We start from the raw sequence: 71544 nt of genomic DNA on the forward strand, positions 1-71544 counted from the left end.
AGAATGTGGAAGGAGGTTCAGGCTAAGAAACACTCATGATATTTTGGCAATCTCCATGGAAACTTGTTTGTGACGTTTCCATATTAGCGTAAGGAAGTGAATCAAGGATGTCAATGCTCCCATGATATCTATTCACCACATACACACTGTAGTGCGCCATTGTGCCAGTTGGCTTGAATAGTATTAAAAAACTGCCAAGAATGAAAGAAACGGTGAACACAAACTATAAAGCATATGTATTGAAGAAACGGGATGAAAAAAAACTTCTTGACAAACTCGGCAAAAGGATGTACATAAAATTAAAAAAAGCAAGAGTTATGAAAACCTAACCAGCTTTGCGTTAAGAAGGTCTTCTTCCTTGTGAACAAACATTGGGAGGAGACCAGCAGATTTTTTTACATCGAACTTTGGAATTGTTGCACCGAAAAAATCATACTCCAGGCAGTATTGCGCATTCACAAAAACACAATTAAAACACCTCCCAAATTCCACTACACCAAAACTAGAGCAAAAAGGGGATATATGGGTGCAAAAGAACTACAACCTGTATGAAGTAGGGAGTAAGTACAACCCTGTCAGCAGAAGAGAATATCTCAAAGGTCTCCAGCTTATCCTTCCACAAATTTATGAGATAATCCATTACGTCTCCTTCCATTTGCTGCCCTTCACCGAAAAGGGTATAAAGGACATGTCCTGTTAGGTTAATCACATTCCCAGGGATGGTAAACATGCAGTAGCTTGTGCTACAGATTTAAAAGGATGGGAAAAAAATATTAGAAGTTCAGATACAACAACAAACAGAAGTTCAGACACTATAACTCAAAGGCAAGGAGGGATGAACAGAAGTTCAGATACTATAACAACAAAAGTTCGGACAATATAACAACAAAATATCAGACAATATAAATCCAAGGCAAGGGAGAAATAAACAGAAGTACACATACTACAAGAACAGAAGTTCAGACACAAACTAGCATCTCTGGCAGCAACAAAGTTAAGAAGAAGAAAACTCACTCTGAATACTTCTCCAGACCGTCTTCACTAAGCACATACTGTTTCAACTTCAGGGCCTCGGAAAGATGAGGGTAACTGTATTTTTTAGGGGAGCGACAGCAGAACGCCACTTCAAAGGCAACCTTGATGCTCTCTTGGAGGAAGTTATGTTGCCAGACTCAATTGCCGGTTTCCTCCTGGTGATGACAACATTCTTCCCACCTCTCCTAGCAACAGTACCTGCAGTAGATTTACCGTTCTTCGGGTAAGCAATCTTCTCAAAATCATCATCGGACGAAATCACTTCTGCTTCGGCTGCTTCGACTGCACCAACCTTCCTGGAGCAAGGGTTTTTTGGAGTACCGCGAATACCACCAGCCTGCTTCCCCAACTTGGAAGAAATAAGGGTTCGAGGTCTATCATCTTCTATCGGAGCTATACTCATCGATTCCTCCCTATGCTGGTATTCCTGTGACCCGAGGAATGAGTAGTGGTAATCGGTCAAGTCCAACGGTTCCACTGCAAAAAAAAGCAAGAGAAAAAAGACGATTAAATATAACTGAAGTTCAGGTACAGCATAGTGTGCAGCCCAACTAATATAGATGACATGGTTACTACTCAAGCTGATCTAAAAAATTTAGTTGCATCTATATACTAAACGAAGTTCAGGCACAACCAAAAGGCACAGTTCAAGATAAAACTGATGAACTGGAAAACATTCAACTACAGCTAACAAAAGCATAGAAAGGCATCATCTCTGAAGTTCTAGTTCTAGTAGAAGAAATGCTCGTGTCAAAGTAAGCAATGAAAGGAAAAAATACTGAAACAAAACACAAAAGCAAAATAAAAAAGATAAAAAATGAAGTTCATGTACAAGAAATGCTCCTCTCCATCTGAAACCACCAGCACGGCCAGATCTCAAAGCAGAAGTTCAAGTTCAAGAAAGAATGAAGTTCATGTAGAATAAAAGATGTAGTACAGGTAAGTAGTCCAAGTTCCAAGACTTAAATGTGTAGTAGCCAAAAAAAGCTTGGAGCTCTGTCTCAAATAGGTTGGAAGAAGCGATTGAGTACAGCCACGTCTTCCTGATATCCGTGATATTTTCATGGGAATAATTTGCAAGAACCCATCACGATAGGAATTAACATTCGTAAGCATGAACAATCCGCAGTCGATACTGCCATCAAACACAAAAAATAGTGTTAGAACAAAAAAGAAAGCCAACGAGTAAAAGACGTCGTAGCTTAAGTACAACTACAGTTAAACAGAAGTGATAAAGAGAAAAGTGGAACTCATACTTGTTAGTCTGCCGGGGCACATCAATCCAATCCAAAGGGAAATTATCGATAGAAAGAGGACTGAAGGGTGTCTCCCTATCGTTGATGGCATCGTTCGAAAGCTTCTTGATGTTATCAGTCATCCACCGAAACAGGCATACCGCACAGTCATCGTCTGTCCATAGTAGGAGTCGAGAAGCTGGAACCTTGAATTCTTCAGGTCAAGAAATATCGAAACCCAATGACCAACTCCACCCATGGAAGCAGGAATTTCAGGCGGGTCAAAAGTGGGGAAAACAACCTGAAGTAACATAAACACACGAATCATTAAAACTGAGAATTAATATCAAATGGTACAAAGAAAAATAAAACAATATTAACACAGTGGATCGCAGTGCAAAACTAAGACAGAGGCAAAGAACAAAGATATTGCGTACACAATCATGTGCATCCATGCTATCTGGACCAGTCGCCAAGAAGTACTTCCTCACACGGGAATCCAATTGACCTCTGAAAATCTTGTCCTAAAATAATGCAGACAAAACCAACATATGAAAATAAAAAATGAGACAAACAAGGTTTAACTAAAATGATAAGGAACAATACAGAAAATAAAGCACTATATGGTTGACTTACACAAACCCAATACGGCAAGATGAGTTTATTCGATCCCTGGTCCTTCGCACGTAGACAGTTGAGTGCAACCTCAGCCACATTAGATCGAAGCATTCTGCGAGGAGCAAAAGATATTGCGACATCCTCAACGGAAGCTTCACACTCATTGTTTTGGAACATAACCGTTGATCTAAAACAAAAGCAATAGAAAGTAAAAGAAGTTCAGCATCAAGAACTCAGGAAGTTCAGCTACATCACAACAGGCAGTTCAAAAGGCCAGAAGTTCAGCACCAAAGAAGTAAAAATTAGAAGTTCAACAACACAGAGTAAAGAAGTTCAAGTATGAAACCACGGTCAGTTCACAGGGGGTAGATGGATATAAAATATTGACCACCTGCACTCACCTCTTGGAACGATCATTCTTAAGTCTAGTTACACTGAAATAAAAGTCATCAACCTTCTTTCAGACGATAGCAAGGTCATTATCTGCTCAGCAAAAGAAATAGAAATTAAGAGCAACATTCAAGCACATAGATTCACGACAGTTTCAATCAATAGCAACATTCAAACACAAGCAAATCTCAGTTGCTGCACCAGAAAACATCACAACACATGCATTACAAACCTTCCCCCCACATAGAAAACATGTTCACTTAACTTTATTTACAACCACACGACAAAGCATTAAACCAGAAATTCAACTTGCACCACATAGGCAGTTCACAGGGATATCATGGACAAAAACAAACAAAAAAGGGACAGGGATGGGAAAGAAGAGAGAAGCATGCTCCTCTCTTTATGAATTCTTGCCTAGACCAGTGGCAGCACTGGAATAATCAACCTCCTCTCCATAGCTATCGCTTTCAGTCTCTTCATCATCATCTCCAGTAGACATTGCAGCGTCGTCGGGAAGGTCACCGGCAGAAGTTGGAGCAGCTGGAGAATCTGAAACAACAAAAACTGTTGGTTGTGTTTGAACAGCATCAACATCAACTGATGGCTCTGCTGCAGGAGACTTCTCCGGGCTTGCAGCAGCACTACCACTAGTCTCAACAGCAGCCTCGATGGGATCTTTCTCCAAAATGATATCTCCAGCTGTCTTTCCCTGCTCACATCATTAACCTCAGCTGCCTTCCTGCTCAGGACCAGAAACCTCAGTGCCAATGGACAACTGAGGTTCAGTCGGGTCCACCCCATCGGAGCAGTCGTTGCCTGACACGGACTTGTCTACAACATTCTCTGGAGGAACACTAGCATCATCATTCTGCGGCAAGAACAGAAAGTCATTACAAAGGGCCACATAGTGATAAAATGCACAAACAAGTAAAATAAAAAATGAGACAAATGGACTAGAAAAATGGTACCTTATTTTCACTGCCATGAACCTCATCAACTAATACATCACTAGCGGGAGCAGGTTCATACACAGGGGCAACTTCACGCATAGGTAAAACATCCTCCTCAACCCTAGCACCATCATCAAAAGCCTACAAAAAAATCATGTAGAAAACAAATACCTAATCAGCAGAAGTTCACATTACATAATCAGAGAAGGTTAGCTATGACAACTGACACATAATGGAAGTCCAAGTACAGTAAACATAGCAGGTCAGATATCAAACTACTCTAAATACAAAAGGGGGCCAGTCATCTAAGTCATAGAAGTTCAGGTGCTGTAGCCCATGAAGTTCAGGTTCTATAAACAAAGAAGGTCAACTAGGAAACACTAGTACTAAAAACTAAAAGTTTATGACACATGAAATGAATAAGGGTCACCTATGACTAAAAACAATAATAACTAAAAGCTAACAATGAACAGAATTAGTTTACCTCTTTGGTATGCTCCACGTTGCCTCCTTCACGACCCAAACGAACAGAATCCTGCCTCTGAATCTGTCTCACAACAACACTTGCCTCATCTTCAAAAGGCTTGCAATGAGCATCCCGCACTTCCTTGAACAGCACAAAGCTAGTCCGTGGGTGGGAAGTGCTTTGATGAAGCTCTTCAAGAAATTTAGATTCAATTGACAAGACCTCCTTTGAAGAATCAGCATCAAATCCGTGTCCGGGAGGAAGAATCCCATCAATGCGACTAAGACGCTCAATAGTTGAAGGAACACGTGCCAACTCCCCACAAACGGTTTCAAGAAGACCGTCAATCCTAACCAGGGAAACATTGGCAGCTTCAAATAAATTCTCGGAAGACACACCACCTACAGCACTCACACGGGCAGAAGAACCTCCTGGATCTACAGGGGGCACCAGTATTAACATCCTGGGAAATCCCAGAGAAGTTCCACTACCTAGGTCGGTGGCACGAGGCATAGTAAGAACAGGACGTTCGATACGCCTAAAGAACACAACCTCAGCCTGTGTCTTCCATTGCATACAAAAACAAAAGTCAACGCGTCAGAAAACAAATGAAGGAACATGGGAACAAAAATATAGCTGACAGTACCAAAAGTTCAAGTTAAACTACACAGGAAAGAATGATGCATATAAACACTCACAGGCAGTCTCCCAAACACCTAGTTGGGTGGGTCATCATCACCCTTCTTGACCAAGTCAGCCGCAACAAGCTCAAGAAGCTTGACCTGATCCATGAAATTGATGCGAGGGGTCCTCAATTCAATATTAGGCGTATTGCCAATGATAAGGCAGTCCAGATACATAAGAAGCGGCACGATGGCACAGCCTGTGACAACTTTTTCTCTACTAGTACCTTGCTGATACCTAACAACAGCATTTCGAATATCATCAACAACCAACTGGAGGTATTCCATATCTGGCATATCCTCAAACACAAGATTCTCAGCCATTGCTGCCTCCCTAGACACTCGAGTAGACGTTCTAGGGATAACTACCTTCATGAAAACAATCAGGTAAAACACCTGCAGAGCAAGATCATCCTTTGTCTCATCCTTCACAAGTTCCACGAGGATATTCCGCAGATCCTTTATCTTGATGTCGTCACTCCTAGCTTGCCCTTCAACCTCATAACAGCATCATCAAACCCATCATTCGAGGGCCGAGGAGGGGTACGACTACCTTGAGGGAATCCAAACAGATGGTGAATAGCATCACATGTAATACGCAGAACCTTGTTCGCCTCACCCATGTCCAGAATCATGGTTGTAGGGTCAATCCTTGTGTAGATGTTGCCCATCAAAGGACGAGAAATGTTGGAATCAACCTTCAAGTCAAACACACAACCAAAACTAGCCTTGATAACCCTCGACTTGTGCCTAGCTTGTAGCATTTTCGCACACGTCTTGACCTCTCCTAGTGAGCAGTGAATGATACGTCTCCAACGTATCTATAATTTTTTATTGTTCCGTGCTATATTATATTCTGTTTTGGACATTATTGGGCTTTATTATACACTTTTATATTATTTTTGGGACTAACCTACTAACCGAAGGCCCAGCCCAGAATTGCTATTTTTTTGCCTATTTTAGGGTTTCGAACAAAAGGAATATCAAACGGAGTCCAAACGGAATGAAACCTTCGGGAACGTGATTTTCGGAACGAACATGATCCAGAGGACTTGGACCCTACGTCAATAAATCAACTAGGGGGCCACGAGGTAGGGGGCGCGCCTACCCCCCCCCCCCCCCAGGTGCGCCCTCCACCCTCGTGGGCCCCCTGTTGCTCCACCGACGTACTCCTTCCTCCTATATATACCTACATACCCCCAAATGATCAAATACGGAGCCAAAACCCTAATTCCACTGCTGTAACTTTCTGTATCCACGAGATCCCATCTTGGGGCCTGTTCCGGAGCTCCGCCGGAGGGGGCATCGATCACGGAGGGCTTCTGCATCAACACCATAGCCTCTTCGATGAAGTGTGAGTAGTTTACCTCAGACCTTCGGGTCCATAGTTATTAGCTAGATGGCTTATTCTCTCTTTTGGATCTCAATACAATGTTCTCCCCCTCTCTCGTGGATATATATTCGATGTAATCTTATTTTGCGGTGTGTTTGTTGAGACCGATGAATTGTGGGTTTATGATCAAGTCTATCTATGAACAATATTTGAATCTTCTCTGAATTCTTTTATGTATGATTGGTTATCTTTGCAAGTCTCTTTGAATTATCAGTTTGGTTTGGCCTACTAGATTGATCTTTCTTGCAATGGGAGAAGTGCTTAGCTTTGGGTTCAATCTTGCGGTGTACTTTCCAGTGACAGCAGGGGCAGCAAGGCATGTACTGTATTGTTGCCATCGAGGATAACAAGATGTTTTTTTATCATATTGCATGAATTTATCCCTCTACATCCTGTCATCTTGCTTAAAGCGTTACTCTGTTCTTATGAACTTAACACTCTAGATGCATGCTGGATAGCGGTCGATGTGTGGAGTAATAGTAGTAGATGCAGGCAGGAGTCGGTCTACTTGTCTCGGACGTGATGCCTATATACATGATCATACCTAGATATTCTCATAACTATGCTCAATTCTATCAATTGCTCAACAGTAATTTGTTCACCCACCGTAAAATACTTATGCTCTTGAGAGAAGCCACTAGTGAAACCTATGGCCCCGGGGTCTATCTTCCATCATATTAATCTTCCAACACTTAGTTATTTTCATTGCCTTTTATTTTACTTTTCATATTTATCATAAAAATACCAAAAATATTATCTTATCATATCTATCAGATCTCACTCTCGTAAGTGACCGTGTAGGGATTGACAACCCCTTATCGCGTTGGTTGCGAGGATTTATTTGTTTTGTGTAGGTGCGAGGGACTCGCGCGTAGCCTCCTACTGGATTGATACCTTGATTCTCAAAAACTGAGGGAAATACTTATGCTACTTTGCTGCATCACCCTTTCCTATTCAAGGGAAAACCAACGCAGTGCTCAAGAGGTAGCAAGAAGGATTTCTGGCGCCGTTGCCGGGGAGGTTTATGCAAAAGTCAACATACCAAGTACCCATCACAAACCCTTATCTCCCGCATTACATTATTTGTCATTTTCCTATCGTTTTCCTCTCCCCCACTTCACCGTTGCCGTTTTATTTGCCCTCTCTTTTTCTTGCTCGCCTTTCTTCTGCCATGTCTGAATCAAAAAGGGTTGGGGGTTCTCTTCCGAGTTTTAGTACTTTGGACAACCCTTCTATTCTCGCTAAGCTCATAAATAAGGATACTATGGAAAAACCTACCGGAGTTATCAATGAGAATCATAATAATTTTGATGAAGATGATTCCAGAATTTTTCGTTATTTACTTGATGAATCTTTGAAAGATGCTTGGTATAGACTATTAAAGATCATGGCTAGTTGTGTGCCTCAATAACAAATTGAAATTTACTTAAAAAGCTTTTATATTGCCCTTCCTTCTTCTTTTAAGCATGTCTTAGATTCTATATTTGAAGAAGGATTTCTTGAAGGGGACGCCGTAGACACTTATGAGAAGATGAAAACCATATTTGGGCACCCCATGAATGAGAAAGTTGAATCTACATCTCTTTTGCTCTCTTACCAAAACGAATCTATCAAAGAGATGAAGGCTAGCTTAGATACAAATTTCCGTAACATACTTAATATTTCTTCTACCATTAATAGCCATGTGCTTTATCAAAATAGAGAGATTAATTCCATAGATAGCAAGTTTGCTCTTTTCTTCCCTAAAACCAAACATGGCAATACCTAGATCTATCCTTGCTTTTTATGCCTAGCTAGGGGCATTAAACGATAGCGCATGTTGGGAGGCAACCCAATTTTATTTTTATTCCTTGCTTTTTGCTCATGTTTAGTAATAATAATTTATCTAGCCTCTGTTTTGGTTGTGTTTTTGTGTTTAATTAGTGTTTGTACCAAGTAGAACCGTTGGGAAGACTTGGGGAAAGTCTTGTTAATCTTGCTGTAAAAATTAGAAACTTTAGCGCTCATGAGAACTGCTGCCATTTTTATTTGGAAGGTGCTATTTAGTTAATTCTTTTTGCATATGATTAATAGATAAATTCCTCACGTCCAGAAATTTATTTTAGAATTTTTGGGGTTCCAGATCTTGCGTAAGCTACACATTACTACAGACTGTTCTGTTTTTTGACAGATTCTGTTTTTCGTGTGTTGTTTGCTTATTTTGATGAATCTATGGCTAGCAAAATAGTTTATAAACCATAGAGAAGTTGGAATACAGTAGGTTTAACACCAATGTAAATAAAGAATGAGTTAATTATAGTACCTTGAAGTGGTGTTTTGTTTTCTTTCGCTAACGGAGCTGACGAGATTTTCTACTTTAAGTTTTGTGTTGTGAAGTTTTCAAGTTTTGGGTAAGGATTTGATGGATTATGTAACAAGGAGTGGCAAGAGACTAAGCTTGGGGATGCCCATAAAACCCCCAAGATAATCTAAGGACACCAAAAAGCCAAAGCTTGGGTATGCCCCGGAAGGCATCCCCTCTTTCGTCTACTTCCATCGGTAACTTTACTTGGAGCTATATTTTTATTCACCACATGATATGTGTTTTGCTTGGAGCGTCTTGTATGATTTGAGTCTTTGCTTTTTAGTTTACCACAATTATCTTTGCTGTACACACCTTTTGAGAGAGACACACATGATTCGGAAATTGTTAGAATACTCTATGTGCTTCACTTATATCTTTTGAGTTATATAGTTTTTGCTCTAGTGCTTCACTTATATGTTTTAGAGCACGTCGGTGGATTTGTTTTATAGAAACTATTGTTCTCTCATGCTTCACTTAGATTATTTTGAGAGTCCTACAAACAAGGTTGTCAGAATCGCGATTTTGAATCAGATCGGAGCTCCGATGGTAAGATCGCAAATCGTAGAATCTTCACTATCAGGATCGTAGAAACGTAGATTCTATGAACTAAAATCGTAGAATCATAGGGGTTAGTTTGGATCGTAAAGTCATAGAATCATATAACAGAATTGCGATTCTAACAACCTTGCCTACAAAATAGCATGGTAATTTGTTTTAATTATGTTAGGCATTCAAGATTAATAATAAAATTCTCTTATGAGTGTGTTGAATACTAAGATAAGTTTCATACTTGATAATTGTTTTGAGATATGGAGATGGTGATATTAGAGTCATGCTAGTTGAGTAGTTGTGAATTTGAGAAATACTTGTGTTAAAGTTTGTGATTCCGTAGCATGCACGTATGGTGAACCGTTATGTGATGAAGTCGGAGCATGATTTATTTATTGATTGTCTTCCTTATGAGTGGCGGTCGGGGACGGGCGATGGTCTTTTCCTACCAATCTATCCCCCTAGGAGCATGTGCGTAATACTTTGCTTTGATAACTTGTAGATTTTTGCAATAAGTATATGAGTTCTTTATGACTAATGTTGAGTCCATGGATCATACACACTCTCTCCCTTCCACCATTGCTAGCCTCTCTAATACCGCACACCTTTCGCCGGTATCATACACCCACCATATATATACCTTCCTCAAAACAGCCACCATACCTACCTACCATGGCATTTCCATAGCCATTCTGAGATATATTGCCATGCAACTTTCCACCGTTCCGTTTACTATGACACGCTCCATCATTTTCATATTGCTTTGCATGATCATGTAGTTGACATTGTATTTGTGGCAAAGCCACCGTTCATAATTCTTTCATACATGTCACTCTTGATTCATTGCATATGCCGGTACACCGCCGGAGGCATTCACATAGAGTCATATTTTGTTCTAAGTATTGAGTTGTAAGTAAATAAAAGTGTGATGATCATCATTTTTAGAGCATTGTCCCAAGTGAGGAAAGGATGATGGAGACTATGATTCCCCCACAAGTCGGGATGAGACTCCGGGCGAAAAATGGAAAAAATAATAAAAAAAGAGGCCAAAGGAGCCCAAATAAAAAAAGAGAGGCCATAAAAAAGGCCCAAATAAAAAAATGAGAGAAAAAGAGAGAAGGGACAATGCTACTATCCTTTTACCACACTTGTGCTTCATAGTAGCACCATGATCTTAATAATAGAGAGTCTCTTATGTTATCACTTTCATATACTAGTGGGAATTATTCATTATAGAACTTGGCTTATATATTCCAATGATGGGCTTCCTCAAAATGCCCTAGGTCTTCGTGAGCAAGCGAGTTGGACGCACACCCACTTAGTTCCTTTTGTTGAGCTTTCATATACTTATAGCTCTAGTGCATCCGTTGCATGGCAATCCCTACTTACTCACATTGATATCTATTGATGGGCATCTCCATAGCCCATTGATACGCCTAGTTGATGTGAGACTATCTTCCCTTTTCCGTCTCCTCCACAACCACCATTCTATTCCACCTAAAGTGCTATGTCCATGGCTCACGCTCATGTATTGCGTGAAGATTGAAAAAGTTTGAGAACACCAAAAGTATGAAACAATTGCTTTGTTGTCATCGGGGTTGTGCATGATTTAAATACTTTGTGTGGTGAAGATAGAGCATAGCCAGACTATATGATTTTGTAGGGATAACTTTCTTTGGTCATGTTATTTTGAAGAGACATAATTGCTTAGTTAGTATGCTTGAAGTATTATTATTTCTATGTCAATATTGAAATTTTGTCTTGAGTCTTTCGGATCTGAATATTCATACCACAATTAAGAAGAATTACATTGAAAATATGCCAAGTAGCATTCCACATCAAAATCTGTTTTTATCATTTACCTACTCGAGGACAAGCAGGAATTAAGCTTGCGGATGCTTGATACGTCTCCAACGTATCTATAATTTTTGATTGTTTCATGCCATATTATATTATGTTTTGGACATTATTGGGCTTTATTATACACTTATATATTATTTTTGGGACTAACCTACTAGCCGGAGGCCCAGCCCAGAATTGCTGTTTTTTTTGCCTATTTTAGGGTTTCGAAGAAAAGGAATATCAAAAGGAGTCCAAACGGAATGAAACCTTCGGGAACGTGATTTTCAGAACGAACATGATCCAGAGGACTTGGACCCTACGTCAAGAAATAAACTAGGAGGCCACGAGGTAGGGGGCGCGCCTACCCCCCCCCCCCCCCAGGCGCGCCCTCCACCCTCGTGGGCCCCCTGTTGCTCCACCGACGTACTCCTTCCTCCTATATATACCTACGTACCCCCAAACGATCAAATACGGAGCCAAAACCCTAATTCCACCGCCGTAACTTTCTGTATGCACGAGATCCCATCTTGGGGCCTTTTCCAGAGCTCCACCAGAGGGGGCATCGATCACGGAGGGCTTCTACATCAACACCATAGCCTCTCCGATGAAGTGTGAGTAGTTTACCTCAGACCTTCGGGTCCATAGTTATTAGCTAGATGGCTTCTTCTCTCTTTTGGATCTCAATACAATGTTCTCCCCCTCTCTCGTGGAGATCTATTCGACGTAATCTTCTTTTGCGGTGTGTTTGTTGAGACCGATGAATTGTGGGTTTATGATCAAGTTTGTCTATGAACAATATTTGAATCTTCTCTGAATTTTTTATGTATGATTGGTTATCTTTGCAAGTCTCTTCGAATTATCTGTTTGGTTTGGCCTACTAGATTGATCTTTCTGGCAATGGGAGAAGTGCTTAGCTTTGCATTCAATCTTGCGGTGTCCTTTCCCAGTGACAGTAGGGGCAGCAAGGCACGTACTGTATTGTTGCCATCGAGGATAACAAGATGGGGTCTTTAATCATATTGCATGAATTTATCCCTCTACATCATGTCATCTTGCTTAAAGCGTTACTCTGTTCTTATGAACTTAATACTCTAGATGCATGCCGGATAGCGGTCGATGTGTGGAGTAATAGTAGTAGATGCAGGCAGGAGTCGGTCTACTTGTCTCGGACGTGATGCCTATATACATGATCATACCTAGATATTCTCATAACTATGCTCAATTCTGTCAATTGCTCAACAGTAATTTGTTCACCCACCGTAAAATACTTATGCTCTTGAGAGAAGCCACTAGTGAAACCTATGGCCCCCGGGTCTATCTTCCATCATATTAATCTTCCAACACTTAGTTATTTTCATTGCCTTTTATTTTACTTTGCATCTTTATCATAAAAATACCAAAAATATTATCTTATCATATCTATCAGATCTCACTCTCGTAAGTGACCGTGTAGGGATTGACAACCCCTTATCGCGTTGGTTGCGAGGATTTATTTGTTTTGTGTAGGTGCGAGGGACTCGCGCGTAGCCTCCTATTGGATTGATACCTTGGTTCTCAAAAACCGAGGGAAATACTTACGCTACTTTGCTACATCACCCTTTCCTATTCAAGGGAAAACCAACGCAGTGCTCAAGAGGTAGCAGTGAACCGTCTTGTTAAAATGCTTCACCTCACCTCCTCCTTGGCCACCTTCTTAGGGTGCTTTGCCTCCTCTCTTCCTCCTCTCCGGCCACTCCACAAGCTAATACTGAAAAAAAAATTAATGACAAGGAAGAAAGGCAGAACAATGAGATACACAAGCTTCACCAAAATTCCACTAATGCCTACATACGCAGTACATTTCAGAAGTCCAACTATGTCTACATAGGCAGTACAACCATGTATGACCAGAAGTAAGATGATTTCAAAATGTTGGAAATTTACAAAGCAGAAGTTCAACCATGTACACCAAGGCAGTAATCAAACATGTATACCAACAAGTTATGCTAATTTCTTCATGTATAGATCCAGAAGTCCAACTATGTACACAAAGGAAGTAATACCATAAAAGCAAAGCAGATCGGCTAATTTATTCGTCTATATGAAGCAAAAGGTCAGATATGTACGCAAAGGCGGTGCTAAAAACAAAAAACTACAACAATAGCGACAAATGCTCTAAAAAGAGGTAAACATTAGACATTCATACCTAATTAGCGGCAGCAGCATCATCGTCGTAGTCCTTGTCATCAGCGTTGAAATCAGCATCATCCTTGTCCTCTGGATTAACACGAGAACGCTTCTTCTCACCCTTGTTGACCTTTGCAGGTGCAACCTTGCGCTTGACGCCGCATTTCTTCCCCTTACCAGATGCACCAGCACCAAGCAGAGTAGGGGTAGGCGCGGCAGTGGCAAGCACACAAGGACTACATGTGGCGTACCACCGAGGCCTAGCCCTTCATCTTCACCAAGTTCTGCATGCCTTGAAACACGTGGGCTCCTCCGAGGAGTAACTCCACCAACTACATGCTTCCTCACAGTGGTCTTCTTCATTTTCTTCTTAACAGGGACAACCGTGCCACGCGGCACGTCTTCCCCAACCGTGAGCTCAGCCGCATGAACAGATCCAGGAACATCAGAACCTTTCTGAAGGCGGGCCGCCCTCTCCTTGTCAAGATCTTCTTGCTTCTTCCTCTTATGTTGGTCCTCCACAAGAAGCTGAAGAGGCACATCCTCAGGTTGCGTGACAGGTTCAGTTCCATCAACAGGCTGCGACTACGTCTCTGACATCTGAAGAGAGCACAAAGGATCCAGAACGGAATCACAACCTTCGATTGACGAAGCCCCCTGCTTAGCAGCAGCGGGGTTTTCTGACAAACCCAACTCAGATAGAACATCGTTGATGGTGTTCACAGCTTCCTCCTCTATGGACACATCTACAAAGAACACAAAAAAAAGTCAGGAACAAAAACAAAAAACAACCGACGGGAACAAGTTAAAAAAACATGGCTCGAGAATTTAAAATGAAAATAAAAGGGGTTTCACATACTAGGTGAAGCAAGAGCTGCAGAAGCAAGATCCTCGAGGCTTGAAAAATTCTCAAGGCTCGAAGCAACCTCAGCAACCACAGTCAAAGGAATAATGGGTGATTTAGCCGCATCAGATATTGGAGCATCAGTATTAACTTCTGAAGCTCCATCTTGATTGCAGGCATTTTTTCAGAACTATTCAACTCATCACCAACTACAAAAAATGCAAGTAAAAAGGCAGCCGAGTTCTAATCCGCAATCCTACACCAAAGGGACTTCTACTTTTACATCAATGTACAATACCCAGAAGTTCAACAATACCTAACAAAGCAGTAAACACAACAAACAATCTAAAATTTACATCCTAAATATAAAAACAATCTACACCAGAGGGGCTACTACATATAAGATGAATGTCGAGAAGTTCAACAATATATAACAAAGCAGTAAAACAAAATGTGCATAACAGAAGTTCAACCAAATTTCATTATAAACAAACATTAATTAAAACCAGAAGTTCAACCATGTGACCCAAGCAAGTAGCACATAAAAAAGATGTATCATGACCACAAATAGTATTTCACAGGCAAACTAAATATCAATACCATGAACATGATAACAAAAAAACAAAGATATACACTATGAATATGGAACATTTGGGAAGTCCAACAAACACTTGGTAACATAGTTTCACCTGTAAATCATCAACTAAAAAGTAAGCAACACTCTACTAACTCAAACTAAGGGTAAAATGCATACACATAACCTTTGTTAGAAGTTCACACTATTAAGAATGGCAGTCCAACAAGAAAACTAAGTGAAGATATGGGCAGACATATATAAGAATACTGCTATTTAAAATACAAGATCCAACTACATTAAGATACCTAGAGAAGGTTTTAAAGCCATGACAACACAACCGCCTTGATGAATGCAACTCCAAACACTAGAACAACCTACTAAAAATAGGGGATTGATTGCATGTAGTTAGCAGGTATAAAACCATACAACAAAATACAAAAAGAAACTGAATCAAACCCTAGGATGAAACAACTAGAACATACCAACAAGTATGAAAAGATGAATAGTAGCACATATAGGCAAGCACAACAAAAAATGTATCCATAAACTAACTAGAATGTCATAGACATAATCTAGACTTTGAAATCCACAGCACTAATGCAATTAGATACATCAGATCCAGCATCAACCATCACACCACACCCTGTCTTACATGCATCTGACTGCTAAAATCAACAAAGGGAAAATGAAATCCACACAAGTTTGAAGGGAGAAAATAGCACATACAAGCATCTCACCACAGGGGAATGCAATCCAACCACCACACGTACAAGAACCCTACCTAATCTCCCACCAAACCATCAGAAGAAGGGGGTGGGAGGCGGACGTGAGAGCACACAGAAGAAACACGCATGCCTCGACAGATCTAGCGAAACTAAAAGCAAGCATTAGGGGACGACAGCATTTGTACCTCTCCAAACGACCCCCGCTCGCACGAATCCGCGGCGGTTCTTCCACTCCCCACGATGCCACACACACCTTGGAACCGCGCAGGCAGTTGCGACCCTCGCTTCAGAGCAGAACAGAGCGGGCTGGGCAAGGGAGAGCAGGGCGTGGGGGATAAATAGGAGCGGGGGCGTGCACCGGTTACTCCACTCACGAGGGCAGGGGACAGGGGTGGAGAAATCGCGGGGAGTTGGAGGGGACGAAGGAAGCGGAGCGATGGAGAGGGGGAGAGAGCGAGCGACAGGTGGAGAGGGGTTTTCTGACAGGTGGTGGCGAGGGAGATGGGCACTTAATGCCTCTCTGTCGTGGGTGTTGCGGCGCCGGTAAAATTACAGTTTTACCCCCACAACAGCTAAAAAAGTAAATACATGTATAGATAAATGAATGCACCATTTGAATGCATCTATTATAATGAGATAAGATCACACAACAACACTGTTGATATCCTTAAAACCAAAAATTGATGGCAAATACACTACCAAGGGAAGAAAAAAATACATACACAAATATGTACCTAAAAAACAAGAGAAATAAGTTCAAAAAATAAAGAACAGAAGTCCAAGTAATCTAATCAAAGAAGTAAAGGCATATGAATAAATAAACACTAAGAAACAAAAAGAAGAAGTTCAAGTACAAAAACAGATGAAGTTCGTATCTAAATAAAATACACAACATAAAAACAATATAGATAGTGGGGTCACGGATGTGATGGGCTCGCCTCCGCATGCGATGACGCGGCACGCCGCGTCGTCGCCTGCTCCAGCTCGTTCCTGTCTCGGCCTCGCAGGGGGAGGGGAGGGGGGTCCCGACCCCCCCTCCCCCCTGCTCGGCCTCGCGCTACCGCATTGTTGCGCGCTAGGTTTTGACAGGACGCAATGCGGTTATTCTGTTTCCACCCCCACCGCACGCACCCAGAGCCACACCCCTAAGATAGATAGTGGGGTCACGGATGTGACGAACTCGCCTCCACATGCGACGACGCGGCACGCCGCATCGTCGCTTGCTCCGGCTCGTTCCTATCTCAGCCTCGCAGTGGGAGGGGAGGGGGGTCCAAACCCCCCTGCTCGTCCTCGCGCTACCACATTGCTGCGCGCTAGGTTTTGACAGGATGCAATGTGGTTATTCTGTTTCCACCCCACCGCACGCACCCCAGAGCCACACCCCTAAGATAGGTAGTGGGGTCATGGATGTGACGGACTCGCCTCCGCATGCGACGACTCGGAACGCCGCGTCGTCGCCTGCTCTGGCTCATTCTTGTCTCGGCCTCGCAGGGGGAGGGGAGGGAGAGTCCCTCCCCCTCCCCCTTGCTCGGCCTCGCGCTACCGCATTTTTCAATAGGCGCAATGCCGATTTCAATGTCTACAAATATTTAAATCCAAAAATAACAAACAAAATTATAAATAAGAAGTTCAAATTGTGAAGATATAGAAGTTCGCGGTTTTGTAAAACCTCAAATTAACATGTTAAAAATGATTATCATACAGAAGTTCAAGATAGTTATTCAGTGAAGACCAACAACTATTATAAGTACAAAAACATACTAGGAAAAATAAAAAATATACGCATATCCGTTGGCCAATTCCATGGTTGCTCATGGGACTATGTCAAAAAATCCAAACCAATGCAAAGAATGAAAAATAACATAAAAAGGAAAGAAATACAGAGGACTTGCTGCATTACCTTGCAAAGAAGGAAAAGCAAAAGTTCACGTATGAACAACATAAAAGTCCAGGTTGTACAACAACCCTTAGATGATCTAGAAAAAGTGCACGCATACTTGGGCAAATCCCATGATTGCTCACGAGACAAAACTCTAAAAAGAACGTCTGAAGAATTAAAATTACAAAAAAAAACAAGCAAAGAAAATATAGAGCACCATGCACCCTCGCCTTGCAAATGTGGAATGCAATGTGGAAAACCAGAAGTTCAACCATTAATAAAAAAGAAGTCCAGCTTCTACTGAAGATAGTGGATGATCAAAAAACTATCCCAAAAACATAGATTAAAGGAAAAAAGAGGATGCATGTGCCTATGGTCCAGCTCCACAGTTACACACATGACGACAGTCAACAACATAAAAACATACTTGATTTTTTGTACAACAACAGCAACAGACTAGATCGTATTGCCTCATCTCCTAAAAGCATGCGTAAAGAGCATAGAAGTTCAACTACAAATGTTATAGCAGTCCAGCTTGTACAACAGAACGTAAAATGTTTGAAAAAAACAACCCCAATCAAATTTGGTTCCCAGATTTAATCATTTGGGTCAATTCCAACACGTCAACAGCCCATTTTGAACGTCATCATACTCCAAATAAAACATCAAAAAATGATCCACCATCAAGTTGTCCGCTCGAACAACGAACCACGGCGGGAGGCAGAAGGTCCAATCCGCATTTTCAGAATGAATGAGCCAGCCAAATCAAATTAACAACACGGGAAGGATTCAACCGCCAGTTCAAATGTCATCATGCTCCAAATAAACAAGAAAATGATTCTCATCATATTGTCCCACGAACAGAAAAAAACGGCGGGAGGCAGAAGATCCAATCGTCGGATTTTGATTTGTATGAGCCCGCTTAATCAAATTAAAAACATGGGCAGGATTTAGTCTCACTAATGCACGCAAATCCGCCGCCAATTTCAATAGAAAAACTACAAATCTACAACAACGGTCGAAACCACTCCCGCGGACGAAGAATAGAGGCGGCGGAACACCAAATCGAATTCGTTCGAAAATAACAACAAAACATACAGTAAACTCGTACCTAAACCCAATTCTCATCCTGTTAGAGATTCTAGAACATCAAGTACATGCAACAAACTTGTAATAGACCCATGTTCATCACCGCCCGAGAGCAAATCCGCCAACGAGCTAGATTCCAAATCAAAACAAGAATTTAGATTCTAAAAAATGTGTACACATTACACTTACATCACAAACAACACGAATGATCAGAAAAAATCACGTAGAAGGCACGGTTGCGAAGATAGCCCGAAGGTCGGGTTCATACAGAGGGAAGTTCAAGCGTGTTACTCAGGCAGTTCAAGTTGTGATCAGAATATTATTCTAACCCCGTGATCGGAATAGTGTTTATATATATATACGGTCTATTCTGCTAATATAAGCATAATAGTTATTCTGCTAACACTTTCGCACTACACGCTCAACGTGAGGGCACTGCACTTTCAATAGCAAAGGTACTGCAATACAGAGACTAATGAACTTCGTGTCAAAAAAACTGCAGGCGTTGTTCTTTCGATATAGTTTTCGTTGTAGTTTTTTTAACCGTTTATCGAAACGACGCATGTAACTTCGCCATGTTGAACACTTTTCGAGATTCTTCATAGTTTAAGAGTAGCTTCGAAAATTGTGCGGCTCACGACGAATGTCAGCGAGCGTTTTTCGTGTTTTCTTATAAAGCACTCGTCGGAATGAAGCAAATGATATACTGTTGGAAAGATATCATTGAGGCGCATCTTTTTCATATCTATTATTTTCTCTAATTCGTTACAGTTTAAGAGCAGTTTCAAATTTACTAAATCGTGGAATTGTGTTTTCCAATATTTTTTTTGAATTTTTTGGTACTGTTTTTGCTCTAGTTTTTCAACCATTTGTCGAGACGAGGCATGTGATACGCCGTTGGAAAGCTACGGATGAAGCGCAACTTTCATGTGTTCAAATGTTTTTGAGATTCCTTACGGTTTGAAGTTAATTTTGAAAATCGTACGGCTAACGATGAGTAGCAGCGGCCGTTTTACATGAAATTTATACAAAGCGCTGATCGGAATGATTCAAATTATACACTGTTGGAAAGATATCGACAAGGCGCAACTTTTTCATGTAGAACACGCTCTCTAATTCTTTACGGTTTAAGAGCAATTTTGAATTTAGCGAAATGCGGGCACTTTGTTTTTTGCGACACCAAAATCGACGAGTGAATCACATCAGATAGAAAACCGCACTGCTTCGGATAGAAAACCGCACTGCAACTGCCAGGCAAGAGGGTTGCATGTTTTTTTGTGGGACGTAATTTTTCTCAAACGAGGTGCAGTGCACTTCACGTCGAGCATTAGTGAACCGCAATACTACAAAAAGTGAACCTCGAGACTACCAAATTTTCCCAAACGAGGTGGAGTGCACTTCACGTCGAGCGTTGGTGAACCGCAATACTACGAAAAGTGAACCTCCAGACTACCGTAAACGGACCGCGATACTACCGAAAGTGAACCGCGTGAGTTTTTTTTTCAAATTTAATATGTTTTATGTGTGTAGTCATGATGAATGGACCACAATGACTAAGCGAGTGAACTACATGTAATGAGAAGTGAGCTTCTTCCGAGGTGTTTTCATTTCGGATCACCAAGTGAACCACTGTAAGTGCATCTAGTGCCACCCCTAGTTGGTTTTGGAGTATTAACGATAAACTTGGTTGAGGGACTAATGTGTTTGTGAGAGTTGGAGGATAACGCAGGTAGTAGTCCCTTATTGATTCGGTTTACCTACCAGAGATGACCCCTACAAATGTGTGAAGACATTGAAGACAATGGTGGTCTGTGAAGATATTCATTGTGAAGACTATGACATGAGAAGACATTCACATGAAGACTATGAAGTGCGAAGATATAGTTGGTTCGTAGTTTCCTTTTCTTCTTTGTTGAGTCATATGAACCACCGTACTGTTAAGTGGGGTCCAAGTTTACAAAGTCAAAGTGATTGATGTGATGCTCGACCAAATCCTATGTCTTCGAGCGAAGACAATGAGAGCAAATCTTATCCAGAGCTGGATGAGTCAGCTTTACTTATAGCCCAAATCATGCTGCCGCGTGTGTTTGAAATATGACCATTGGACACATGTCATTTCCTTAGTGACCCAGGGTCATTTCGAAGAAATCAGGTCGGTTGCCTCCTGGCTATAAATAGCCCACCCCCTACACCATAAATTGGTGGCTGCTCAGAGTTAGTGCACGGCTTTTGTCATTTGAGAGCAACCCACCTCCGAAGCATTTGAGAGAGATCCTTGCGAGGACAAAGCCCTAAAACACACAGAGCCAAAGAGTGTTAGGCATCACTAAAGTCTTTCTGTTTGCATGACCTAAAGACTTGTTACACTTGAGGATTGTGAATCCTCTAGCCGGTTAGGCATCACGTTCTGAGCATCCAAGAGTCATTGTGGATCGCCAGTAAACGAAGTCTGTGAAGGTTTGGAACTATACCTTGAAGACTTACCAGAGTGATTGGGTGAGGACTGGGTGTCCTTAGCTCAAGGGGAATAAGGTGAAGACGCGGTCTTCTGAGTTAAATCTCAGCCTCCCTAACCAGACGTACAGCTGTCACAGCAACTGGAACTGGTCTACCAAATCCTTGTCTTCACCAAGCAACTGGTTCTATCCTTCGCTTTCCTTTACTCACAGTTTGTCTTCGTGAAGCCATTGCCTGCTTGCATGATCTGAGTGTCTTCACTGCTTGAAGACTGTTTACTGTTTAGCTTCATACTATCTTCCATCCTGATCCATAGTACCTAGCTGCTGATAGTCTTCGTACTTTCACTTCATTGCTTACTTGACTATGGCTTGTCTAGTGCAGTCTACCTTCGGCTGCATATAAATAGGTTCATTTCTACTGGTTGTCTTCAAAGCCCTCGTGTTTTGAAGACTTTCATAAAAATCGCCTATTCACCCCCCCTCTACTCGATAACTAGCACTTTCAACCACGAAGGAGTTTTATGGCAAACTTCGTGAGCAAAGTGAGCTTCAAAGCATACATATCCATTCATTATTTTGACACAGCCACACTCACATCTTTAATCCTTTTTTCACACATAGTGACCAACAAAGCTATACACAATGAACTCCATCTTATGAAAAAATAGAGTGTGAGCCGCACGGGGCACCTAGCCGAACTTGACCAGACCATGTCCAGTGGCAAACCACGTTTTTTTGGCAAACCCAGGATGCAATCCCAACATCTCCAGAGTGTACTGCATGTGCGCTCACTGCCGGAGTGACAAACCTTAGCAAACTTCAAAGATGTTTATACAAAACCTGCATAAGAGGGGGGAAATTGGGCTCACCGAAGCGCACTGCTACGTGATGGGCACGATGGAGAGGACCCAGAGGAGTCGTCGGAGTTGCCCTGAACCGCTGAACCATTGCACGCACGCGTCTGAGTTGCACGTCCATGGTTGTCGAGCTGCAAGTCCACGCCCAAGACTGAACAGTGGCAGCCGACCTGCATTGGGACAACAATTGAGCTGCACTCAGCCGATGCTCGAGCACCCAAGCGAGGTGGGAGCAGCTGCTGCGCGTCACGGCTAGGGGAAGGTCGACGCCCATGGCGCTTGCGAGAATTATGGCCTCGCGTTGGCTGGTGTCAATGGGGGCGGATCCGCTGCCGGTGGTGGCCAGATCCCATACCTCGGGTGGCCTCTTCGGTCTAGAGAGATGGGGAGGAAGAGTCTTGCTGGGAGGCGCCATGGCAGTTGGAGGAGCTCCGGCGGCAGAGATCTAGGGGTTCCATCGATCGGTGGAGGATTGTGCAGAGAGGGAAGGGGAGGGCGAGGAGCAGGGGGCAGAAGAAGGCGAAATTACCCGGAGCTGGTCGCCCAAGAGCCCTTGTCGACGCGGTGGTCGAAGATGCGGGAGGTGGGGCTGCGTCATGGGCTCCTTGGATCCGGGAGGAAGAAGGTGGGGAGGAAGGAGCTCGGCTGGACGTGCGTGAGTCCATGTGGTGGGGATCCGCCTGCCGGCGCGTGGTGATAGAGCTCGTCGGATCCGCCACGAGATAGATGAGGAGGTTGGTTAGTTCATGGGATCCGCCGCGGGAGAGACCAGGAGAAGGCTTGCCTCATCAGATCCGCCGCGAGCAGCAGGGGACGGGGGCCGCTGGCGCATGCCTCCTGAACGGCCTCCCAGCCAGAGAGGGAGAGGTCCCGGCGATGCCGTCATGGTGGAAGGCGGCGGGGCGGGGGCGGGGCGGGGCAGCGCGTCGAAGGTAGGTGCTGGGCCGGCTTGGGCTGGCAAGTCCTTGCTGCCCGGCCGGCGGCGGTGCAGGGGCGCGGTGGTGCGGTGGTAGGTGGGGGGATTGGGGGGAGGGGCGGAGGGGGTAGTTACGACAGAAGAAGGTGGGGGTGGGGCAAATTTGACAATTTTGACCTTGGGACGAAATCAATTCACGGAATGAACTGTCCGTGAAACTATTTCACAGCACTGACCCTTTTGTGTAGCGCCCGCCACGCAGGCGTACACCCTACGGTGCAACGCACAGCTCTGGGGCGTTGCACGCCTGTCCACCGTGGCAGCCTTTGGGCCCGCACCCAGTAGTGCAGCGCCTCCGAGCTAGGCGCCACACATGTAATGTGCAGCGCCCGGCCCGTAGGCGCTGCACTGTGACTTACATGCCAGCCGCCCCTCCCCCTCCCCCCACCCCACCCATTCGTTCCAGCAGTTACAGAACAGGCGCGCCGGCGGCTTCCTCCTCTCCCCCTCTCAATCCCCTCTCCCAAATCCTTCAGATCCGACGATTTGGTCCGTGCATTTCTTCACCAATCCATCCTAGAAGGTACTCTCCTCCGACCCCCTTCTTTCTATCCATAGAAAATATGATATTTTGAAGATTTGGGGAATCCTTGTTTGATTAGATTAGATTTGAATCTTGCATGTATTAGAACTTTGCATGTATTACAACCCTTGTTTGTTTGATTTGTGGAACCCTAGTTTAGTTTATGGAAGAGTTATTTGTATGAAGTAGGCATAGTTTATGGAAAAGTTATTTGTATGAAGTAGGCCTAGTTATTTGTGAAATCCTAGTTTATTAGTTTTGTTTGATTTGATATGGTTGGATACATAGATTGGTACGGTTGCATCTAGTAGGCGTACTTTAGTTTATTTGTATTCAAAAGATAATCGTGTTGACAAGAAAGCTTTCTTTCAAAATTGTTAGGATGGTTTGGCTTCTCGATGATCACTGGGACAAACAACATCGGTCGTACGCTATGGCGGTGGAGCAGCGGGTAATAATGATAGTGGCCTGTTTTATGAATTTCGTATTTATTTCAAACACAAATGCCCCATATGTAATGTTATGAATTGTTTGTTTGTAGGCGCTTGCACCTTTGAAGCTTCGTTCTCACGGGGTCACCCTTGGGTGGATGCGCTATGATAAGTGATACACACCGTATGTAAGGGAGACAGGACTTCTCCCTTTCATTCATATGGTCAAACGGTCGACGCCACCCAACAATGCTCCAGCACTCACCGCGCTTACTGATCATTGGCGGCCGGAGACACATAGTTTCCATCTACGGACCGGGGAGATGACAGTGACGCTCCAGGATATTGCTATGATCACCGGTCTTCCTATCGATGGGAATCCTCTATGTATGAGCACCGATTCCGATGGGTGGCGCGCGCAGATGCATGCCCTTATCGGTATGGTTCCTCCGGAGCCTCAGGAACCAGCAGCAGAAAACAAGAAGAAGGAAAGAGTCGCAGCCGGTGCTACTTTCACGTGGATTACTGAGCACTTTGGTACTTGCCCACCGGAAGCTGATGAGGACACGGTCAAGACATATGCTCGTGTCTACATGTGGTATGTGATATCCAGGACTATGTTTGCTGATGGCACAGGCAAGAATGCTCCATGGATGTGGCTGAAGGCGTTGACCGTCTTCGATAGCAATTGGAGTTGGGGTTCGGCAACACTGGCTTACTTGTATAGACAGGTATGAAGTTGTTTCCTTTTCACTTCATTGCTACATTATGAATGCGATCTTGCTCTTAACTGAACCATGTTCTCTTTTATGTGCAGTTGGACGAAGCCTGTTGTAGGTCATCTGGAGGTATTGGTGGTTGTTTGCTCGCACCTTCCATATGGAGCTGGGATCGTTTGTCGGTTGGACGTCCGAAGAAGGTGAAGTACGATGATTGGGACGACAAAGGCGACCTACTATGGCTACCCACTTGGGCTTACAAGTGGGATGTGATAAATGAGACGACAGATGATCCCTCGGTCATGTACAAGTTGTACCAGAGCGAGCTTGATGCGATCACACCTGAGCAGGTGAATTGACATTGCATAAGTGATTATGATGCTTCTATTGCAAGTCGATATCAATTTTGCATTCTATCCCATTTTGCAGGTGATATGGGAGCCGTATGGAACAGGAGATAGTTTTGGTAACCCTTTAGAGTTCAGGCTGAATCCGATGTGCACTAGGGATAGGGATCTCTGGCGTATGCGGTGCCCACTCATATGCAACTGGGCGGTTGAGCTTCACCTCCCACATCGAGTGCGCCGTCAGTTTGGTTTGTTCCAGGCACATCCGCCGGAGTGGGAGGACACGGACAAGTTGCTACACGCGTAAGATATAATTAACCTTGAGTACTTAGCAGCTTCTCAGCAGTTTCGATGCTACTAATATTATGTTTCTAACTTGCAGGTTGGATAGGAAAAGGCAGCGGAAGATTAAGGATTGGGACAAGCATCACAGAAAGTATGTCATACAGTTTGCGCTTAGTGTGGAGCAAGCTAGGGCTGGAATAGGAGTCCAGCTTCGTGAGCACTGCCCTGTAGCGTTCAACAACTATCTCACATGGTTTCTTGCAAGTACCCGTGTGGAGGTATGCAAGCCGGCGTATGCTGGGGAGATTTTGGAAGAACCCACTGTTTTTGATGAGGTAGCCCAACACCAGTACAACGCATTAGTCAGGAAAGGCAATTCAGTGATCCCTTCAGCTCCAATGATGAACTTTGTGGTATTTGCCCTCTTTGCTTTTCATTCACACTATTCACATCTTCGCTTGCCTAACACGTTAATACCATTTCTGTTCATAGCGTGCCTAGATCAAGAAAGCAGCTGATGAGACCAAGACTATTCTTGAAACAACCCCGGCTGGCAAAAGCGATGGAGAAGGTGCACTTCGGGCATTCATCAAGGTTCACATGTCCTTCAAAATAGCACTTAACATGTGTTGCTACGTTCGATGTCTCATTCACTTGTACATGTTGCAGCGCCAGGGCCAAAAGTTAAGGCGGCTATCAAACCTTTTTGGTTGCCGTGACCCCGAGTATGTATCACTAGAACGGTCTAGGTCGGCGACACCATCAGATCCCGCTTCGGGCCAGAGCCATGGTGATCATTTGGAGGATGAGGATGTGGGTGTGGTCACCCAAGAGGTATGGCATGAGCATACATATCCAATTGTTGATGCATTGCTAACTATATCCTCACACACGGTTTTTCCATATCTTTTGTTGATGCATAGGTTGCTGATGATGATATGACCTTGGGGATGTACCAGGTTAGGTCTGCATACATGCTAAAGCCTAGGACGGGAATCAACAAGTACACACCTGAAGACTTCACCCAAAGAGGCAAAAGGACGGTCGGCACCTCGCGGATGGCGGCTTTGGATGACTATTTGGATGACGATGTCGATGACGTGGAGGAACCGGAGCCGGAGCGGGAGTGTGTTCCTCTTCCTAGAAAGGTGAAGAAGTTAGCCAGCAAGAGGGGGGAGCAGCCAAAAAGCGCTCAAGGAACTAGCTCTTCTTAGGAACCAGCCATCGTCCTTTATTTGTCGGTGAACTTGGAGTTGTTATGTCGGTGAACTTGGAGTTGTGGTAGCTCTATGTTGAACTTGATCCTCTTTGTATGTCTTAGTTATGTTGAACTTGGAGTTGACATCTTAGCAATGTTGAACTTGATCCTCTATGTTGCACTTGTTGTCTTAATAATGTTCAACTGTGACTGAAATGTGAACTTAAAGTTTTTGACTGCTTATTCTAGGAAATGTTGCAATGTACCTGAAAATGACCAAGTTTACAAGCTACAGTCGCTGCAGCGCCTAGCTTGGAGGCGTCACACTGTACAGTGTGACGCCTCCACGCTAGGCGCTGCAGCGGCTGTAGTTTGCAAACAAAGTGTTTGCTCTCTGCTTAGCTCAGCCCAAGGGTGCAACGCCTCAGAGCTGGGCGTCACACTGTATAGTGCAGCGCCTAGACCTGAGGCGTTGCACGCCTGGGCTGAGCTAAGCAGAGAGCAACTACTTTGTTTGCAAGCTACAGCCGCTGCAGCGCCTAGCTTGGAGGCGCCACACTGTACAGTGCAATGCCCGGGAGCTAGGCGTTGCACTATACAGTGTGACGCCTCCAGGCTAGGCGCTGCAGCGGCTGTAGCTTGCAAACACTTTGCTTGCTCTCTATTTAGCTCAGCCCAAGGGTGCAACGCCTCAGCGCTAGGCGCTGCACTATACAGTGTGACGCCTAGCCCTGAGGCGTTGCACGCCTGGGCTGAGCTAAGCAGAGAGCAAGTACTTTGTTCGCAAGCTACAGCCGCTGCAGCGCCTAGCTTGGAGGCGCCACACTGTACAGTGCAACGCCCGGAAGCTAGGCGTTGCACTGTACAGTGTGGCGCCTCCAAGCTAGGCGCTGCAGCGGCTGTAGGTTGCAAACACTTTGCTTGATCTCTGTTTAGCTCAGCCCAAGGGGGCAACGCCTCAGCGCTAGGCGCTGCACTATACAGTGTGACGCCTAGCGCTGAGACGTTGCACTCCTGGGCTGAGCTAAGCAGAGAGCAAACAAAGTGTTGGCAACCTACAGCCGCTGCAGCGCCTAGCTTCGAGGCGCCACACTGTACAGTGCAACGCCCCAGAGCTAGGCGTTGCACTTGTACTTAGCAATTTTTTTGGCACATGCACACATATTCCGATGAGGAAAGATAGTAGTTCACGACACATAGCAAGCAAAGAACTGTGAAGACAACATATGCACAAAGTACTTCACGACACATACTAGTTCATAATACATATTACTTCACAACACATAGTAGATCACCCTATTCGAGGAGGACAGATAGTAGTTCATGACACATAGTAGTTCACAACCAAATCAAGGAGGAGAGATAGTAGTTCATGACACATAGTAGTTCACAACCAAATCGAAGATCATAGTTTAGAGGATAACACGATTATCGTCCACAAGCAAGTTGAAGATGACATAGCTCTATTGCGTAGAGCAAGGCCCCTTTCCCTTCTTCTTCTTCCTCTCTTGTTCCTCTTCCTCCTCCCTTTTCCTTATGAGGTGGGCCTCCTTAACCACCCTCTCCATGAATATCTTATCCTCCCTCTCTTTTTTTTTCAGCTGCAATTGCCCAAAGCTTCATGGTTCCTTCTTCAAAATCCTTTTGACGCTTCTTCTGTGCCTCCTCACATTTCCTCACCAATGCTTGCTCCCTAGCGCACATCGCATTTGACGCTCTCTCTTTTGCCTTCCTCTTCTCCTCAAGCTCCTCTTCCTTCTTCTTCTTTAGCTTGGCTGCATCCTCCTCTCTAAGCTTCTTTGCAGCCTTCTCCCACCATCCCGCCATCTCATCTTCGCCATCCTCCTTCATTGTTGGTTTGTTGGGTTGGGAAGCCGCCATACCTACAATGAGTGAAACATAATGGTTAGTAAAGACAATAAAAACAAATGGAAGCACATGTAAAAGAAGAACATATGAAAAAGAAGAACATATGAAAAACAAGAACATTTGAAACATTATAGTTAGTGAGCAACATACGGAAATGGTCCATCGAGGTATCCAAACATTCCTCTATAACGACCTTGCCCTTGTCCATCACCACGGCCAAGTCCATCACCAAGGCCAAGACCATCACCACGGCCAAGACCATCACCACGGCCAACACCACCACCACGAGCTCTACCACCACCACGGCCTAGACTACCACCACCACGGCCTCTTGTAAGTCCTAGTTGCCGACCTCTTTGTTGCCTAGATCCTCTTTGATTAACACTTGGTTGGCTTGGCACTTGTTGGCTACCACTAGGTTGGCTCCCACTTGGTTGGCTTGGCACTTGTTGGCTACCACTAGGTTGGCTCCCACTTGGTTGCCTTGGCGCTTGTTGGCTACCACGTTATTGCCTTCGCACTTGTTGGCTACCTCTTGGTTGGCTTGGCACTTGTTGGCTACCACTTGGTTGGCTCCCTTGTGTAGCTCCTTGTTGGCTAGTGCTTGCATCATTTTTCTTGGACCTTTTTCTTGGTTTCGTACATTTTCTTTTGTTGTGGCCATGACCTTTGCATTCCCCACAACGGGAGCTCTCACGAGGCTCTTGGAATTGATCGTTTCCCGCTTCGCGGTGGCCACCATGGCCCCATCCGTCCATGTCGCCTCTAAAACGCTTTGTTTTACGTCTACCCCGTGTAACAACCTTCAACTCCGGATCCGGCCATAGTTGAACTCCATGGTACTCCGGCCATTGTGATTGGTCAAAGTATGGGTGAAAGCGGGGAGCCCATGTTTTCTTGACCGTCATGATTGAGAACTCCAACTCCCTCACGATGCGTGGGTGATTGATGTCCACATTTCTAACGCGACCGGCGGTATACAAATGTGAGCATGGGAGATGAAGCAACAATGGCCTCCCGCAAGAGCAATCACATTGTGTTAAAGACACCTTGAAAGCCTGACCTCCATGTTGCCGGCCATCGTTTGTGGTTCCTCCTGGCTCTTTCACTTCATACTTCCACTCTTCGTTGTCATATAATATAGCTTCTTCTGAGTCCGCCTTTCGTGATTGAAATTCTAACCATTCATCAACCTTGGGTGGGAACTTGTACTTGTACTTGCGCGGGTTCTCACCCGCTATCTGTGCATCAGTTTCCATCGAGTACTTTAGAAAGTACGCATTCATATTGTCAAATGTGTATTGAACTATTGCCGTCACGGGTAATCCACGTGCACCTTTGAGCACCCTATTGAAGCATTCAGCCATATTGCTTGTCATTTGACCATATCTCCGGCCATCTTCATCAAAAGCACGTGCCCACTTGTTCCGGTGTTGAATGTGCCTATTCATAAAGTCTTGACCCCCGTGATCAAGTTTTTTGTGTGCGAGCAATTTGTTCAACAAAGTGGCGAACCGCTTCTCGGAGAAAGCAAGACAACAATCTTGAAGATCATTGGCCAACTCCTTAAGGCCACATGCCCTATAGAAGTTCGAACAAAAGTGCCTCATGCACCATCGATGGTGCAACGAAGCATGCCCGGGAATGTCAATCTCCACCGCGTTAAGAATTCCTGCATGCCGATCCGATATGACACAAATTTCCCTTTGAGCGGGTAACACCTTCGTCCTCAAAAGACGCAAAAACCACTCCCAGTTGTCATTGTTCTCCGCCTCGACCAAAGCAAATGCCAATGGCAACACCCGGTTATTGGCATCACTTGCTATCGCAACCAACAAGGTCCCCTTGTATTGTCCGGTCAAGAACGTGCCATCAATGGCGATGACCGGCCTACAGTGTTCGAAAGCCCTCACGCATTGCTCGAATGCCCAAAATGCACGGCCAAATACTCGGACTTTCTTTCCTTCATAAACCGTTGTTTGGTGCCCATGAGGCTCGACAACATGAACCATGCCCGGGTTTGTGGCGGCCATGGCTAACAACAACCTAGGGATTCGGTTGTATGCTTCCTCCCAAGTACCATACAACATCTTAAATGCGGCTTGCTTCGCCTTCCATGCCTTGCCGTACTTCACCTTGTAATGAAAGATGGATTTCACAAGGTCAATGACATGTTGGACGCTCATTGTTGGAAGTGTGGATATTGAGTCGGAGAGCCTGTAAGCGATGAACTCGGAAGTGAGTTGTCTGTGGTCTTGGGACACAATCTTGCCATCCACCCTTTTGCCTCGGCACATGTGAGTTGGCACACAACACACTACGTGCCAAGCGGGACCTCCTTTCCATGGTCTTGCACGCACAATCCATGGACATATTTCATCTTCACATGCACATGCAACCATGTAGCGCACATTGACGTCCGAGTGCACCACCTTGTGTGGACGATAATGTGTAACCGAGTAGTTGTCGAGCCACATCTTCAATTCCAACAAGGTTTCGAACTTAGACCCTTTAGCAATCCGGTTCTTGTCGTCTCCCAAATCACGGTGAGAGCTTGGCCCAACCCCAAGAGATATAGATTTGCCACCATCCACAACGGCTTCATCCGCGAGACTAACATCCTTGAACAATGGTGTCTTGTGATCCCGACCGAATACCTTCTCGAAAGCTTCGGCCTCCTTCACCGTGAAGCCCTCCTCATTAACTTGTTCATCGGGACCTTCGTCATCCGAATCCGATGCATATGCACGGGAAAAAGGGATGGAATGGTCCATTGTCTCTTGCAAATGATATTTGTCAAGATCACCCACATTGTTTTCATGGAGATCAACTTCATTGTCATCATCCGCATACTCATCATTGTCCTCTTGCAAAGCTTCATCTTCGTTGTTTGTAAACGGGCTCAATGTTGGCCTCACTTCTTGGGTCAAAAGAGGTTCAACAATTTCATCTCGCTTCAAGGGTGGGGGGCTACTAGCAACCAAAGGGGAGGGTTTCCGGTTCAAGTCCAAATGCAAATTTGAATCAACCTTCTTCGTTGCAAATAACTCAAGAGCCTTGTCAAGTGAATCGGCCACCGTTTCCTTGTATGCAACCCAACGTTGCTCCGAGTTGATACGCATTGTCTTCCAACGGATGTGTATTCCAAAACCTACATTATGCCTTCCCTCCAACTCAACGATATCACTAGGGTCCATCCAATTCAAATCTTTCCTCACTTGTTGCAAGAGCTCCGCATAGCTAGGACTACTATCAAACACCATATCAAGCTCATCCGGATCCGGTTCAATATTGCCTTTCAAGAAGGCGTCTTTGTCCCCATGATGAACAAACACACATGTTCTTCCCATCCCTATAAGCATTCAAACAACACAACGTAACATTGCTTCCATGAGTACTAATTTAAGGATTAACACGGAATACAAACCCTAATATATATATATCAAACAACAACCCTAACCCTAACCATAACCCTAACCCTAACCCTAACCCTAACAATAACCCTAACCCTAACCATAACCCTAGCACCAACATAAGAACACCCATAAGAATAACCCTAACATACTAACAAAGCCTAATCATAGGAAATTGGCAAACAAAGATCTCACATCTCCATGCAAATCTCTAGATCCAAACAAAACTAGGGTTTCCCCAAACTAGCATTACTTGGATCAAAACAAGGGGATCGGAGAAGATTACCTTGAGGGAGGGTATGACTTCGAAATCCACGGACAAATTCTTCAAATTTGCAAGATTTGGGAGAGGATTTGAGAGGGGGAGAGAGTGGGAGAGGGGGCAAAGCTCGGGTTGGGGTGTGTGGGGTGGGGGGAGTGGGGGAGGGGGGCCAAGCCGCTGGATAAGTCACAGTGCAGCGCCTATGGGCCGGGCGCTGCACGTTACATGTGTGGCGCCTAGCTTGGAGGCGCTGCACTACTGGGTGCAGGCCCAAGGGCTGCCACGGTGGACAGGCGTGCAACGCCCCAGAGCTGGGCGTTGCACCGTAGGGTGTGGCGCCTGCGTGGCGGGCGCTACACAAAAGGGTCAGTGCTGTGAAATAGTTTCACGGGCAGTTCTTTCCGTGAATTGATTTCGTCCCAAGGTCAAAATTGTCAAATTTGCCTGGGGGTGGTGTGGTGGGTTTTTTTCCAGGGCTCTATGCGGTTCAGTTAGGACGATGCAACAGTACGTTGGTGTTAGCAGAATAAGGGTAAGTGTTATTAGAATAAGGTCATAATGGTGTTATTAAAATAGACTTATATATATATATAGGGTCGCGTTATTCGTCACCCTGGGTGAGGAAAAGTTATTCTTCACCCCCTCTATTTTATCATCAATACATCGTAATTTTACGTTCCGTAAGTTTTGTCTTATTTCTGACATAAAAAGAGACCCTAAGAAAAATATAATCGTCGTAAAAAAATATTTCATGTTATGTAAAATTACAAACGTAAAAACATAGTGGAAAATACACATAAACTGCAAATTTTCTTGTCTTATGACCTATATTCTTATTTTCTTATACTAAATTTTACGTAGCGAATCAATAGGAATGTAACTATTTGAATTCCAAACGTAATTTAATTATGAAATGATCGTAAGATTACCTCGGGTAAAGAATAACTTATTCTGTACTCTATTTTCTTATACTAAATATATATAGTGTTATATATATTTTTTGTTTGGGGCACCTAAACACCATGCAACTAATGCCCCATGGGATTGATCCCTTTCCAGATATTGGTGCATGATATACCTGTCATAAAAATGCACGTCATTATAATACCATACAATTTATTTTCATATATGTTATGACGTCCTAATTTCCTTTCAAATCTTTATTTATAATACGAAATATGTATTTGGCAACCCTGTGACAGAATGCAAAAATGCCACACCACCTGGATGCCGTCCATTTCAAATCCGACGCACGAGCTGGATGCCATCAATTTTTTTATCGTACGGTCACGATCTCGCCACTGGGTTGCTGAAAACGGAGAAGATGGAGTAGAGACATATTTACGCATGCATGCCACCGCGAAGTGAACGCGTACCGATTCGTTTGACCAAAGTCAAGCGGTTCCTTTCCTCTCTCACCATGCCGCGATAAGATGGAATTCCTGTTCGCCGCGGTCGTCAATACTCTGTATTCCTCCACCTCGATCCCATAGCTCGTCCTCAATCTCACCGCCGGCCGGGCCGGTCGTCCCTGTAGACTTCTCCATCAACGCCCAGTCGTTCGACTTCGATCTCAACTCCGCCGCTCGTCCTCGACCTCACAGTCGCTCCGCTCGTACACCGCCGGCTTGGCCGCTTTCCCCGTCTGAGCTAACCTTCGAGATCGTCGCTGTTCTTGTTCCCATCTGTGCTCGTCCCTGTTTTGCTTGTTCCTTTTAAGGTGAGCGAGGAAACTCCTCCTTGTAAACACGTCCGAGCTCGTCCTTGCCATGCTCGTCCCACACAATAGCAGCATTCGTCTGAAGGTGCAGGTGCGGAAGCTAGACAGCACCTTCATGGACTGATAGGTCCGGGTGCCGGCTGCAACCGTCCATTACATCAACCGTAAGGTATAAATTCTAGGTAAGATCTGAATTCTAGGTAGGTGAGTTTTTTGGATTTTGTTGTACTAGCAGAGTAACTAATTCTAGGTGGGTGCTTTTCTGAATTCTGATGTACTAGCAGAGTAGCTAGTAGAGAATAAACTGCCTGAGTGTGCTGGATCCCGGTGTGCAAAAATGATTGATATATATGCACAGATGTAGCACATGTATGAGTGGAATAACCACATTATTATGATGTATTGCTAATCTGCCTTGACAGAACAGAACATAATCAAGATTATTTGTCGTTGTTCTTTTTCCAAAATTTTATAGTTTCGTCTGATTGAGTATGATTTCTTCTCCACATCTGGACATGATTCAGTTCAGCCATGGGCCATTCATACGATACTTGACAGTTTTGATTGTCTTCGACGCGCACATGATTAGCTCATAGTTTATATGGTGGGTTATATGTATGTTGTGAACAAGAAACTAAAAGTCCAAGCTCTATTCTGGATGTGACCTTCTTAGACCATCCTGCTGCTAGTTCAAGGAACCATATAATGATGCCTCGTGAGATTTTTCATCTAGTACATATGCAGAAACTCCATTAGCCTTCTATAAAGTAACATGCTCACATGAGAATGTTTGTTGTGAGAGTACTTGACCTGGGTTAGCATCTTAGCATGACATTCTAAACAAGCAAAATTACATTTTATTTCATTTCTGCTTGACGTGTCATGAACATATGTTGCTCATATTAACCATATCCATATTCTATTTTTATTTGTTGAAAAAATAACCAGGGTAACTTTTGTGTAAATAACACGGTAATATGTGCATTGCAGACCTGTAATGTAGGTGCAAACACCGGGATATTTTTAGACCCGAAGAAAAAGTTATTGAAAACATACCCATTGTAAATTCTTTGTAATTACTATGGTATATATGCACCATATACCTGATAATTTACGTATAAACACAGTAGTAACTATGACCATGAGAGGATTGTTGAAAATATACCCCGGTAATTTTTGTGTAAATAGCATGATAATATAGGCATCACAGACGTGATAACCTACGTACGAACATCATGTTAACTTTAACTATGGGAAAGAAAATTATCGAAAAGATACACCTGGTAAATTAAGTGTAAATAGCATGCTAATATACGCACCGCAGACCTGATAACTTAGATGATAACATCAGGGAAATTTGAACCCGAGTAGAAAAATTGTTGAAACATACCCCCCTAAATTTATTTGAAAATAGCGGTAATATACGAACCGCATACCCAATAACTTGTGCAGTAACTTTGACCAACGAGGGGAAAAGGTTGTTGAAAACTATACCGCGGCAACTTACGTGAAAATAGCACGATAATGTATGAACTGCATACCCGATAACTTACGTAAAAGCAGCGCAATAACTTTGACCAAGGGGAAAATAGTTGTTGAAAAACACACCCCAATAACTTATGTGAAAATAGCACGGTAATGTATGACCCGCATACCCAATAATATACGTAGAAAATAACATATTGTTTTTCTTCTACTAAAAAAATTACAGTAGTACCTTATGTTCCTCTATTCTATAGAAAGGATGATCTTTGTTGGCCTTGTTCTACTGAATTTTGCATCGCTGCTACAAAGAAACCGATTGGTTTTGTTTTTGAAGGCATAAGAAATGAGAGTTTTGTTTAGCTGTATATGATGTTACAATTGTTGCTCATTTGGTAACTACTGATGAAATGAGAGCATTTTAGCTATACATTTTTGTTGCTAACAACAAATGAAAAATATTGGTGACTTCTGTTAGTATCGGATGATAACTTTCGACCCCAACAAAAGGTTGATAACTTTGAAAAAAGTTCAGATTTTCATGTCCTGGTAACATCTGTGTAAACACCATGGTAATTTACGTGTCGCATGTGCAGTAAGTTAGATACCGCACGAGCAGTAACTTACATCACCCATGCCTGATTACCTTTTGGACTTAGATTTTTTTAACTAAAACATATCTGGTAACTATTATGTGTATAATATGATATTTTATGCACCACACGCCTCATAAATTACGTGCAACAACATGGTAAGTTTGGGAAAAACACCCCCGAAAACTTACGTGAAAATAGCACGATAATATACAAATTACATACTCGATAATTTACATACAAACAGCGCGGTAACTTTGGCTAAGGGAAATTTGTTAAAAAACATAACCCTGATAATTTATGTGAAAATAAGACTGTAATACACGAATCGCATACCCGATAACTTGCATACAGACACTGCGTTAATTTTGACCAAGGAGGAAAAGAAGTTGTCGAAAACATACCTCGATAATTTATGTGAAAATAGAATGCTAACATACGAACAACATCCCCGATTACTTATATCCAAATATTGCGGTAACTTTTTACCAAAAAGAGGAAATATTGTTCAAAAACATACCCGGTAACTTATGTGAAAATAATATAGTAATATACGAACCACATATCCAATAACTGATAATATACGAAATCCATACCTGATAACATAAGTACAGACACCACGGTAATTTTTTGGTAAGGCTACCAGTTTGGATTTTCAATGATCACAATCTTTTATTTTTGTTCAATCTTGTCTCAGGAAGGTACAAGTAGCATGTACATTGTGTCTAATCACTAAAGTTTGCTAGCTCAGCTGGAAATTTCATCCAATTTAGTATGGGAGGGTCTGGGTTCGATCCTTTGATGTCCCATTTTTTGTCTATTTTTAACTGCTGGCGGCCTAGAAAATCAGGAGGGGGTTCGTTCCAGAGGTGTGGGGTCGAAGGGAGGGGTTCGTTCGACAGAAAATCGAGAGGGGTGGGATCGAAGGGAGTGGTTCCTGAGGCGGGATGCCCAAAAAATCAGGAGGGGTCCTCTCGAGAGAGGAGGCGGGGTCGAAGGGAGGGGGTCAAGGCGGGATCGAAGGGAGGGGGTGGTATGGTACTTTTGCAATCTGTCACACGGTTGCCAGTTATGACAGTCCTTTATAATATATGCACTATAATACCTTGCGTACACTACCTTACTTTTGCCTTGTATTCTTAGTCGGTATACAATTTTCGACCGCCCGAATACCCCCCCCCCCCTAACCACGTCTGTCCGATCGTAATCGGGCGGTCGAGAATAAATTGGTTAGGGAGTCCAATTAACAAAACGGAGATGGTTTATAGATGTTTGGGGATGATCCGGACCCATCGATGACGACTGAGTGGGTCGGGTTCGGGGAAGTTTTGGACATGCGTGAGGGGTCGATGCATTGTGCAAAGAGGGGTTAGGCGAACGAGGTCAAGTGTGTGGTTGGACTGAGAAGATAGAGGGGGGATGCAACCCGGCAACCGTTTCCGGAGACCAGAAACGTCCGACGATAGATCGGCTATAATGCCGCTATAGTTATCCGTTAGGGCATCAAATGGACTCCGAACTGATGAAATTTGGCAGGTGGCCTACTGACAACATAACAACACCGCATGCCAACTTTCAACCCATTCCGAGAACATTTTTTGGCCAGTTATAAAATACTATTTCGGAGGTGCCGCGGGCGCGTGTAAGTGTGTCTTGGCTCAGAACGGACAACGAAAGGAACGGGGAGGCCGGGATGGATGCAAGTTTTGAAAACATGATGATGCAATGCACATGATGACATGGCAAGATGCAACTCGCAAGCAAATGACAAGGCAACAACAGCGAATAACTGGAAGACACCTGGCGCAACGGTCTCAGGGCGTTACAACACTCCACCACTACAAGAGGATCTCGTCCCGAGATCTAGGATGGCACCGGAGAGAAACGGAAGGGGAAGAGAAGAGGTAAACTAAGTTGCTTTTTCGACAAACGAGTGAAACCACGAACCTTGAGGGGTTGAAAAGTTGAAAGAAAGAACAGAACGGAGTTGAACGCAATTGAGAGCATTGCGGTAGAAAAGAGAAGGAAAACTTGATAAGATGAAAATAACTTGAAAAAAGGACACGACACTCCGATTAAATGGACAAGCACAAAAAGAACACGATCCTCACAACTCGAGATGATGAGAGAAGAGAGCAACAACACAATGCCTCTGAAGGAAATGAAAGAATGGAATGGAATGAACGGAGGGAAACAAGATCTTGAGAGAGCATGCTTACAACAAATGCTAGAACGGAGTTGTTGGATTATCAACAACGAAAGGATAAGCTTGATGTGGGCTTATGGAAGACATCTCAAAATTATGAGGTGACAACCCGCCACTCACGGGAAAAAGATTTGATTGAGAGCTAGAAAAGATAGAAAGTTTCTTCCACCGAGGTGATAAGAGATCTTGGATCATAGGTAATCATCACAAGGAGCAACATTCCCAATGGAAGGCTTTAGGTGAAATCTATACCAAGATAACTCCAAGGAATAAAGTGATGGGTTTTAAATATCTCATTCCTGAACTTGTGAATCATGAAACACAAGAAATTGTCAAGAGTGACATAACACCACCTCAAAAGATGAGATATGAAAGAATTGCACTTCAGAATGCAAGATGAAGAATGCTTGAACTCCTCAAAACAGAATATGTGTTGAGCACCATGTTTATTTCAGAGTATAGCTTGGCGGATCATAACTCCGATAGAAATCTTGAAGAACAAATCGAGAATGAAAGGAATCCTTGACGAACCATCATGTAGCCTCCATGAAGAACTCTGGTAATAAAAGAATGATCAAAAGGAAGTGAAGGATGAAAATAATAAGATTGAAGCCTTACAATGATTAGATGGAGCTTCATGACGAGATAAACCGGAAAGCTTGGAACTCCGGATAAGAAAAGATGAAGCATCTTGAACCGAGAATTAGATGAGCCTCTGGAATAAGGAATTGACTTCACTTGATGAAACAAGAATAAGAATTACATTATGCTTATCCTTCACCAATTTAGATTGATGACAAGCAACGAGTTTGGCATACTACTTATTCTCGTAGAATGGATTAAGATAGATATGGTGCAAACTTGGGAAGGTCTTCAACGATCCACCGGTAGGATTGGGAAGAAGGAATGAATTGATATGATAACCAAGGAAGGGAACTCTTGAGCGAACCACCGTAAGAATTGAAAATGAACGAAGAAAAGATAAAGAAACACCGGAAAAAATTAGAAAATGAACGAAGATACTTGAGAGAATTTAGATACAAGTGAACGGAGAGATCCCGAGCTGATTAGATAATACTTGAATGATGCACCGGTATCATTTGGAGAACGAGAGATGAAAGTTGGAATGAATAATTCTGAGATGATGGGCTCCATAGAATCAAACTGAAAAGACTCCTGAAATACTCGGGATGGGTGAAAAGAATTCTCACAATCGAAAACAATTATGAGAGGATGGCATAACGCTAGAATCATGAATCTTCGAGAGAACGGACCAAGATTTAGAGGAAACACTTCTTTGGTCTTCAAAATCTCAGAATGACGATGAGATACATCTCACTCCCCATATCTAAAACCGGTGTCGTCGTCGATCCATCCACATAACGTATCGGAACCAACAGCCGGTGCAGCAGACCTAAAGCGCATGCCGCATGCACACGTTTTAGAAGCCGCCATCATCATCGGACCATTGACCCATCTTCAGAAGAGAGATCCGCATCATCCTTGCTAGTCCGGACATCCGCCGATGCCACCACGTCACCCAATGGTGCCACCGCCCTATGCTCGTCCGTCCAGACGTGAAGACTCTGGAAGATCTGTCGTGCATAGCACCTGCCAACCAATCATGACTCCGCGTAGCACCTGTCGGCCAGGCGTGACTTGACAGCTCCACCGAAGCTCCGTGCAAGACTAAGCCGCTCCACCTCCTGCATCTGTCTTCCAGCGCTGCTCCATAAAGGATGCTCCCAAGAGAGAAACGGAACCGCAGTACCGCCATCGTTCGATCTAGAAGACCAGGTCATAGGGTTTCCCCTGAAGCAGCATGAGTGGGTCGACAACAGTTACACGACATGTCTTCATCAAGGTAACGGCGCAAAACGCCACCATCGCCCGTCATCTGCTCGGTTTTCACCAGCAACCATGTCTCCCCAACTCACAGCCGGGACTAGATGACGGATCTTGAGATCCGACCACCCAGCCTCAAGCCGACCACCTCCGGCAAAGGAGGTGACCACCACCACCACGCCCAGGGCCGAAGCCCCCGGCGTCCTCGTGTTGCAGGTCGAGCCCAGTGGCAGCATGCCGTTGACAGAACAGGGATGGTACAAGACAGCAGCATGTGCGGCCCGTCGAAGCCCATCTTGGGTCAGATCAGGCGCTCAAGCCGCCGCCGCTGGACCCGTCGCCGTACATCGCAATCTGCATGCCGAGACTGGCTGCCGCCGCCCCGTCATTGTCGTAGGTCCGGCCGGCGTGGACCGCCGCCCCCTGACCGAATCTGGACAAGGAGAAGCGTCGCTGCCACCGCTACGGCACACATGCATTGCCTGCGAGTCCCCCGGTGACGGCGGCGGCGGTAGGGGAGATGGCGTTGGAGAGGACCGGAGGAAGGGGGCGGGGGCACTCCGGTGCGGCGCGGCGCCGCGCGAGGGCGGGAAGGGGATGCAGAGGAAAATGTAGGAGAGAGCATCCTGCAATATGAAATTCGTTGGCCTTTCTGCTTTCGGTGGATGCATGATGGGACTAAGCTAGAGTTCAACTAACCCTCAAACCAAAGGCCGCAGATCCGATATCAAAATAACTAGTATCTCAATAATCAACATATATAAAGCTCCCCTAAAAAAACATATATAAAGCTAAAATAAACTTAATGATGGCACGAACACTACACAGCCCATACCAATGGCTTTACCGATCGAGCATGATCACACCTAGCTTTCTGACGAGGTTCTGCATAAGTGCCACGTACATCAAATCAACACTCGAAGCAACGCGAAACAAATGCAGAAGAACTACGATGTCCCTGGATCGAGTCCGGATTAGCGGAAAGTAGGCAGCTTTACACATCAGATTAGTCTCCCTCCACATCACATGCAGGCCCCTGGGCACCACGTTCTTGGACCTTGAATCTGGCAGGACAAGGGTTTTTAATTTTATTAGTTTGCGTGAGATTCTAAAGGTTCCCAGCACAAGGGTATGGCCCCAGGTACAAGTGAAAAGCACACAACTAAAAGAAGATCTTGAGCCTGAACCAACAAACTTCTTGTATCATGTAGTATGACCCTTTTCCTGATTTCTGTTTACCAGAAGGGCCGAAAGGCCCTGAAGAATTGTTTTTTGTTTTATTTTGCTTTGATTGATAATGTGGAAACACATATATTATTTTTAAGCAGCAATAGATTTAGTAAAGTAATGCATGATAGAACTTCGACATATTTAACTAAGGAAACTCAAAATGCTTGCGCACGTGATTATTGCCATTACAAAGTAGCCAGCATGGCAAAAATTGCCAAATCCTCATACTTAATCATGGATAAACAATGTGTTAGAGAAAAGTGAAAGATAATTACTACTCTCTCCGATCCATATTACTTGTTGCTCAAATGAATCTCATCCATTTGAGCGACAAGTCATATGGATCAGAGAGAGTACTACCTCTTTGTAGGATTTGTGAATATCCTTGTTGCTCACTTCTAGGGAGTATAGTTCGATTCTGAACCCGATTACCTGGTAGTGACCCAGTGGCGCAAAACATCTTCTCTTCTTTCATTTGTTCACTGTTCACGTGGGATTTTAATACACATATTATCAGCATTCACAAGCATTTCCCTAGTTGCATCGCATATAAAGGCGTTTTTTCTAGTTTGGTCAAGATCCCTGTACAACATCCATCCGAAAGAACAGAAAAACGTGAGGCAAATGCAAAGTTTAAAGGAGGCATGTACCATGCCAAACCAACCCATGTTGATAAAGTCTGTTCACCAGTAACCTGTTCCAAACCAACCAACGTGCTTGCCTTACCTTCCTCTTCACTCCCCAGTTCCCACTAGCTAGCACATTTCCTTCGCTGAAAGGTGAAAGAACAACCGGCATTCAGGAAGGCGCCACAAACTACATGGATCATGATAAGTACTCCAGTAAACCCTGCATGTTCTCCTATCAATAACTTGTAAAGCTAACTGTAAGCATGCCATCAACCAACTCATCAGCTTCTCTAATCATGGACAAACTGTATGCAACGGAAAGTGCATTACCAAAGGAACACACCAGTGCCTCCCTCCTCGTTGTTCGCCGGGCTGAACGCCGTTCCTTTACCCAAGAAAAGTGTGCCTTGCTTTTCCATCATGATGAGGCGACGGTGAGTATGCAGCATAAAGTGCTGATTCGGTTCCATCACATTGTTCCTTGGAACAAAGCAACTTCTAACACAAGCTCCTCCTTATAAAACCCACGGATGCCTTGGGGCATGAGCCAACTCCTCACAGGGAAACAGAGCCTAACTAGCTTAGCTAGCATAAGCAGTTTCAGGAAGCACCAATGGAGGGTTTCAGCCAGAAGCATGTCATTGGAATTCCTCTGCCTTCCTTTGCATATGCTGACGAGAAAACACAAGGAAAACCATCATGTTCTTCTTTGGTTCGCAACAAGGGTAATGATCTCACGATCTTCTTGCCCAATTCTCTTTTCCCAGCCACTGTAATTTTTATGTCAATGCTGATTTTCTCTCCTTTTCTTGGTGCCGCAGACAAAAAGAATTCCATCGTTTATCGGATGAGCAAGCTAAGCCAGAAAACAGATACTTACATGCAGGGCTTCAAGGAACACTGTAAGCATGCCATCTAACATCTGTGTATCCCAACAAGTTGATATGAAGTAGTATAAACTAACCAGGCAAAAGTTCTCATCACTAATAAATATTTTTGCATTGCAGTAGCACTTGGACCGAAAATTTCGGAAACTGTGAAAGGGAAACTGAGCTTAGGTGTGAAGGTTCTCCAAGCTGGTAGCATGGACAAGGTCTTCAGGCAATACTTCCGAGTCGAGAAAGAAGAGAAGCTACTGAAGGCTTTCCAGTGTTATCTCTCAACCACAGCCGGCCCAATAGCTGGAATGCTTTTCATCTCGACTGAGAAGATTGCCTTCCATAGTGACAGGCCTTTGGATTTAAAATCGCCCAAGGGCCGCATCGCAAGGGTGCCCTACAAGGTAACTAAAGCACAATGCCCCGCTCAATAGCTAAAGTTTACTGGATTAAATCCCGGTTAAGAAATATTTGGGCGCCCATTTTGAACTCAAAGCTGATGAATTTTTTTGTACCTTTCCACAGGTCATGATTCCTGCAAAGAGGATCAAGAGTGCTGCCGTGAGGGAAAATTTGTATAATCCCGATGAGAAGTACATCGATGTAGTTACTGTTGACGGCTTCGATTTTTGGTTTATGGGTTTCATCAGTTACACAAAATCACTGAAATATCTTCAGCGTGTAATTTCGGAGATGAGATGACACACCCAGTTCTGTAATCCCAAGCACACTGGGTACCATGTGTCCATGTTGAAATGGTATATGTACATTGGAAAAAATAGGATTGAACAATCATGTTGGAATGGAAAGCATTTTTTACTTTACCCTCAAAAGGTGAAAAGCAATTTTTTTTCAAGATGTTTTCCACGGTTATGAGCTTAGGATATGCTGAAAGGCCAACTCATCATGTTAATACCTCTTCATTACCGAGTAGTTATCGCCATATAGAGGCTCAATTGTGGAAAGATTTTTTTTATCTAAACCAAATGTAACAGGAGAGTGATAATGTTGAAGGCCGTCTAGTGTTTTTCCATAAAGGAGAATGCATGTTCAATAGATAAATACCAGCACAAATTTTCTACATTATAACCGACATTGTTGCAAAATGGCTGCAGAGAAAATATCCATGAGAAATGAGCTACATTGCACAGATGGAGATAGTCTAATATTACTTTGTACAACAGACGGAGATAGGCTAATATAATTTTGTATAACAGATGGAGATAGGCTAATACTAATTCCAGTTCTGTAGAGACCACCGTTCCCCACCAGACACCACGTCAATCACCTGTGTCTCCAGTCATCAACGGCAATTGGAGACGCGCGAAAGAATATCAAGCACCACTTCAATGCACTCCGCGCATGCTTGGCATTTGCTGACCATAGCATTCGTCAGGCTAGAATTTTTTGCCAATGGGTTCATTCATGATTTGAGCATGAACTAGTTAGAGCAACTCCAATGAGACGACTCATTTTGTCCGTTTGGGTCATTCGGACACAAAACACAATTCAACGAGGCGACCCAAACGGACACAGCCTCACGATTCGCAAAATAGTTGGATCCCACATGAGCCCATAGTAGCTGCTCACGTCCGGATCTGGCGTAGCCGGCAAATTTGACAAATTTGACCCGTGGACGAAATCAAATCACAGAATGAACTACTCGTGAAACTATTTCACGCGGCTGACCTTTTTATGTGACGCCTGACACGAAGGCGTCACACTATATTGTGCAACGCCTCACAGATAGGCGCTACACGCCTGGCCAACGTTGCACCCCAAAATGCCTAAAAATTGCCAAGTCATTGTGCAGAGCCTACGAGCTAGGCGCTGCATTGTATAGTGTGGCGCCTAGCTCTCGGGCGCTGCACTAGTGGTTGCACTATAAAATGAAGCAACCACTAGTGCAACGCCTAGAAGCTAGGCGCTACACTGTATAGTGTGGCGCCTAGCTCTCAGGCGCTGCACACTGACTTAGTAATTTTCGGATCATATGGGTGCGACGCTGGCCAGGCGTGTAGCGCCTATCTACGAGGCGTTGCACAGTGTAGTGTGACGCCTTCGTGTCGGGCGTCACACAAAAAGGTCAGCCGCGTGAAATAGTTTCACGAGCAGTTCATTCTGTGATTTGATTTCGTCCATAGGTCAAATTTGTCAATTTTGCCGGCGTAGCCAGAGGAGGCGCGGCGATGCCGCTGTTGCTCCGGTCTCGGTGGAGGTCGGCTGGATCTGGACGCACAACCATGGATCCAGGGCATGGTGGGCCAGAATCGAACCCTGCCTCCCACGGTGGTTCCATCACCGAGATACGGCTGCTCGTTCCATGAAACCACGATGTGTGCTGCGGGCTATCCTGTCATCCAGGTGGGCTCCCTGGATGGGATGTGGCGGCCGTTGTCGATGTGGCTGCTACACCGAGATCCGATGCCCTGCTGCCTGCTGGGCTCCGTCGGTGGCTGGGTAATCTCATTCCGGCAACAGCCTCACTGCGGATTACGATGATCACCGAAAGGTCTTTGTGAGGGTTTCATACTCTAGATCCGGTGGTTGACTTTGACGGTGAGATGTAAACTATGGACGATGACTTGATGCAGAGGAATGGTGAAGCAGCAGCAACGGTCACACATTGCATGTAGCTGTTGGGATCGTAGAAAAATGATGGCGACAACACATGCCTGACTGATTTGATGGTGGTGCTTCTTGAGCACCCGGTCTCGAGCTCCAAGATGAAAGCCTGGGTGACCCGAGTTGGTTATGCCTGGCAATGGTGATGTTTTTACGTCGTGACTTCTTGAAAGCATTGTCGGATATGCTTAGACTATTTCTTCAAGGTTTTTTTTATTTTTTTAGAAAAGGAGGACGACCCCGGCCTCTGCATCTGAACGATGCATACGGCCACTTTATTAATTATTGACACAAGACCGTACAGAGTCATACAACAATAAGACTAAAGCCACCAAACTAAGCGCTATCCCTATCCAGTTGATGTAGGGGCGCTGAAAGTGTGGGCCTAATACCAAACAGACCACGCAACCAAACCTAAACATCTAAAGACTTGAGGTCCCATCCAGGACGCCTGCCGGGTATGGGCACCCACCAGTCCGGCGTGCTTCTCAACCAGGACCCCTGCCGGGTATGAGGCCGCCGCAACCACCTGCCACGAATTCATCTTCAGAGCTGTACTGCTGCATCAACCTTGGCCGGTCCAACTGCCGCCAACGCCACCATGACGCCAGGCAGCGTCACCCTCCTGCGCGAGTCCATCTCCGCTCATCAGGCGCCGAGTCTCCACTGCGCCACGCCGCCGAGATCCGCCGTCATCAATGAAGAAGATGAAACACCGCTCCTCCTCTTGTCCCCTCCAACCAGCACTCGCTTCAAAACGATGCCCCCATGAGGGAGAACGATACCGATAGCACCGTCATCGTCCGATCCGGTAGACCCAGATCTAGGGTTTCCCCCGGAACTTCCCGATCAGGTTGATGAGGCCTGCAACGACGATGCCTCTAGAAGGAAACGACGTCCGAGACGCCGCCATCGTCCACCAAGACCACAGTCAGGCACGATTTTCATCGGAAGCCACGTCTTCCCGACCTCGTGGCTGGCTGGAACCGAACGGAACCTCGCCACGAAGACGTATGTTGCCGTCGGTACTCTGACGGAGATCCGGCATCCCCTCACCGGTCCCTCCATGCGCCGCCGGTCGGCGAAAGGCCTCCCCGCGACGGATCCAAACGGGGCGTTGGATCCGCAGTAGCCGTCGTCACCATCACGAGCAGGACAGCCCACCTCGCCGGATGGGGCACTGCCACCGCCGCCGTCCATCCAGGGCCGCCGCTCCGCCGGCGATGGTGCTCGGGCCCCCGCTGCACAGCCCGGATACTCCGTCCTAGCCGCCGCCGTTGGATCTCATGAGAAGGGCCGCCCCCACCGCCTCAGATGGGATCCGCCGCCTCCCCCCGCCCAGGACCTTTGGCACCGGGCCCGCCGCCACTGCGGCCCACGCCGGCGGCAGCGGCGGCAGGAGGGGGTGGAGGGAGAGGTGATGGCGGCGCTAGGGTTGGGGCCCCTGGCGTCGCCCGGGGGGAGGCGACGCGAGGCTATTTCTTCAAGGTGAAAACCTAGATTCTGACCTCGAGTGGTTGAATCCAGTGACGGCGACGATTAAGCGCCGCTCGCTTTCTAAAGGCGTTGTCGTTGAAGAATCTCGTTGTTCGTGTGGTGTCATGAGATTGTTGGTGCAGATATGTTCATCGATGTAGTTTGCCGATTATGGATCTGATCGCCCTATTTTTTACTTTACCCTCAAAAGGTGAAAAGCATTTTTTTTTTCAAGATGTTTTCCACGGTTATGAGCTTAGGATATGTTGAAAGGCCAACTCATCATGTTAATACCTCTTCATTACCGAGTAGTTATCGCCATATAGAGGCTCAATTGTGGAAAGATTTTTTTTATCTAAACCAAATGTAACAGGAGAGTGATAATGTTGAAGGCCGTCTGCTGTTTTTCCATAAAGGAGAATGCATGTTCAACAGATAAATACCAGCACAAATTTTCTACATTATAACCGACATTGTTGCAAAATGGCTGCAGAGAAAATATCCATGAGAAATGAGCTACATTACACAAATGGAGATAGTCTAATATTACTTTGTACAACAGACGGAGATAGGCTAATATAATTTTGTATAACAGATAGAGATAGGCTAATACTAATTCCAGTTCTGTAGAGAACACCGTTCCCCACCAGACACTACGTCAATCACCTGTCTCTCCGGTCATCAACGGCAATTGAAGACTCGCGAAAGAATATCAAGCACCACTTCAATGCACTCCGCGCATGCTGGCATTTGCTGACCATAACATTCGTCAGGTTAGAATTTTTTGCCAATGGGTTCATTTATGATTTAAGCATGAACTAGTTAGAGCAACTCCAATGAGACGATTCATTTTGTTCGTTTGGGTCATCCGGACACAAAACACAGCCCAACGAGGCGACCCAAACGGACACAACGTCCGTTTGATGTCTGTTCGGACCCATTTTAAACTCAAATCTGAAAAAATTTGGTCAAAAGCGGACACAAAGCGGACGCTCTTTGTGCCCTCTTCGCCCTCCTCTGTCCGGCCGCATGCGCCGGCTGGCCCACTTGCCATCCACCCATCTGTCTCATCCGGTCTCTCTCCTCCTTTTCTCTCCTGGGCCACCACGACCACCCACCCACCCAGCCGGAACACGAGGCAGCCACAGGCCGCCGAGGAAGTGCCAGCACATGGCGCGGCTCCGGCGGCCTCCAGCGGCGCGGCTATGCTCCCGCCGGCGCCCAGCCTCCAGCGACATGACTGTGCTCCCGTCGGCGCCCAGCCTCCAACGGCGCGGCTGTGCTCCCGCCGCCGCCGACCTCCAGCAGCGGGGTGGCGCGTCCTCCAACGGCCCTGTCGGAGTTCGGGCGGGTCGTGGAGGCCAGTGACGCAGTGGCGCGGATCCAGCAGCAACGTCGTGGTTGTCCCGACGAGGAGGTCGTTCACCAGGTGAGCCAGGAGTTTTCTTCTTGCTCGCGTCCGACGCGCCGCTGGCCGTATGTGGTTTTGTTTCTGATTGATCTCCGACGGATGCGCGTGCGTGGGACAGGCACTGCTGGAGCACGGCCCTGAACATAAAAGGCAAGCAAGGTGAGACGTACATGCGCGTACAGGAGCTCCTTGACATGAAGCTGCGCACGAAGCCTGTTGACATGAAGCTGCTCCAGCTCTGCGTGCGCGTGGTCGGGGCGTGTGTTCAAGCCAAGTCTTCGTGTTGGAGCTCGCCATGCCCAGGCCCGCCATGCTGGCGCGGCCGGCCTACCGTCCCCGCTCGCACGCCTCAGCGTTGGAACTTTCCGCGCTCGGCCGCGCCATGTTCGCCGCGCCCGGCCGCCATGCTTGCCGCGCTCACCGTGCCGTGCCGAGCCGCGGTCGCCCTGCCTTGTCTCACACACCCGCCGTGCTGCCCTGCTCGCGCGTGTCCGCGTTGGAGCTCGTGCGCCCGCCGCCTCCACTCTGTAGCTCGACCGCCGGCTTCGCCTCGTGCCCGGCCGGAGCTGCTCGAGCAGGTGGTCGCACCCGCCAGGCGCAGAGGCGCCCCTCGTACGAGCTCGCGTGGCTGCAACTTGTCCTGGCCATGGTCAACGTGCACCCCAGTGCGAGCTATCCTGCCTGCTAAGTGTTCGAGGAAATGCCGAGACGGACATGCAAAAAATGTGTCCACCTCTTGTTGGGCACACATGCCAACCCAAATAAAAAAGAGGATGCAGACAGGCGGACGGGCGACCAAAACGAACAAAAAACAGACAAAATCGGTGTCCGTTTGGGTCACTCCGTTAGAGTTGCTCTTATTGTACAATCTCAGACCATCTCACAGTATGACTATATAATGGAAGCGCAAATTCGCAGGGGCACGCAAGTGCGAGGGCACACACCTGCCAACCCCAGCCCTACCGCTCGATTGCCTCACGATTGCCAACCTCAGCCCTACCGCTCGATTGCCTCACGATTCGCAAAATAGTTGGATCCCACATGAGCGCATAGTAACTGCTCACGTCCGGATCTGGCGTAGCCAGAGGAGGCGCGACGATGCCGCTGTTGCTTCGGTCCCGGTGGAGGTCGGCTGGATCTGGACGCACAACCATGGATCTAGAACATGGTGGGCCAGAATCGAACCCCGCCTCCCACGGTTGTTCCATCACCGAGATACGGCTGCTCGCTCCATGAAACGGCGATGTGTGTTGCGGGGTATCCCGTCATGGAGGTGGGCGCCCTGGATGGGATGTGGTGGCCGTTGCCGGTGTGGCTGCTACACCGAGATCCGATGCCCTGCTGCCTGATGGGCTCCGTCGGTGGCTGGGTAATCTCATTCCGGCAATAGCCTCACTGCGGATTACGATGATCACCGAAAGGTCTTCGTGAGGGTTTCATACTCTAGATCCGATGGTTGACTTTGACGGTGAGATGTAAACTATGGACGACGACTTGATGCAGAGGATTGATGGAGCAGTGGCAACAGTCACACATTGCATGTAGCTGCTGGGATCGTAGAAAAGTGGTGGCGACAACACATGCCTGACTGATTTGATGGTGGTGCTTCTTGAGCACCCGGTCTCGAGCTCCAAGGTGAAAGCCTAGGTGACCCGAGTTGGTTATGCCTGGCAATGGCGATGTTTTTACGTCGTGACCTCGTTGAAGGCATTGTCCGATATGCTTAGACTATTTCTTCAAGGTGAAAACCTAGATTTGACCTCGAGTGGTTGAATCTAGTGACAACGACGATTGAGCGCCGCTCCCTTCCTGAAGGCGTTGTCGTTGAAGAATCTCGTTGTTCATGTGGTGTCATGAGATTGTTGGTGCAGATATGGTCATCGATGTAGTTTGCCTATTATGGATCTGATCGCCCTATTTTTTATTTATTTTTTCTCACCTACATATAGTTTTAGTCTTATATGACTTTGCTATTTTGTGGAGTGTTTTTGTGTGGGTCCATTGGCAGTATGCATCCTAATTATGTAGAGGTCGGTCGTGCTTATTGTGTTTAACCACTTGATGCTTCATTTTAAGCTAATAAATTCATCCTTTGTCGAAAAATGAGCTTATAGTAAGTTTTAGGGAAACGTTTGTACCTGGTGTGCCAGCCGAAATGTTACGCCGGACGCACGCGGGCCTTGCGATCGCTCACGATCATGGCGACGGGAGCGCTCGAAGCCTTTTTTATCTCCCACACTGATCCATCCCCTTTCTTCGTCTCCTTCCTCCATCTCCTTTCTTCATCCAAACACGGAAGAAGCACGCTAGGACCTTGAGCCGCCAACTGTTGTGCCCGTTCGGTTGTGCCCGTTAGTGGCTCGCGCGCATATCCCCACGTGCAGAACGCCACATCGCACCCCGCCGTTCCAATACCACAACATGGTCGTGCCTCACCGTGCAACATCTTGCCCCCTTCCCAAGGTTGTAGCTCGCCATGGCCGCCATTTGTAGCCCTAACCTATTTGGCCACAACTCTTCCCCTGTCTAGATTGCAACACCGTGCCGCTCGTCGCCTGCAAATAGAACTCGGCGTCCGTGATTCACAACATCCCACCCCCACAACCTCGTCAGGCTCATCGGCACACTTGTAGCACCATGGAAACCATGAAAATGGCTTGTAGAAAATTCCATCGCCTATTGTAGCAAAAATTTACTATGGTTGCAGCAAAACATCATCATCGTCGTTGCGGGTCGCATCTAAGACACGAAGTTTGAAGCTTTTTTCAATGTCGGTTGTAGCTTTTGTAACCGCCGGTTGCAGCTTTTTGTTGTCGCCCACGGCTTTTCATCAACGTATGAAGCTTTTCTCATCGCCAGATGGAGCTCTTTTATCACCGGTTGCAACTTTTTGTGGTCATCCATAGCTTTCGTCATATATGGGTTCGAAACTTTTTTCATCGCTGGTTGAAGCATTTTTCGTTATCGTTTGTAGATTTTTTTGGTTGTAGGTTGCAGCACTGAGCATCTCTCAATGGGGAGCAAGCAAGATGTTGCAAGCATCAGGGATGAGCGGCGGCGAGTACGCCGGCGAGCTGCGGTCGTCGCCACCGGAGCTACAACGGTCGCCACAGGAGCTGCAACCGCGAGGTGCGGCTGTTGCATGGGCGAAGCCGGTGACGAGGACGGCTGGCGAGGGGTTGGGACCGGCGACTAGGATGGCCAGCGAGGACGTCCGGCGAGGGCAGCGACCAGAGATGAGGACCCAGGCGAAGGGCGGCGACGGGAGAACGCATGCGGGCGGGGAGAACGAAAGGGGCGATGAGATCGATGCAGATGGATTTCCTCGTACAGGTGCTGCGTTGACGAAGACGGGGTGCATTGGACGGTTCCCAACAAACAAATCAAACGATTGCGGGCTGACTGGCCCAAATTTGGGCTGGCGCGCCAGCGCCTAGCACCCGCCTAAGTTTTAAGTTTCAGTCGGAAACTTTTACCAGGTATTGTAGATAAAATATTAAGATATTTTTTCGGTTGTAGGCAAAAAACCGTGATTTGGTTATTTGCTCGCACTAAGTTTCAAGAGTTAAAACTGAACATTTATTTTGAAAATTCATTAAAAATGTATTCAAAATGGATCTTATTTGAAAGCTCTTGTCACGAGAAAAACGAGTATGAAAACAAAACTGAATTTAGAGTTTGCATTCAAAAGATATAGAAGTTTGAAAGCACGTCTGATGGTCCGCGTGCCACAGATCCTCTCCCATAATGGCAGAGCTATGTGTGTGTTGGGGGGGGGGGCATTGCCCCAGCCCTAGAAAGAAGAAGAAAATTGGAGGGCTTACATGGAATTTGTTTTATTGTTTGGCCCCATCATATCTGCATATTTACTATTTGCTCCCATTAAAATTTCTTCGGTGTGGTAGTCTCCATTGCGGCTAACAAGCTGTGCCACTTCAAGATCAAATGGTGTTTGGTTCGATGATCTGGCAATGCCCTCCTTTTATTTTACTTTTCTATCTATTTTTTCAGTCATCGGGGTTACTCGCCTGCACTATATACTCCACCTCATTTTAGAGCATCTACAATTCTACACTGTCCATTGCTCCTAGCCTCATACTCCTCTCCGTTCCCCTTCTCCCACTTGTGGTCAACTCAAAGGTTTAGCATCTCTTCTCTTTTTGATCCTCCTCTTCTCCTCTTTGCTTTGTTTTTCTAACATTAGTTTAGTGTAGTTGTGCAGGCATGGCAGCAGGTGGGGAACCGCATGGCACCGGTGGTTGGCATGGGGTCTACGCCGCTGTGGTCAGTGCAGTCACAGGAAGGATTGGGATATCTCCTACGCATGGTTCAATAGTAGTAGTAGGCATACAAGAGGGATGACATGTAGAAAGACGGTACCATCCGGTTCGTGGAGAACAAATAAGACAGCTCGAGGAGAAGGCCGGGGGGGGGGGCAATGGCCCCCAGCCTTAGAAATAGGAAGAAAATTGGAGGGCTTATATGGGATTTTTTTATTATTTGACACCCCCACCCCCATATCTCCATATTTACCATTTGCCCCCACTAAAATTTCTCCATTGTGGTAGTACCTCCATTGCGGCTGACAAGTTGTGCCACTACGGGATCAAATGGTGTAGGATCTGGTCTTGATTGATCAAATGCTCTTTTGTTTGATAGGATCTGGCAATGCCCTCTTTTTATTTTACTCTTTTTCACTTTATATAGCTATATTTTCAGTCGTCGGGGACGGTGACTCACTTGCGCTATATATACTCCACCTCATTTTAGAGCATCTACAATTCTACATTGGCCATAGATCCTAGCCTCCTACTCCTCCCCATTCCCCTTCTCCCACTTGTGATCAACTTGAAGGTTTAGCATCTCTTCTTCTCCTCCTCTTCTCCCAGTTGCTTTTCTTAACATCAGTTTTGTGTAGTTGTGTAGGCATGGCAACAGGTGGGGAGCCGCACCGACACAGTATGACCGGCTGGCACGAGCTCTTCATCCCCATGTTGGGTGCGGTCATAGGAGGATTGGGCTACCTCCTAAGCATGGTTCAAGAGAAGTACTGGCATACAAAAGGAAGAACGTGCAGAAAGACGAGACCATACAGTCCATGGAGAATGAGAAAAGACAACTCTAGGAGAAGGCCAAGGACTATCGTGCTGGGCATGAGCAGGATCAGGTTGCTGTGATCGTTGGTCGACTCCGAGATGAAATCCACCTTGCAGTGGCGCAGCTTGTCATCCGTAATGACCTTCATGCTCCCTTTTCAACTACATTCTCTCATGTTAGGCCCAATATGATAGCATCACAAAGACTTAACAGGTTATCAACCAAGATCATTTCCCCATTGACCAAGAGCAAGGAAACAAGTTTCAAGCGATAACACCTTGGGTCCATATCCCACTACAAACATATACATCTCACAAAGATAATATTCATGATTTGCCTAAGAAGTTAAGTTGGTATGTACTAGGCTAAGCCTTTCATGAGATAGACAATGACAGGCTCCAGGGTTGCCAACTTTACGCAATATCCTCACAAAGGGGTAGATGGTACAAGGACCGGTCTAGTGCCACATTTTCAGATGAAAAGAACTCTTGGGTAAAGAGGCAAAGAGAAGATGCCCAAAATAATGAAGCCTTTCAGCTAGGATGCATAACTATATTTTAAGTGCCTTCAAGTGCCTATTCAAATGAAGAAGCAGACAGAAAGCCATATTTAGCTTCCCTTTGTAGAAAATATTGGAACCCTGAATATTTCTTGGAAAAAAGTCCATTTCATTACCCTCAATAAAATTGGTGGTTCACATAAACCCCCGATCTTTATTTCTGCTCCCTTCACCCACCTAAACAATCCCATACCGAACGAAATCAATCCCAGGGTGGTTTGACTCGACTGGCTGCTGATGTGGCAATGGTCAACGATGGTTTTAACCAGCGGGTGAGCCTCCCTCATCACACGGGAAACCAACATTTAAAGAAAAGTTTGTGGAAACCATATTTGAAAGTTTCAAAAAAATCTAAAAAAATCTAAAAATATGTTTTATTGTCATGCAAAATTTCAAGTTCAAACACATTAAGAAATATGGGCTATGAAAAAAACAAATTCAACCCTGAATAGTGACATTACTATTTGACACTATTCAATGCTGATTTTGTTATTTCCATAACTCATATCACATAATGTGTTTGAACTTGGAATTTTGCATGACAATAGTGTTGGGGAACGCAGTAATTTCAAAAATTTCCTACGCACACGCAAGATCATGGTGATGCATAGCAACGAGAGGGGAGAGTGTTGTCTACGTACCTACGCAGACCGACTGCGGAAGCGTTGACGCAACGTAGAGGAAGTAGTCGTGCGTCTTCCCAATCCGACCGATCCAAGCGCCGTTACTCCGGCACCTCCGAGTTCTTAGCACACGTACAACTCGATGACGATCCCCGGGCTCCGATCCAGCAAAGCGTCGGGGAAGAGTTCCGTTAGCACGACGGCGTGGTGACGATCTTGATGTTCTACCGTCGCAGGGCTTCGCCTAAGCACCGCTACAATATGATCGAGGTGGAATATGGTGGCAGGGGGCACCGCACACGGCTAAGGAACGATCTCAAGGATCAACTTGTTTGTCAAGAGGTGCCCCCTGCCTCCGTATATAAAGGAGCCAAGGAGGAGGGGCCGCCGGCCAGGAGGAGGGCGCAGGAGGAGTCCTACTCCTACCGGGAGTAGGACTCCCCCCCCCAATCCTAGTTGGACTAGGATTCCCCGAGGGGGAAAGAGAGAGAGGGGGGCCGGCCACCTCTCCTAGTCCTAATAGGACTAGGGGAGGGGGGAGGCGCGCGGCCACCTTGGGCTTCCCCTTTCTCCGTTCCACTAAAGCCCATTAAGGCCCATATGGCTCCCGGGGGGTTCCGGTAACCTCCCGGTACTCCGGTAAAATCCCGATTTCACCCGGAACACTTCCGATATCCAAACATAGGCTTCCAATATATCAATATTTATGTCTCTACCATTTTGAGACTCCTCGTCATGTCCATGATCACATCCGGGACTCCGAACAATCTTCGGTACATCAAAATGCATAAACTCATAATAACTGTCATCGTAACGTTAAGCGTGCGGACCCTACGGTTCGAGAACAATGTAGACATGACCAAGACACGTCTCCGGTCAATAACCAATAGCGGGACCTGGATGCCCATATTGGCTCCTACATATTCTACGAAGATCTTTATCGGTCAGACCGCATAACAACATACGTTGTTTCCTTTGTCATCGGTATGTTATTTGCCTGAGATTCGATCGTCGGTATCCAATACCTAGTTCAATCTCGTTACCGGCAAGTCTCTTTACTCGTTCCGTAATACATCATCCCGCAACTAGCTCATTAGTTGCAATGCTTGCAAGGCTTATGTGATGTGCATTACCGAGAGGGCCCAGAGATACCTCTCCGACAATCAGAGTGACAAATCCTATTCTCGAAATACGCCAACCCAACATCTACCATTGGAGACACCTGTAGAGCTCCTTTATAATCACCCAGTAACGTTGTGACGTTTGGTAGCACACAAAGTGTTCCTCCGGCAAACGGGAGTTGCATAATCTCATAGTCATAGGAACATGTATAAGTTATGAAGAAAGCAATAGCAACATACTAAACGATCGGGTGCTAAGCTAATGGAATGGGTCATGTCAATCAGATCATTCAACTAATGATGTGACCTCGTTAATCAAATAACAACACTTTGTTCATGGTTAGGAAACATAACCATCTTTGATTAACGAGCTAGTCAAGTAGAGGCATACTAGTGACACTAAGTTTGTCTATGTATTCACACATGTATTATGTTTCCGGTTAATACAATTCTAGCATGAATAATAAACATTTATCATGATATAAGGAAATAAATAATAACTTTATTATTGCCTCTAGGGCATATTTCCTTCAGTCTCCCACTTGCACTAGAGTCAATAATCTAGATTACACAGTAATGATTCTAACACCCATGGAGCCTTGGTGCTGATCATGTTTTGCTCGTGGAAGAGGCTTAGTCAATGGATCTGCAACATTCAGATCCGTATGTATCTTGCAAATTTCTATGTCTCCCACGTGGACTAGATCCCGGATGGAATTGAAGCGTCTCTTGATGTGCTTGGTCCTCTTGTGAAATCTGGATTCCTTTGCCAAGGCAATTGCACCAGTATTGTCACAAAAGATTTTCATTGGACCCGATGCACTAGGTATGACACCTAGATCGGATATGAACTCCTTAGTCCAGACTCCTTCGTTCGCTGCTTCTGAAGCAGCTATGTACTCCGCTTCACATGTAGATCCCGCTACGACGCTTTGTTTAGAACTGCACCAACTGACAGCTCCACCATTTAATGTAAACACGTATCCGGTTTGCGATTTAGAATCGTCCGGATCAGTGTCAAAGCTTGCATCAACGTAACCTCTCACGGTGAGCTCTTTGTCACCTCCATATACGAGAAACATATCCTTAGTCCTTTTCAGGTATTTCAGGATGTTCTTGACCGCTGTCCAGTGATCCACTCCTGGATTACCTTGGTACCTCCCTGCTAAACTTATAGCAAGGCACACATCAGGTCTGGTACACAACATTGCATACATGATAGAGCCTATTGCTGAAGCATAGGGAACATCTTTCATTTTCTCTCTATCTTCTGCAGTGGTCGGGCATTGAGTCTGACTCAACTTCACACCTTGTAACACAGGCAAGAACCCTTTATTTGCTTGATCCATTTTGAACTTCTTCAAAATCTTGTCAAGGTATGTGCTTTGTGAAAGTCCAATTAAGCGCCTTGATCTATCTCTATAGATCTTTATGCCCAATATGTAAGCAGCTTCACCGAGGTCTTTCATTGAAAAACTCTTATTCAAGTATCCCTTTATGCTATCCAGAAATTCTATATCATTTCCAATCAGTAATATGTCATCCACATATAATATCAGAAATGCTACAGAGCTCCCACTCACTTTCTTGTAAATACAGGCTTCTCCGAAAGTCTGTATAAAACCAAATGCTTTGATCACACTATCAAAGCGTTTATTCCAACTCCGAGAGGCTTGCACCAGTCCATAAATGGATCGCTGGAGCTTGCACACTTTGTTAGCTCCCTTTGGATCGACAAAACCTTCCGGTTGCATCATATACAACTCTTCTTCCAGAAATCCATTCAGGAATGCAGTTTTGACATCCATCTGCCAAATTTCATAATCATAAAATGCGGCAATCGCTAACATGATTCGGACAGACTTAAGCATCGCTACGGGTGAGAAAGTCTCATCGTAGTCAACCCCTTGAACTTGTCGAAAACCTTTTGCGACAAGTCGAGCTTTGTAGACAGTAACATTACCATCAGCGTCAGTCTTCTTCTTGAAGATCCATTTATTCTCAATTGCTTGCCGATCATCGGGCAAGTCAACCAAAGTCCATACTTTGTTCTCATACATGGATCCCATCTCAGATTTCATGGCTTCAAGCCATTTTGCGGAATCTGGGCTCACCATCGCTTCTTCATAGTTCGTAGGTTCATCATGATCTAGCATCATAATTTCCAGAACAGGATTACCGTACCACTCTGGTGCGGATCTCGCTCTAGTTGACCTACGAGGTTCAGTAGTATCTTGTCCTGAAGTTTCATGATCATCATCATTAGCTTCCTCACTAATTGGTATAGGTGTCGCAGAAATAGTTTTCTGTGATGTACTACTTTCCAATAAGGGAGCAGGTACAGTTACCTCGTCAAGTTCTACTTTCCTCCCACTCACTTCTTTCGAGAGAAACTCCTTCTCTAGAAAGGATCCACTCTTAGCAACGAATGTCTTGCCTTCGGATCTGTGATAGAAGGTGTACCCAATAGTCTCCTTTGGGTATCCTATGAAGACACATTTCTCCGATTTGGGCTCGAGCTTATCAGGTTGAAGCTTTTTCACATAAGCATCGCAGCCCCAAACTTTAAGAAACGACAACTTTGGTTTCTTGCCAAACCATAGTTCATAAGGCGTCGTCTCAACGGATTTTGATGGTGCCCTATTTAACATGAATGCGTCCGTCTCTAAAGCATAACCCCAAAAGGATAGCGGTAAATCAGTAAGAGACATCATAGATCGCACCTTATCTAGTAAAGTACGATTACGACGTTCGGACACACCATTACGCTGTGGTGTTCCGGGTGGCGTGAGTTGCGAAACTATTCCACATTGTTTCAAATGTACACAAAACTCGTAACTCAAATATTCTCCTCCACGATGAGATCGTAGAAACTTTATTTTCTTGTTACGATGATTTTCAACTTCACTCTGAAATTCTTTGAAATTTTCAAATGTTTCAGACTTATGTTTCATTAAGTAGATATACCCATATCTGCTTAAGTTATCTGTGAAAGTGAGAAAATAACGATATCCGCCACGAGCCTCAATATTCATCAGACCACATACATCTGTATGTATGATCTCCAACAAATCTGTTGCTCTCTCCATAGTACCGAAGAACGGTGTTTTAGTCATCTTGCCCATGAGGCATGGTTTGCAAGTACCAAGTGATTCATAATCAAGTGGTTCCAAAAGTCCATCAGTATGGAGTTTCTTCATGCACTTTATACCGATATGACCTAAACGGCAGTGCCACAAATAAGTTGCACTGTCATTATCAACTCTGCATCTTTTGGCTTCAACATTATGAATATGTGTGTTACTACTATCGAGATTCATCAAAAATAGACCACTTCTCAAAGGTGCATGACCATAAAAGATATTACTCATATAAATAGAACAACCATTATTCTCTGATTTAAATGAATAACCGTCTCGCATCAAACAAGATCCAGATATAATGTTCATGCTCAACGCTGGCACCAAATAAAAATTATTTAGGTCTAATATTAATCCCGAAGGTAGATGTAGAGGTAGCGTGCCGACCGCGATCACATCGACTTTGGAACCGTTTCCCACGCGCATCGTCACCTCGTCCTTTGCCAGTGTTCGCTTAATCCGTAGTCCCTGTTTCGAGTTGCAAATATTAGCAACCGAACCAGTATCAAATACCCAGGTGCTACTGCGAGGTCTAGTAAGGTACACATCAATAACATGTATATCACACATACCTTTGTTCACCTTGCCATCCTTCTTATCCGCCAAATACTTGGGGCAGTTCCGCTTCCAGTGACCAGTCTGCTTGCAGTAGAAGCACTCAGTTTCAGGCTTAGGTCCAGACTTGGGCTTCTTCTCCTGAGCAGCAACTAGCTTGCCGTTCTTCTTGAAGTTCCCCTTTTTCTTCCCTTTGCCCTTTTTCTTGAAACTAGTGGTCTTGTTAACCATCAACACTTGATGCTCCTTTTTGATTTCTACCTCCGCAGCTTACAACATTGTGAAGAGCTCGGGAATAGTCTTGTTCATCCCTTGCATATTATAGTTCATCACGAAGCTCTTGTAGCTCGGTGGCAGTGATTGGAGAATTCTGTCAATGACGCAATCATCTGGAAGATTAACTCCCATCTGAATCAAGTGATTATTATACCCAGACATTTTGAGTATATGCTCACTGACAGAACTGTTCTCCTCCATCTTGCAGCTATAGAACTTATTGGAGACTTCATATCTCTCAATTCGGGCATTTGCTTGAAATATTAACTTCAACTCCTGGAACATCTCATATGCTCCATGACGTTCAAAACGTCGTTGAAGTCCCGATTCTAAGCCGTAAAGCATGGCACACTGAACTATCGAGTAGTCATCAGCTTTGCTCTGCCAGACGATCATAACATCTGGTGTTGCTCCAGCAGCAGGCCTGGCACCTAGCGGTGCTTCCATGACGTAATTCTTCTGAGCAGCAATGAGGATAATCCTCAAGTTACGGACCCAGTCCGTGTAATTGCTACCATCATGTTTCAACTTTGCTTTCTCAAGGAACGCATTAAAATTCAATGGAACAACAGCACGAGCCATCTATCTACAATCAACATAAACAAGCAAGATACTATCAGGTACTAAGTTCATGATAAGTTTAAGTTCAATTAATCAGATTACTTAAGAACTCCCACTTAGATAGACATCCCTCTAATCCTCTAAGTGATCACGTGATCCAAATCAACTAAACCATAACCGATCATCACGTGAGATGGAGTAGTTTTCAATGGTGAACATCGTTATGTTGATCATATCTACTATATGATTCACGCTCGACCTTTCGGTCTCCGTGTTCCGAGGCCATATCTGCATATGCTAGGCTCGTCAAGTATAACCTGAGTATTCTGCGTGTGCAAAAACTGGCTTGCACCCGTTGTAGATGGACGTAGAGCTTATCACACCCGATCATCACGTGGTGTCTGGGCACGACGAACTTTGGCAACAGTGCATACTCAGGGAGAACACTTCTTGATAATTTAGTGAGAGATCATCTTATAATGCTACCGTCAATCAAAGCAAGATAAGATGCATAAAAAGATAAACATCACGTGCAATCAATATAAGTGATATGATATGGCCATCATCATCTTGTGCTTGTGATCTCCATCTCTGAAGCACCGTCATGATCACCATCGTCACCGGCGCGAAACCTTGATCTCCATCGTAGCATCGTTGTCGTCTCGCCAATCTTATGCTTCCACGACTATCGCTACCGCTTAGTGATAAAGTAAAGCATTACATCGCGATTGCATTGCATACAATAAAGCGACAACCATATGGCTCCTGCCAGTTGCCGATAACTCGGTTACAAAACATGATCATCTCATACAATAAAATTCATCATCATGCCTTGACCATATCACATCACAACATGCCCTGCAAAAACAAGTTAGACGTCCTCTACTTTGTTGTTGCAAGTTTTACGTGGCTGCTACGGGCTTAAGCAAGAACCAATCTCACCTACGCATCAAAACCACAACGATAGTTTGTCAAATAGATTCCGTTTTAACCTTCGCAAGGACCGGGCGTAGCCACACTCGGTTCAACTAAAGTTGGAGAGACAGTCACCCGCAAGCCACCTATGTGCAAAGCACGTCGGGGGAACCGGTCTCGCGTAAGCGTACGCGCAATGTTGGTCCGGGTCGTCTCGTCCAACAATGCCGCCGAACCAAAGTATGACATGCTGGTAGGCAGTATGACTTATATCGCCCACAACTCACTTGTGTTCTACTCGTGCATATAACATCAAACCATAAAACCTAGGCTCGGATGCCACTGTTGGGGAACACAGTAATTTCAAAAAAATTCCTACGCACACGCAAGATCATGGTGATGCATAGCAACGAGAGGGGAGAGTGTTGTCTACGTACCTACGCAGACCGACTGCGGAAGCGTTGACGCAACATAGAGGAAGTAGTCGTGCGTCTTCCCGATCCGACCGATCCAAGCGCCATTACTCCGGCACCTCCGAGTTCTTAGCACACGTACAGCTCGATGACGATCCCCGGGCTCCGATCCAGCAAAGCGTCGGGGAAGAGTTCCGTCAGCACGACGGCGTGGTGACGATCTTGATGTTCTACCGTCGCAAGGCTTCGCCTAAGCACCGCTACAATATGATCGAGGTGGAATATGGTGGCAGGGGGCACCGCACACGGCTAAGGAACGATCTCAAGGATCAACTTGTTTGTCAAGAGGTGCCCCCTGCCTCCGTATATAAAGGAGCCAAGGGGGAGGGGCCGCCGGCCAGGAGGAGGGCGCAGGAGGAGTCCTACTCCTACCGGGAGTAGGACTCCCCCCCAATCCTAGTTGGACTAGGATTCCCCGAGGGGGAAAGAGAGAGAGGGGGGCCGGCCACCTCTCCTAGTCATAATAGGACTAGGGGAGGGGGGAGGCATGCGGCCACCTTGGGCTGCCCCTTTCTCCTTTCCACTAAAGCCCATTAAGGCCGATATGGCTCCCGGAGGGTTCTGGTAACCTCCCGGTACTCCGGTAAAATCCCGATTTGATCCGGAACACTTCCGATATCCAAACATAGGCTTCCAATATATCAATCTTTATGTATCTACCATTTCGAGACTCCTCGTCATGTCCATGATCACATCCGGGACTCCGAACAATCTTCGGTACATCAAAATGCATAAACTCATAATAACTGGCATCGTAACGTTAAGCGTGCGGACCCTACGGTTCGAGAACAATGTAGACATGACCAAGACACGTCTCCGGTCAATAGCCAATAGCGGGACCTGGATGCCCATATTGGCTCCTACATATTCTACGAAGATCTTTATCGGTCAGACCGCATAACAACATACGTTGTTCCCTTTGTCATCGGTATGTTATTTGCCTGAGATTCGATCGTCGGTATCCAATACCTAGTTCAATCTCGTTACCGGCAAGTCTCTTTACTCGTTCCGTAATACATCATCCCGCAACTAGCTCATTAGTTGCAATGCTTGCAAGGCTTATGTGATGTGCATTACCGAGAGGGCCCAGAGATACCTCTCCGACAATCAGAGTGACAAATCCTATTCTCGAAATACGCCAACCCAACATCTACCATTGGAGACACCTGTAGAGCTCCTTTATAATCACCCAGTAACGTTGTGACGTTTGGTAGCACACAAAGTGTTCCTCCGGAAAACGGGAGTTGCATAATCTCATAGTCATAGGAACATGTATAAGTTATGAAGAAAGCAATAGCAACATACTAAACGATCGGGTGCTAAGCTAATGGAATGGGTCATGTCAATCAGATCATTCAACTAATGATGTGACCTCGTTAATCAAATAACAACACTTTGTTCATGGTTAGGAAACATAACCATCTTTGATTAACGAGCTAGTCAAGTAGAGGCATACTAGTGACACTAAGTTTGTCTATGTATTCACACAAGTATTATGTTTCCGAATAATACAATTCTAGCATGAATAATAAACATTTATCATGATATAAGGAAATAAATAATAACTTTATTATTGCCTCTAGGGCATATTTCCTTCAAATAGAACATCACCCTCTTCACATCTTGTATCTTTTTGAAACTCCAAAACATCTTTTTTGCATGGTTTTCACCCGGTTTCCACCAAATTTTAGTTTTCGTATGATATTCTGTCGTGCCCGATCCCCTGAGCCTTGGGCTTGCGCCTACGCAATGTGCGCTCAAGACTGCTGCTGGCCACCAAGTTGATCTGGCGCCCATGATGTGGCCTCGTTTCGGAGTCGTGCCACTCGAAGGCGCAGCTCGGAGTCGACTCGCTTGGATCGCCGTGGTGCACCTAATTTTGATTTTCTTACCGGATGAATCTGAGATCATCGGGTATTTGTAGCTATAGAAAACTAAGCTAATGGAATTTCAGAAATTGATTTTTTTATCTAATCTAACTAAGAGACCGATCTAACCTTTGATTGATCGGGTGTCGTGCCCCAGAGGAGTAGCTTAATCCCTCAAGGACGGCGCACGGCGGAAGTGATGGAACTACCTAGGATCAGCGTCGTGAAACCAACCGCTCTAAAACCATGTACAACTATTGAACCCCTAATATTCTTGTTGTATTGATCTGACCCTCGGGGTGTATACATAGGAGTACAAGACTAGTCATTATTGGTTTAAATCGATTCTATCTCTATCTCTCCATCTCTAAGGAACACGTTTGTACTTCTAACTTTCTAAGAGCCACAACTTGTAAATTCCGCCCACCAAACCTCCCGGGCACTGCCCGGACAGTTGCCATTTTGTCCGCTCCACGACCATAAATCTCAAATGTCCTAACACTATTTCATACAAACACATGTAAACTATGTAGATTATACGCGATAGCATAAAAAATGGTTGTAAAAGTGTGATTGATTGAGATTTGAGGAGGGCACGCATCGCACCCCGACCGAACGGCGTCTACGAGATTCTGTTGCAAATGGTCCTGCATAAAAAGAGAAACCGGGAGATGGGTAAGGGAGACAGAGAGAGGGCAGCGATCTTGCCTCCTCCACCGGAGCCGCCGCCCTTGACGGTGCCAACGGCCACGGCGGTGGATCAGGCGCCGTCACCACGCGTCCCTCGCGGATCTGATACCGATTCAGAGGCGGATCAGAATCGGACCGTGGTGCATCTAGATCAGGTGAGATGGCGAATTCGCTTCGAGGACGGCCAGAGGGTCGGGGAATGGAGGGATGGAATTCTGTATGAACACTCACTGTCGAGATGGACGACGGTGCGAGATCAGGACCATGATATTCTGGCCGGACGGTACTTGGACGAGGACGAGCGGATTCACGCAGGTACACATTTAACCATTGATGATTTCGAGATCCTTGTTTTGGATTGCATGCAGGTTCCATTAGACGAGGCGGATCAGGTAGAGGCCATTGATCTATCTTCAGAACCTGGAAGCCCAATACCGAAGCCGGAGATCGGAGGAAGGTTTTGGGTCTTGGCCGACGATGGAGATGAAGAAGATGACGCTGAAGTCCGAAGATCACCTGGTGCCACGAGGTCAACGTCGCCCGGGCGTTTTTCGAAGTGTACGACTCCAGTTGCGGATTCCTTCACGCGGATCATACCTGGAGAGGGTCGCAAGGACAGGAAGATCGCGGATCCACGACAGGCGGCTCTCTACAAACCCACGGCGGTGGGGATCAAGCCTTGGAAGGGCCCCCTTCCTAAGGTAAGCCGGCCGCAAGTCACGTTATCAGATTATTTTTCGTCGGATGGTTGGACGATGATCACTAGAAAGAAGAAGAAGAAGGTGTCTCCAACAGTGTTTCATCCGCCGCCGCCGGCTGTCGGACCAGGCGAGATCCGTGCGGCGCGTCGTGCCCGTTTGAACTTGCTGCTAGGCCTTAGTGGGCCGGAGGCAGACTTGTCCGTCCGGGGCCCGAGGCGCACTGGGTATGAGGCCTACTGCGTAGCCTAGGGTTTGGACGTGAGTGCTTTGTCCAAGGGCCCTTTGCATGAGAGCCCGGTGGATTGCGTGATGGTGCATGCACGAACAGAGATCGATGGGTATGAGGCCCAGGCCACCGTTTCTGCGCGCGCCGACACAGGTACCGATTTGGGTGATCGTTGTACGTCTGTTTCATCGCTGATTGCTAGGGTTCGTCGTCGCGGGAGGTCTGGCTTTCCTTCTTGCGGATCTGGACGACGTCGCCGCCGGCTGGTACTGCAAGGGGCGCCGCGGATCGTTCGCTGGCCGTCGGGGCTGCGCCTAGGGGCCGCGGAGGTGGCAACCCCGGGACCCGGCCGACGGTGCCAGTTGCGGGTCGGGGCGGTCCGCCTCGTGGTACCCTACCTACAGTGACTAGGCCGTCGGTGCTAGCAGGGGTGTCGCCGGCGGTCGGGCGTGGTGGACTTTGGCCTCCCGTGCCGGCTAATGCTTCTGTGGGGCGCGGCGCTGCTCCCCCGAGGCCTCCGGCTCCAGCGGCGGTGGGGCGTGGTGCTGCTCCCCCGAGGCCTCCGGCTCCAGTGGCGGTGGGCGTGGTGCTGATCCCCCGAGGCCTCCGGCTCCAGTGGCGGTGGGGCGTGGTGCTGCTCTGCCGCTGCCTCGCGCCGCGCCACCGCCGCACTATGTTGCGAGGCCGACGCAAAAAAGGTCGGGCCCATCGCAGACGAGGCAGAATGCGGTTGCTGGCGAGTCAATTGAACCGCCCCCTGGACAGTGGGGGGACGATGGATATGATGCTTATGGGGATGGCGAGCACCGTGGATCTTCGTCTACGGGAGGTGGACGTGGTTATGCATGGTAGAGTGATGGTTCTGCGGAGAGACCTTTTCTCGGACCTCTGGGTGGTTTTGTCGAGGGAGCTTCTGGCCCGGACTACCGGCAGAGAGGTGGCTACCGTGGTCATCGTGGTGGTCGTGGTGGTGGTCGTGGTCGGTACCGCAGACAGCCTCTGCCACCGATCGTTGTTGACCATCAGGCTACTGATGTGGCGGCCGATCCCCTTCAGTCGACCGAACTGCCTAGCCAGGCGATGGAGGTAGTGACGGCTTTGGCCAACGTGGAGGTTCCTGCTACTGGTATTTCGGCAGAGGCAGGTGACAGGTCGGAGTCTGAGAGAGCGTCCAAGTGGGCGCGTAAGAAAGAAAAAATGCTATGCTATCGATGTGGTGAGAAGGGTCACTTCATTGCTGAGTGTGTGGCGGAGCTATGCGATTCGTGTGGTAAGCCAGCACATGCCACGGGGGACTGCCCGCTTCTGCGTGATCAGGTGCCAGCTCTTACAATATATGGAGTATATTGTGCTAAGCTCATGTTCTTTGAGTCCCCGGCTGCGAGAGAGATTCCGGTAGAGACGCGGAGCTTGACTACTGGGATTGTCAAAGCTACCCAGGGGGTAGTTTCTGAGGCTCAGATTGTGCAGAGACTCCAGGAACTGGCCCCAAGAGATTTTCAGTGGGAGCTTGTCCATATTGAGGATAATGTGTTCAGGGTTGACTTCCCAACTGTGGACGATTTGCAGAGGTTGCTGAGCTTTGGGTTGTGCAAGGTCCCTGGTACTAAATGCATTCTGGAATTTCATGAGTGGAAGAAGGTGGAGCCTAAGGGAAAGCCGCTCACTCAGGTGTGGCTGCGGTTTTCCGGCGCTCCCTCTGAGTCTTTGACAGATGTTCGAGTTGTGGCTAGTCTGGGTATAATGGTTGGAAAAACTGAGAAAGTGGATATGGCATTCACTCGCGCCCATGGGGTGGCCCAACTCTTAGTGAGTGTTCTGGACATTGAGTTCGTCCCGGACGTGGTCAATTAGACTTATAGGGGAGAGGTGTTTCCTCTTGAGATTGAGTTTGAGGATACTGAGTTGTTTGCCAACGCGGTTAATGGGACTGATGTGGATATGCACGAGGGTGACGACAACGCAGGTGCTAGTGGGGATCCGACCGATGAGGCTGGACGAGAGAGGTCCAATGGATCGGGACCTGTTGCTCAGTTGCCTGGGGATGGTCCGGGCGTTGAGCCGACCCCAGCTCCGTCGGTGCCTATGACTACTTTGTGGTTTGGGTCCTTTGAGACAGCGTCTGCCCCTCCCAGACTTTGGAGCGACCGAGTGGAATCTGATGATGTTTTTGAGTGCACGCTTCCGGTGTTGGAGCTTGATAGTGTTGATAGTCCTATGGCGGGAGGCTTGATAGGGATGCACTCGGCGACGGCCTTGGTGGGGGGTGGAGAGTTGGAGCCTCAGGTGGTTTTGCTCTCCCCCACATCCCCAGTGGTCTCGGGCCGGGCGACGTCCTTTGATTTGGAGGTTGTGCATGAGGGGGAGTCCGAGGCAGGTGGTCGCGATCTCTCCTCCTCCTATCCTGGCGCCGGTGGCGCCGACGATGACCGACTGTGGGGGAGGCCATCTGGGTCAGGTGGACTCGGCTCCTTCTCCTACGATGGCGGCAACAATGGCCGCTCCTACAGTGGTGCTGGGTGGGGGTCTGGGGCAGGTGGCCTCGACCCCTCATCCTTCTTCGGCAGTCAGGACAGCGACACCCTCAGGCCAGGGGGTTGCGACGGGGGGACTGTTCGGGCAGGCGGCGCCCGCACATCCCTCCCCCGGCTGCCCGTCCGTGGGGATTGAGAGCCCTCCGCCGCTTCCTCCGGTATCCTTGGCTGACTCTTCAGCGCGAGGTTTTACTCGGGAGGAGGTCGTTGCCTTTGGTGGGATCCCTGACCTGGTCTCTGCGGGGCGACGGATGAGTACTCGTCTCCAGGACCACCCGGAGGTTGATGACATGCAGCAAAGGTGCGCCATGAGGGCGGCCAAGCTTCGTGACATTGAGGTCACCACTGGTATGTCAGTCAACATGTCTAATTCTATTTTGCATTTTTCTAATGATGACATTATTAATAATGCCAACCAGTTAGGAGTTTCGCTAGGGAGTACTAGTAATGAAATTTCTAACTCGGTTAATGATCTCCTAGATTTGGAAGCGGAATGTGCTCTAGATACTATTCGAAACCTAGCAGCAGTAAAACCTATGAACGATGCAGAGATTGACGCGTTAGGGGTAAGAGTGCTCGATAATTTGTGTGTGGATCTTGCACCATCCACTCCTGATTCTGAGGAAGAGGATGTAGTTCTAGAGGATGCAGTAGCAAGACCAACTGATCCCGGTTATGAGGACCGGATGGAGGACCATGATAAACCCGAGCGTAAGTGGAAGCGGAAGGTTTATGCGGCTTCCGCGGTTTGTAGGAGTGCTAGGATTCGAACGGCCAAAAAAATTCATGATGACCTATGAAAGGAATCTTTTGGAATAGCAGAGGTCTTAAGGACTTGGCTAAAAGAAGGTTCCTTGCTGAGGCGTCTCTTGAACATCGATTAGATTTCATTACTCTTTCTGAAACTGGTAGGGATAATTTTGCGCCCCAGTTTCTCAATACTTTATCGGGTGGTGTCGATTTTGATTGGCATTGCCTTCCTCCGCGAGGAAGATTGGGTGGGATCTTGCTTGGAGTGAGATGCGATTCACTGGAAGTTCGTAGTGTAGTGATGGGTGACTTTGCGGTTAAATTTCGGGTCAGGTCCAAAGCCGTTGGTTTTAACTGGGCTCTGGTGGCGGTGTATGGTGCCACACAACCCGAGTTTAAACCGGAGTTTTTGGCGGACCTTGTTCGAATTTGCGGATCCGAGCAGCTCCCAATTTTGGTTGGGGGTGACTTCAATATCATTAGGAGGAGAGATGAAAAGAATAATGATAATTTTGACGGCAGATGGTCATTTATGTTCAATACCATTATTGAAAGCTTGGATCTCAGAGAGGTAGAGCTTTCCGGTAGAAAGTTTACCTGGGCTAACGCGTTGCCAAACCCGACGTATGAGAAGCTGGATCGAGTTCTCGCGAGTGTCGAGTGGGAACAAAAGTTCCCTCTCGTAACGGTCCAGGCTCTCTCGCGCGGAATCTCGGATCACACACCTTTATTCATGGACTCAGGTGAGCCAAACCATGTGGGAAACAAAAACACCTTTTCTTTCGAACTTGCATGGTTTGAACGAGAAGGCTTCCTGGATCTGGTAGCCAGGGAATGGGCTAAAGATGTAGGAGGCACGACCTCTGTCCAGCGTTGGCAGAACAAGATTAGGCATTTGAGAAGTTTCCTACGGGGATGGGCTAAGCACTGAAGGAAATATGCCCTAGAGGCAATAATAATGTTATTATTTTATTTCCTTATATCATGATAAATGTTTATTATTCATGCTAGAATTGTATTATTCGGAAACATAATACTTGTGTGAATACATAGACAAACTAAAACGTCACTAGTATGCCTCTACTTGACTAGCTTGTTAATCAAAGATGGTTATGTTTCCTAACCATAGACATGTGTTGTCATTTGATTAACGGGATCACATTATTAGGAGAATGATGTGATTGACATGACCCATTCCATTAGCTTAGCACCCGATCGTTTAGTATGTTGCTATTGCTTTCTTCATGACTTATACATGTTCCTATGACTATGAGATTATGCAACTCCCGTTTGCCGGAGGAACACTTTGTGTGCTACCAAACGTCACAACGTAACTGGGTGATTATAAAGGAGCTCTACAGGTGTCTCCAAAGGTAAATGTTGGGTTAGCGTATTTCGAGATTAGGATTTGTCACTCCGATTGTCGGAGAGGTATCTCTGGGCCCTCTCGGTAATGCACATCACATAAGCCTTGCAAGCATTGCAACTAATGAGTTAGTTACGAGATGATGTATTACGAAACGAGTAAAGAGACTTGCCGGTAACGAGATTGAACTAGGTATTGAGATACCGACGATCGAATCTCGGGCAAGTAACATACCGATGACAAAGGGAACAATGTATGTATTTATGCGGTCTGACCGATAGATCTTCGTAGAATATGTGGGAGCCAATATGAGCATCCAGGTTCCGCTATTGGTTATTGACCGGAGACATGTCTCGGTCATGTCTACATTGTTCTCGAACCCGTAGGGTCCGCACGCCTAAGGTTTCGATGACAGTTATATTATGAGTTTATGAGTTTTGATGTACCGAAGTTAGTTCGGAGTCCCGGATGTGATCACGGACATAACGAGGAGTCTCAAAATGGTCGAGACATAAAGATTGATATATTGGACGGCTATATTCGGACATCGGAAGTGTTCCGGGTGATTTCGAAGAAAACCGGAGTGCCGGAGGGTTACCGGAACCCCCCGGGAGAAGTAATGGGCCATATGGGCCTTAGTGGAGAGAGAGAAGGGCAGCCAGGGTGGGCCGTGCGCCTCCTCCCCCTTGGTCTGAATTGGACTAGGAGAGGGGGGGGGGGCGACGCCCCCCTTTCCTTCTCCCTCCCCACTTCCTTTCCCCCTCCTAGTAGGAGTCCTCCTCCTAGTACTCCTACTAGGAGGAGGACTCCTCCTTGGCGCGCCAATAGGGACGGCCGGCCTCCTCCCCTTACTCCTTCATATACGGGGGCAGGGGGCACCCCTAGACACACAAGTTGATCCACATGATCGTTTTCTTAGCCGTGTGCGGTGCCCCCTTCCACCATAATCCTTGATAATATTGTAGCGGTGCTTAGGCGAAGCCCTGCGACGGTAGAACATGAAGATCGTCACCATGCCGTCGTGCTGACGGAACTCTTCCCCGACACTTTGCTGGATCAGAGTCCGGGATCGTCATCGAGCTGAACGTGTGCTAAAACTCGGAGGTCCGTAGTTTCGGTGCTTGATCGGTCGGGCCGTGAAGACGTACGACTACATCAACCGCGTTGTGCTAACGCTTCCGCTGTCGGTCTACAAGGGTACGTAGATCACACTCTCCCCTCTCGTTGCTATGCATCACCATGATCTTGCGTGTGCGTAGGAATTTTTTTGAAATTACTACGTTCCCCAACAGTGGCATCCGAGCCTAGGTTTTATGTGTTGATGTTATATGCACGAGTAGAACACAAGTGAGTTGTGGGCGATATAAGTCATACTGCTTACCAGCATGTCATACTTTGGTTCGGCGGTATTGTTGGACAAAGCGGTCCGGACCGACATTACGCGTACGCTTACGCGAGACCGGTTCTCCCGACGTGCTTTGCACAAAGGTGGCTAGCGGGTGTCAGTTTCTCCAACTTTAGTTGAACCGAGTGTGGCTACGCCCGGTCCTTGCGAAGGTTAAAACAGCACCAACTTGACAAACTATCGTTGTGGTTTTGATGCGTAGGTAAGATTGGTTCTTACTTAAGCCCGTAGCAGCCACATAAAACTTGCAACAACAAAGTAGAGGACGTCTAACTTGTTTTTGCAGGGCATGTTGTGATGTGATATGGTCAAGACATGATGCTAAATTTTATTGTATGAGATGATCATGTTTTGTAACCAAGTTATCGGCAACTGGCAGGAGCCATATGGTTGTCGCTTTATTGTATGCAATGCAATTGCGCTTTAATGCTTTACTTTATCACTAAGCGGTAGCGATAGTCG

The 71544-nt window shown here is 46.0% G+C and overlaps 4 protein-coding genes, 1 long non-coding RNA gene and 1 pseudogene across 6 annotated transcripts; 3 read left to right on the plus strand and 3 right to left on the minus strand.

The window, feature by feature from the left end:
• Positions 1 to 19576: 19576 nt before the first annotated feature.
• Positions 19577 to 23126, minus strand: LOC125532731 (uncharacterized). The gene is made up of 3 exons (XR_015601765.1): positions 22117 to 23126; positions 21273 to 22038; positions 19577 to 21079 (listed from the first exon to the last, which is right to left on the minus strand). It is a non-coding gene; the product is annotated as an uncharacterized LOC125532731 (long non-coding RNA).
• Positions 23127 to 24153: 1027 nt separating this feature from the next.
• On the plus strand, positions 24154 to 26599 carry LOC147990948 (serine/threonine-protein phosphatase 7 long form homolog). The gene is made up of 7 exons (XM_087538466.1): positions 24154 to 24765; positions 24852 to 25103; positions 25183 to 25403; positions 25483 to 25798; positions 25887 to 25979; positions 26055 to 26219; positions 26309 to 26599. Exons 1-7 carry the CDS (start codon positions 24256 to 24258, stop codon positions 26597 to 26599), a joined length of 1848 nt encoding a protein of 615 aa, XP_087394592.1. The 5' UTR covers positions 24154 to 24255.
• A 1367-nt stretch (positions 26600 to 27966) lies between these two features.
• LOC147990949 (uncharacterized) lies at positions 27967 to 28738 on the minus strand (annotated as a pseudogene). The gene is made up of 2 exons (XR_015610205.1): positions 28603 to 28738; positions 27967 to 28466 (listed from the first exon to the last, which is right to left on the minus strand). The product of XR_015610205.1 is annotated as an uncharacterized LOC147990949 (transcript).
• Positions 28739 to 29412: 674 nt separating this feature from the next.
• LOC147990950 (uncharacterized) lies at positions 29413 to 31829 on the minus strand. The gene is made up of 3 exons (XM_087538467.1): positions 30174 to 31829; positions 29562 to 29693; positions 29413 to 29466 (listed from the first exon to the last, which is right to left on the minus strand). The coding sequence occupies exons 1-3, from the start codon at positions 31812 to 31814 to the stop codon at positions 29413 to 29415; spliced, it is 1827 nt and encodes a 608-aa protein (XP_087394593.1). The 5' UTR covers positions 31815 to 31829.
• A 10555-nt stretch (positions 31830 to 42384) lies between these two features.
• LOC125532742 (putative GEM-like protein 8) lies at positions 42385 to 43534 on the plus strand. The gene is made up of 4 exons (XM_048696681.2): positions 42385 to 42557; positions 42654 to 42734; positions 42840 to 43114; positions 43236 to 43534. The coding sequence occupies exons 1-4, from the start codon at positions 42446 to 42448 to the stop codon at positions 43410 to 43412; spliced, it is 645 nt and encodes a 214-aa protein (XP_048552638.1). The 5' UTR covers positions 42385 to 42445; the 3' UTR covers positions 43413 to 43534.
• Positions 43535 to 47777: 4243 nt separating this feature from the next.
• LOC147990951 (uncharacterized) lies at positions 47778 to 50227 on the plus strand. Its single transcript, XM_087534353.1, has 2 exons — positions 47778 to 48240; positions 48341 to 50227. Exons 1-2 carry the CDS (start codon positions 48017 to 48019, stop codon positions 49119 to 49121), a joined length of 1005 nt encoding a protein of 334 aa, XP_087390479.1. The 5' UTR covers positions 47778 to 48016; the 3' UTR covers positions 49122 to 50227.
• The last annotated feature ends 21317 nt before the right edge of the window (positions 50228 to 71544 follow it).

Source organism: Triticum urartu, chromosome 1A (assembly GCF_056163025.1).
Source record: "Triticum urartu cultivar PI428250 chromosome 1A, HENAU_Tu73, whole genome shotgun sequence".
Taxonomy (NCBI): Eukaryota; Viridiplantae; Streptophyta; class Magnoliopsida; order Poales; family Poaceae; genus Triticum; species Triticum urartu.

Bases quoted from the DNA above. Each gene is read 5' to 3' on its own strand.
- LOC147990948 (XM_087538466.1), top strand. From the start codon at position 24,256: ATGGTCAAACGGTCGACGCCACCCAACAATGCTCCAGCACTCACCGCG. The intron at 24,766-24,851 runs GTATGAAGTTGT...TTTTATGTGCAG, and splicing joins TGGCTTACTTGTATAGACAG to TTGGACGAAGCCTGTTGTAG. The intron at 25,104-25,182 runs GTGAATTGACAT...CCCATTTTGCAG, and splicing joins ATGCGATCACACCTGAGCAG to GTGATATGGGAGCCGTATGG.
- LOC147990950 (XM_087538467.1), bottom strand. From the start codon at position 31,814: ATGCTTATAGGGATGGGAAGAACATGTGTGTTTGTTCATCATGGGGAC. The intron at 29,694-30,173 runs GTGTTACCCGCT...ACTGATGCACAG, and splicing joins TGCGTCTTTTGAGGACGAAG to ATAGCGGGTGAGAACCCGCG. The intron at 29,467-29,561 runs GTGAAAGAGCCA...CTCTTGCGGGAG, and splicing joins ACGAAGAGTGGAAGTATGAA to GCCATTGTTGCTTCATCTCC.
- LOC125532742 (XM_048696681.2), top strand. From the start codon at position 42,446: ATGGAGGGTTTCAGCCAGAAGCATGTCATTGGAATTCCTCTGCCTTCC. The intron at 42,735-42,839 runs GTAAGCATGCCA...TTTGCATTGCAG, and splicing joins GCAGGGCTTCAAGGAACACT to TAGCACTTGGACCGAAAATT. The intron at 43,115-43,235 runs GTAACTAAAGCA...ACCTTTCCACAG, and splicing joins TCGCAAGGGTGCCCTACAAG to GTCATGATTCCTGCAAAGAG.
- LOC147990951 (XM_087534353.1), top strand. From the start codon at position 48,017: ATGCTCCCGCCGGCGCCCAGCCTCCAGCGACATGACTGTGCTCCCGTC. The intron at 48,241-48,340 runs GTGAGCCAGGAG...TGCGTGGGACAG, and splicing joins ACGAGGAGGTCGTTCACCAG to GCACTGCTGGAGCACGGCCC.